The sequence below is a fragment of the Pristiophorus japonicus genome, chromosome 27 (assembly GCF_044704955.1).
Source record: "Pristiophorus japonicus isolate sPriJap1 chromosome 27, sPriJap1.hap1, whole genome shotgun sequence".
NCBI classification, from domain to species: Eukaryota; Metazoa; Chordata; class Chondrichthyes; family Pristiophoridae; genus Pristiophorus; species Pristiophorus japonicus.
The window spans coordinates 307461-376943 of NC_092003.1; positions in this window are offsets into that span (position 1 = coordinate 307461).

Consider the following 69483-nt stretch of genomic DNA (forward strand, 5'->3'; position numbering starts at 1 on the left):
GTCTCAGTGTCTCAGTGTCACAGAGTCCCAGTGTCCCAGTGTCTTTGTGTCACTGTGTCTCTGTGTCTCTGTGTCTCAGTGTCCCAGTGTCCCAGTGTCCCAGTGTCCAGTGTCTTTGTGTCTCTGTGTCTCAGTGTCCCAGTGTCTCTGTGTCTCAGTGTTTCAGTGTCCCAGTGTACCAGTGTCCCTGTGTCCCAGTGTCGCAGTGGCTTTGTGTCTCTGTGTCTCAGTGTCTCAGTGTCCCAGTGTCCCTGTGTCTCTGTGTCTCAGTGTCCCAGTGTCCCAGTGTCCTTTTGTCTCTGTGTCTCTGTGTCTCTGTGTCTCTGTGTCTCTGTGTCCCAGTGTCTCAGTGTCCCAGTGTCCCAGTGTCCAAGTGTCTTTGTGTCTCCGTGTCTCTGTGTCCCAGTGTCTCTGTGTCTCTGTGTCTCTGTGTCTCAGTGCCCCAGTATCCCAGTGTCCCAGTGTCCCAGTGTCCCAGTGTCCTTGTGTCTCTGTGTCTCCGTGTCTCAGTGTCCCAGTGTCCCAGTGTCTTTGTGTCTCTGTGTCTCTGTGTCTCAGTGTCCCAGTGTCTAAGTGTCTCACTGTTTCAGTGTCCCAGTGTCCCAGTGTCCTTGTGTCTCTGTGTCTCTGTGTCTCCGTGTCTCAGTGTCCCAGTGTTCCAGTGTCTTTGTGTCTCTGTGTCTCTGTGTCTCTGTGTCTCTGTGTCTCTGTGTCCCAGTGTCACAGTGTCACAGTGTCCCAGTGTCCCAGTGTCTCTGTGCCTCTGTGTCTCCGTATCTCAGTGTCTCAGTGTCCCAGTGTCACATTGTTTCTGTGTCTCAGTGTCTCAGTGTCCCAGTGTCCTTTTGTCTCTGTGTCTCTGTGTCTCTGTGTCCCAGTGCCTCAGTGTCCCAGTGTCCCAGTGTCCCAGTGTCTTTGTGTCTCTGTGTCTCAGTGTCCCAGTTTCTCTGTGTCTCTGTGTTTCAGTGTCCCAGTGTTCCAGTGTCCCAGTGTACCAGTGTCCCAGTGTCGCAGTGTCTCTGTGTCTCCGTATCTCAGTGTCTCAGTGTCCCAGTGTCCCAGTGTCTCTGTGTCTCCGTGTCTCAGTGTCCCAGTGTCCTTTTGTCTCTGTGTCTCTGTGTCTCTGTGTCCCAGTGTCTCAGTGTCCCAGTGTCCCAGTGTTCCAGCGTCTTTGTGTCTCTGTGTCTCTGTGTCTCAGTGTCCCAGTGTCTCTGTGTTTCTGTGTCTCTGTGTCTCAGTGTCTAAGTGTCCCAGTGTACAAGTGTCCCATTGTCTCAGTGTCCCTGTGTCTCTGTGTATCTGTGTCTCAGTGTCCTAGTGGCCCAGTGTCTCTGTGTCTCTGTGTCTCAGTGTCTCAGTGTCCCATTGTCTCAGTGTCCCAGTGTCTCAGTGTCCCAGTGTCTCTGTGTCTCTGTGTTTCAGTGTCACAGTGTCCCAGTGTCTCAGTGTCCCAGTGTCTCTGTGTCTCTGTGTTTCAGTGTCACAGTGTCCCAGTGTCCCAGTGTCCCAGTGTCCTTGTGTCTCTGTGTCTCCGTGTCTCACTGTCCCAGTGTCCCAGTGTTCCAGCGCCTTTGTGTCTCTGTGTCTCTGTGTCTCAGTGTCCCAGTGTCTCTGTGTTTCTGTGTCTCTGTGTCTCAGTGTCTCAGTGTCCCAGTGTACAAGTGTCCCAGTGTCCCAGTGGCTTTGTGTCTCTGTGTCTCAGTGTCTCAGTGTCCCAGTGTCCCTGTGTCTCTGTGTCTCTGTGTCCCAGTGTCCCAGTGTCCTTTTGTCTCTGTGTCTCTGTGCCTCTGTGTCTCTGTGTCCCAGTGTCTCAGTGTCCCAGTGTCCCAGTGTCCCAGTGTCCCAGTGTCTTTGTGTCACTGTGTCCCAGTGTCTCTGTGTCTCTGTGTCCCAGTGCCCCAGTATCCCAGTGTCCCAGTGTCCCAGTGTCCCAGTGTCCTTGTGTCTCTGTGTCTCCGTGTCTCAGTGTCCCAGTGTCCCAGTGTCTTTGTGTCTCTGTGTCTCTGTGTCTCAGTGTCCCAGTGTCTATGTGTCTCACTGTTTCAGTGTCCCAGTGTCCCAGTGTCCCACTGTCCTTGTGTCTCTGTGTCTATGTGTCCCAGTGTCACAGTGTCACAGTGTCCCAGTGTCCCAGTGTCTCTGTGTCTCTGTGTCTCCGTATCTCAGTGTCTCAGTGTCCCAGTGTCACAGTGTTTCTGTGTCTCAGTGTCTCAGTGTCCCAGTGTCCTTTTGTCTCTGTGTCTCTGTGTCTCTGTGTCCCAGCGTCTCAGTGTCCCAGTGTCCCAGTGTCCCAGTGTCTTTGTGTCACTGTGTCTCAGTGTCCCAGTTTCTCTGTGTCTCTGTGTTTCAGGGTCCCAGTGTCCCAGTGTCCTTGCGAATCTGTGTCTCCGTGTCCCAGTGTCCTTTCGTCTCTGTGTCTCTGTGTCTCTGTGTCCCAGTGTCTCAGTGTCCCAGTGTCCCAGTGTCCCAGTGTCTTTGTGTCTCTGTGTCTCAGTTTCCCAGTGTCTCTGTGTCTCTGTGTTTCCGTGTCTCCGTGTCCCAGTGTCCCAGTGTCCTTGTGACTCTGTGTCTCCGTGTCTCAGTGTCTCAGTGTCCCAGTGTCCCAGTGTCTTTGTGTCTCTGTGTCTCTGTGTCTCAGTGTACCAGTGTATATGTGTTTCTGTGTCTCAGTGTATCAGTGTCCCAGTGTCCCAGTGTCCCATTGTCTCAGTGTCCCAGTGTCCCTGTATCTCTGTGTCTCAGTGTCTCAGTGTCACAGAGTCCCAGTGTCCCAGTGTCTTTGTGTCACTGTGTCTCTGTGTCTCTGTGTCTCAGTGTCCCAGTGTCCCAGTGTCCCAGTGAACTTGTGTCTCTGTGTCTCCGTGTCTAAGTGTCTCAGTGTCCCATTGCCCCAGTGTTTTTGTGTTTCTGTGTCTCAGTGTCCCAGTGTCCCAGTGTCCCAGTGTCCCAGTGTCCTTGTGTCTCTGTGTCTCTGTGTCTCCGTTTCTCAGTGTCTCTGTGTCCCAATGTCCCAGTGTCTTTGTGTCTCTGTGTATCTGTGTATCAGTGTCCCAGTGTCTCAGTGTCCCAGTGTCTCAGTGTCCCAGTGTCCCAGTGTCTTTCTGTCTCTGTGTCTCAGTGCCCCAGTTACCCAGTGCCCCAGTGTCCCAGTGTCCCAGTGTCCTTGTGTCTCTGTGTCTCCGTGTCTCAGTGTCTCAGTGTCCCAGTGTCCCAGTGTCCCAGTGTCTTTGTGCCTCTGTGTCTCTGGGTCTCAGTGTCTCAGTGTCTCAGTGTCCCAGTGTCCCAGTGTCCCAGTGTCTTTGTGACTCTGTGTCTCTGTGTCTCAGTGTCCCAATGTCACTGTGTCTCTATCTCAGTGTTTCAGTGTCCCAGTGTCCCAGTGTCCCAGTGGCTTTGTGTCTCTGTGTCTCTGTGTCTCAATTTCTCAGTGTCCCAGTGTCTCTGTGTCTCCATGTCTCAGTGTCTCAGTATCACAGTGTCCCAGTGTCCTTGCGTCTTTGTGCCTCTGTGTCTCCGTGTCTCAGTGTCCCAGTGTCCCTGTGTCCCAGTGTCCCAGTGTCCTTGTGTCTCTGTGTCTCTGTGTCACCGTATTGCAGTGTCCCAGTATCCCAGTGTCTTTGTGTCGCTGTGTCTCTGTGTCTCAGTGTCCCAGTGTCCCAGTATCCCAGTGTCGCAGTGTCTCTGTGTCTCTGTGTCTCCGTATCTCAGTGTCTCAGTGTCCCAGTGTCTCTGTGTCTCCGTGTCTCAGTGTTCCAGTGTCTCTGTGTCTCTGTGTTTCAGTGTTTCAGTGTCCCTGTGTCCCAGTGTCCAAGTGTCCTTGCGAATCTGTGTCTCCGTGTCCCAGTGTCCTTTCGTCTCTGTGTCTCTGTGTCACTGTGTCCCAGTGTCTCAGTGTCCCAGTGTCTTTGTGTCTCTGTGTCTCAGTTTCCCAGTGTCTCTGTGTCTCTGTGTCTCAGTGTCCCCGTGTCCCAGTGTCCCAGTGTCCCAGTGTCCCAGTGTCCTTGTGCCTCTGTGTCTCCGTGTCTCAGTGTCTCAGTGTCCCAGTGTCCTAGTGTCTTTGTGTCTCTGTGTCTCTGTGTCTCAGTGTCCCAGTGTCCTAGTGTCTCTGTCTTTCTGTGTCTCTGTGTCTCTGTATCTCAGTGTGTCTCAGTGTGTCTCTGTGTCTCAGTGTCCTAGGGTCCTAGTGTCTCTGTGTCTCTGTGTCTCAGTGTGTCTCAGTGTCTCTGTGTCTCAGTGTCTCTATGTCTCTGTGTCTCTGTGTCTCAGTGTCCCAGTGTCCTAGTGTCTCTGTGTCTCTGTGTCTCTGTGTCTCTGTGTCTCAGTGTCTCAGTGTCTCAGTGTCCCAATGTCCCAGTGTCCCAGTGTCCTAGTGTCTCTGTGTTTCTGTGTCTCTGTGTCTCAGTGTCCCAGTGTCCTAGTGTCTCTGTGTCTCTGTGTCTCAGTGTCTCAGTGTCCCAGTGTCCAAGTGTCCCAGTGCCCTAGTGTCTCTGTGTCTCAGTGTCTCCTATCTCTGTGTCTCTGTGTCTCAGTGTCCCAGTGTCCTAGTGTCTCTGTGTCTCTGTGTCTCTGTGTCTCAGTGTCTCAGTGTCTCAGTGTCCCAATGTCCCAGTGTCCCAGTGTCCTAGTGTCTCTGTGTTTCTGTGTCTCTGTGTCTCAGTGTCTCAGTGTCCCAGTGTCCTAGTGTCTCTGTGTCTCTGTGTCTCAGTGTATCAGTGTCCCAGTGTCCAAGTGTCCCAGTGTCCTAGTGTCTCTGTGTTTCTGTGTCTCTGTGTCTCTGTGTCTCAGTGTCTCAGTGCCCCAGTGTCTCTCAGTGTGTCTCAGTGTCTCTGTGTCTCAGTGTCCTAGGGTCCTAGTGTCTCTGTGTCTCTGTGTCTCAGTGTGTCTCAGTGTATCTCAGTGTCTCTGTGTCTCAGTGTCCTAGGGTCCTAGTGTCTCTGTGTCTCAGTGTGTCTCAGTGTGTCTCAGTGTGTCTGTGTCTCTGTGTCCTAGGGTCCTAGTATCTCTGTGTCTCTGTGTCTCAGTGTGTCTCAGTGTCCCAGTGTCCCAGTGTCCCAGTGTCTCTGTGTTTCTGTGTCTCAGTGTCCCAATGCCCCAGTGTTCTAGTGGATCTGTGTCTCGGTGTCTCAATGTCCCAGTATCCCAGTGCCCTCGTGTCTCTGTGTCTCAGTGTCTCAGTGTCTGTGTCTCTGTGTTTCTGTGGCTCTGTGTCTCTGTGTCTCTGTGTCTCAGTGTCCCAGTGTCCTAGTGTCTCTGTGTCTCTGTGTCTCTGTGTCTCAGTGTCTCAGTGTCTCTGTGTCTCAGTGTCTCAGTGTCCCAATGTCCCAGTGTCCCAGTGTCCTAGTGTCTCTGTGTTTCTGTGTCTCTGTGTCGCTGTGTCTCTGTGTCTCAGTGTCCCAATGTCCCAGTGTCCCAGTGTCCTAGGGTCTCTGTGTTTCTGTGTCTCTGTGTCTCTGTGTCTCAGTGTCTCTGTGTCTCTGTGTCTCAGTGTCCCAGTGTCCTAGTGTCTCTGTGTTTCTGTGTCTCTGTGTCTCTGTGTGTCAGTGTCTCTGTGTCTCAGTGTCTCAGTGTCCCAATGTCCCAGTGTCCTAGTGTCTCTGTGTTTCTGTGTCTCTGTGTCCCAATGTCCCAGTGTCCCAGTGTCCTAGTGTCTCTGTGTCTCAGTGTCCCAGTGTCCTAGTGTCTCTGTGTCTCTGTGTCTCAGTGTCCCAGTGTCCTAGTGTCTCTGTGTCTCAGTGTCTCAGTGTCCCAGTGTCCAAGTATCCCAGTGTCCCAGTGTCCCAGTGTCCTAGTGTCTCTGTGTTTCTGTGTCTCAGTGTCTCAGTGTCCCAGTGTCCCAGTGTCCTAGTGTCTCTGTGTCTCTGTGTCTCAGTGTCTCAGTGTCCCAGTGTCCAAGTATCCCAGTGTCCCAGTGTCCCAGTGTCCTAGTGTCTCTGTGTTTCTGTGTCTCTGTGTCTCAGTGTCCAAGTGTCTCTGTGTCTCTGTGTCTCAGTGTGTCTCAGTGTCTCTCAGTGTCCTAGTGTCTCTGTGTCTCTGTGTCTCTGTGTCTCAGTGTCCCAATGTCCCAGTGTCCAAGTGTCTCTGTGTCTCTGTGTCTGTGTGTCTCAGTGTGTCTCAGTGTGTCTCAGTGTCTCAGTGTCTCTGTGTTTCTGTGTCTCTGAGTCTCAGTGTCTCAGTGTCCCAATGTCCCAGTGTCCCAGTGTCCTAGTGTCTCTGTGTCTCTGTGTCTCAGTGTCCAAGTGTCTCTGTGTCTCTTTGTCTCTTTGTCTCAGTGTGTCTCAGTGTGTCTCTGTGTCTCAGTGTCCTAGGGTCCTAGTGTCTCTGTGTCTCTGTGTCTCAGTGTCCAAGTGTCTCTGTGTCCCAATGTCCCAGTGTCCCAGTGTCCTAGTGTCTCTGTGTCTCAGTGTCCCAGTGTCCTAGTGTCTCTGTGTTTCTGTGTCTCTGTGTCTCTGTGTCTCAGCGTCTCTGTGTCTCTGTGTCTCTGTGTCTCAGTGTCCAAGTGTCTCTGTGTCTCAGTGTGTCTCAGTGTCTCTCAGTGTCCTAGTGTCTCTGTGTCTCAGTGTCCCAGTGTCCTAGTGTCTCTGTGTTTCTGTGTCTCAGTGTGTCTGTGTCTCAGTGTCCTAGGGTCCTAGTGTCTCTGTGTCTCAGTGTGTCTCAGTGTCTCTGTATCTCTGTGTCTCAGTGTCCAAGTGTCTCAGTGTCTCAGTGTCTCTGTGTCTCTGTGTCTCAGTGTGTCTCAGTGTGTCTCAGTGTCTCTGTGTCTCAGTGTCCTAGGGTCCTAGTGTCCTAGGGTCCTAGTGTCTCTGTGTCTCAGTGTGTCTCTGTGTCTCTGTGTCTCAGTGTCTCAGTGTCCCAATGTCCCAGTGTCCCAGTGTCCTAGTGTCTCTGTGTCTCAGTGTCCCAGTGTCCTAGTGTCTCTGTGTTTCTGTGTCTCTGTGTCTCTGTGTCTCAGCGTCTCTGTGTCTCTGTGTCTCTGTGTCTCAGTGTCCAAGTGTCTCTGTGTCTCAGTGTGTCTCAGTGTCTCTCAGTGTCCTAGTGTCTCTGTGTCTCTGTGTCTCTGTGTCTCAGTGTCCCAATGTCCCAGTGTCCAAGTGTCTCTGTGTCTCTGTGTCTCTGTGTCTCAGTGTGTCTCAGTGTGTCTCAGTGTCTCAGTGTCTCTGTGTTTCTGTGTCTCTGAGTCTCAGTGTCTCAGTGTCTCAGTGTCCCAATGTCCCAGTGTCCCAGTGTCCTAGTGTCTCAGTGTCTCTGTGTCTCTGTGTCTCTGTGTCTCAGTGTCCAAGTGTCTCTGTGTCTCTTTGTCTCTTTGTCTCAGTGTGTCTCAGTGTGTCTCTGTGTCTCAGTGTCCTAGGGTCCGAGTGTCTCTGTGTCTCTGTGTCTCAGTGTCCAAGTGTCTCTGTGTCTCTGTGTCTCAGTGTGTCTCAATGTGTCTCTGTGTCTCAGTGTCCTAGGGTCCTAGTGTCTCTGTGTCTCTGTGTCTCAGTGTGTCTGAGTGTGTCTCAGTGTCTCTGTGTCTCAGTGTACTAGGGTCCTATTGTCTCAGTGTCTCTGTGTCCCAGTGTCCCAGTGTCCTAGTGTATCTGTGTTTCTGTGTCTCAGTGTCCCAATGCCCCAGTGTTCTCGTGGATTTGTGTCTCTGTGTCTCAGTGTCCCAGTGTTCCAGTGTCCTAGTGTATCTGTGTCTCTGTGCCTCTGTGTCTCAGTGTCTCTGTGTCTCTGTGTCTCAGTGTCCAAGTGTCTCTGTGTCTCAGTGTGTCTTAGTGTGTCTTAGTGTGTCTCAGTGTCTCTGTGTCTCTGTGTCTCAGTGTGTCTGTGTCTCAGTGTCCTAGGGTCCTAGTGTCTCTGTGTCTCAGTGTGTCTCAGTGTCTCTGTGTCTCTGTGTCTCAGTGTCCAAGTGTCTCAGTGTCTCAGTGTCTCTGTGTCTCTGTGTCTCTGTGTGTCTCAGTGTGTCTCAGTGTCTCTGTGTCTCAGTGTCCTAGGGTCCTAGTGTCCTAGGGTCCTAGTGTCTCTGTGTCTCTGTGTGTCTCTGTGTCTCTGTGTCTCAGTGTCTCAGTGTCCCAATGTCCCAGTGTCCCAGTGTCCTAGTGTCTCTGTGTCTCAGTGTCCCAGTGTCCTAGTGTCTCTGTGTTTCTGTGTCTCTGTGTCTCTGTGTCTCAGCGTCTCTGTGTCTCTGTGTCTCTGTGTCTCAGTGTCCAAGTGTCTCTGTGTCTCAGTGTGTCTCAGTGTCTCTCAGTGTCCTAGTGTCTCTGTGTCTCTGTGTCTCTGTGTCTCAGTGTCCCAATGTCCCAGTGTCCAAGTGTCTCTGTGTCTCTGTGTCTCTGTGTCTCAGTGTGTCTCAGTGTGTCTCAGTGTCTCAGTGTCTCTGTGTTTCTGTGTCTCTGAGTCTCAGTGTCTCAGTGTCTCAGTGTCCCAATGTCCCAGTGTCCCACTGTCCTAGTGTCTCAGTGTCTCTGTGTCTCTGTGTCTCTGTGTCTCAGTGTCCAAGTGTCTCTGTGTCTCTTTGTCTCTTTGTCTCAGTGTCTCTCAGTGTGTCTCTGTGTCTCAGTGTCCTAGGGTCCGAGTGTCTCTGTGTCTCTGTGTCTCAGTGTCAAAGTGTCTCTGTGTCTCTGTGTCTCAGTGTGTCTCAATGTGTCTCTGTGTCTCAGTGTCCTAGGGTCCTAGTGTCTCTGTGTCTCTGTGTCTCAGTGTGTCTGAGTGTGTCTCAGTGTCTCTGTGTCTCAGTGTACTAGGGTCCTATTGTCTCAGTGTCTCTGTGTCCCAGTGTCCCAGTGTCCTAGTGTATCTGTGTTTCTGTGTCTCAGTGTCCCAATGCCCCAGTGTTCTCGTGGATCTGTGTCTCTGTGTCTCAGTGTCCCAGTGTTCCAGTGTCCTAGTGTATCTGTGTCTCTGTGTCTCTGTGTCTCAGTGTCTCTGTGTCTCAGTGTCCAAGTGTCTCTGTGTCTCAGTGTGTCTTAGTGTGTCTTAGTGTGTCTCAGTGTCTCTGTGTCTCTGTGTCTCAGTGTGTCTCAGTGTGTCTGTGTCTCAGTGTCCTAGGGTCCTAGTGTCTCTGTGTCTCAGTGTGTCTCAGTGTCTCTGTGTCTCTGTGTCTCAGTGTCCAAGTGTCTCAGTGTCTCAGTGTCTCTGTGTCTCTGTGTCTCTGTGTCTCTGTGTCTCAGTGTGTCTCAGTGTGTCTCAGTGTCTCTGTGTCTCAGTGTCCTAGGGTCCAGGTGTCCTAGGGTCCTAGTGTCTCTGTGTCTCAGTGTGTCTCTGTGTCTCTGTGTCTCAGTGTCCAAGTGTCTCTGTATCTCTGTGTCTCAGTGTGTCTCAGTGTCTCTGTGTCTCAGTGTCCTAGGGTCCTAGTGTATCTGTGTCTCAGTGTGTCTCAGTGTCTCAGTGTCTCTGTGTCTCTGTGTCTCAGTGTCCAAGTGTCTCTGTGTCTCTGTGTCTCTGTGTCTCAGTGTGTCTCAGTGTGTCTCAGTGTCTCTGTGTCTCAGTGTGTCTCAGTGTGTCTCAGTGTCTCAGTGTCTCTGTGTCTCTGTGTCTCAGTGTCCAAGTGTCTCTGTGTCTCAGTGTGTCTCAGTGTCTCAGTGTCTCTGTGTCTCTGTGTCTCAGTGTCCAAGTGTCTCAGTGTCTCTGTGTCTCAGTGTCCTAGGGTCCTAGTGTCTCTGTGTCTCAGTGTCTCAGTGTCTCTGTGTCTCAGTGTCCAAGTGTCTCTGTGTCTCAGTGTGTCTCAGTGTGTCTCAGTGTCTCTGTGTCTCAGTGTGTCTCAGTGTCTCTGTGTCTCAGTGTCCAAGTGTCTCTGTGTCTCTGTGTCTCAGTGTGTCTCAGTGTGTCTCAGTGTCTCTGTGTCTCAGTGTCCAAGTGTCTCTGTGTCTCTGCGTCTCAGTGTGTCTCAGTGTGTCTCAGTGTCTCTGTGTCTCAGTGTCCTAGGGTCCTAGTGTCTCTGTGTCTCAGTGTGTCCCAGTGTCCCAGTGTCTCTGTGTCCTAGTGTCTCTGTGTCTCAGTGTGTCCCAGTGTTCCAGTGTCCTAGTGTCTCTGTGTCTCAGTGTGTCTCAGTGTGTCCCAGTGTCTCTGTGTCCAAGTGTCTCTGTGTCTCAGTGTCCTAGTGTCTCAGTGTGTCTCAGTGTGCCTCAGTGTCTCAGTGTCCTAGTGTCTCTGTGTCCCAGTGTCCCAGTGTCTCTGTGTCCAAGTGTCTCAGTGTCTCAGTGTGTCTCAGTGTGTCTCAGTGTCTCTGTGTCTCAGTGTTCAAGTGTCCAAGTGTCTCTGTGTCTCTGTGTCTCAGTGTCCAAGTGTGTCTCAGTGTCTCTGTGTCTCAGTGTCTCTGTGTCTCAGTGTCCAAGTGTCCAAGTGTCTCTGTGTCTCTGTGTCTCAGTGTGTCTCAGTGTGTCTCAGTGTCTCTGTGTCTCTGTGTCTCAGTGTCCAAGTGTCTCTGTGTCTCTGTGTCTCAGTGTGTCTCAGTGTCTCTGTGTCTCAGTGTCCTAGGGTCCTAGTGTCTCTGTGTCTCAGTGTGTCTCAGTGTCTCAGTGTCTCTGTGTCTCAGTGTCCAAGTGTCTCTGTGTCTCTGTGTCTCAGTGTGTCTCAGTGTCTCTGTGTCTCAGTGTGTCTCAGTGTCTCAGTGTCTCTGTGTCTCTGTGTCTCAGTGTCCAAGTGTCTCTGTGTCTCTGTGTCTCAGTGTGTCTCTGTGTCTCAGTGTCCTAGGGTCCTAGTGTCTCTGTGTCTCTGTGTCCCAGTGCCCCAGTGTCCCAGTGTCCTAGTGTCTCTGTGTTTCTGTGTCTCAGTGTCTCAGTGTCCCAGTGTCTCAGTGTCCCAGTGTCCAAGTGTCCCAGTGTCCCAGTGCCTCTGTGTCCAAGTGTCTCAGTGTCCCAGTGTCCCAGTGTCTCAGTGTCCCAGTGTCCCAGTGCCTCTGTGTCCAAGTGTCTCAGTGTCCCAGTTTCCCAGTGTCCCAGTGTCTCAGTGCCCCAGTGTCTCAGTGTCCCAGTGTCCCAGTGTCCCAGTGTCCCAGTGCCTCTGTGTCCAAGTGTCTCAGTGTCCCAGTGTCTCAGTGTCCCAGTGTCCCAGTGTCTCTGTGTCCAAGTGTCTCTGTGTCTCAGTGTATTAGTGTCTCTGTGTCTCAGTGTGTCCCAGTGTCCCAGTGTCCTAGTGTCTCTGTGTCTCAGTGTGTCCCAGTGTCTCTGTGTCCTAGTGTCTCTGTGTCTCAGTGTGTCCCAGTGTCTCTGTGTCTCAGTGTGTCTCAGTGTGCCCCAGTGTCTCTGTGTCCAAGTGTCTCTGTGTCTCAGTGTCTCAGTATCTCAGTGTCCTAGTGTCTCAGTGTGTCTCTGTGTCTCAGTGTGCCTCAGTGTCTCAGTGTCCTAGTGTCTCTGTGTCTCAGTGTGTCCCAGTGTCCCAGTGTCTCTGTGTCCAAGTGTCTCTGTGTCTCAGTGTTTCAGTGTCTCAGTGTCTCAGTGTGTCCCAGTGTCCCCGTGTCCTAGTGTCTCTGTTTCTCCGTGTCTCAGTATACCAGTGTCCTAGTGGCTCAGTATCTCCATGTCCCAGTGTCCCCGTGTCCTAGTGTCTCTGTTTCTCCGTGTCTCAGTATACCAGTGTCCTAGTGGCTCAGTATCTCCATGTCCCAGTGTTTGTGTGACCTAGTGTCTCTGTGTCTCAGTGTCCCAGAGTCCCAGTGTCCTAGTGTCTCTGTGTCTCTGTGTCTCCGTGTCCCAGTGTCCCAGTGTCCTAGTGTCTCTGTATCTCTGTGTCTCAGTGTCCCAGTGTTCGAGTATCTCCTTGACTCAGCGTCTCAGTGTCCCAGTGTCGTCGTGTTTATGTGCCTCAGTATCCGTGTCCCAGTGTCCTAGTGTCTCTGTTTCGACATGTCCCAGTGTCCCAGTGCCCTAGTGCCTCTTTGCCTCAGTGTCCCAGAGTCCCAGTGCCCCAGTGTCCCAGTGTCTCAGTGTCCAGTGCCTCACTGTCCTAGTCTCGCAGTATCCCAGTGTCTCAGTGTCCCAGTGTCTCAGTGATCCAATGTCCCACTGTCTCAGTGACCAGTGTCCAGTGCCTTAGTGTGCCAGTGTCTCAGCGTACCAGTATCTTAGTGTCCCAGTGTCCCAGTATTTCAGTGCCACCGTGTCTCAGTGACCCAGTGTCCCAGTGGTTCAGTGTCCCTGTGCCTCAGTGTCCCAGTGGTTCAGTGTCCCTGTGTCTCAGTGTCTCAATATCTCAGTGTCCCAGTGCCCTAGTGTCTCATTGACCCAGTGTACCCAGTGTCCCAGTGTCTCGGTGTCCAGTATTCCAGTATCTCAGTGGCCCAGTCTCGCAGTGTCCCTGTGCCCCAGTGTCTCATTGACCCAGTGACCCAGTGTCTCAGTGTCCAGTGTCCCAGTGTCCCAGTATCGCAGTGGCCCAGTGGCTCAGTGTCCCTGTGTCCCAGTTTCTCATTGACCAAATGACCCAGTGCCCCAGTGTTTCGGTGCCCAGTGTCCAACTGTCCCAGTGTACCTGTGTCTCAGTGTCTCAGTGTTCCAGTGCCCTAGTGTCTCATTGGCCTAGTGACCCAGTGTCTCAGTGTCCAGGGTCCCAGTGTCCCAGTATCTCAGTGTCCCAGTGTCTCAGTGTACCTGTGCCCCAGTGTCTCATTGACCAAGTGACCCAATGTCCCAGTGTTTCAGTGTCCAGTGTCCAAGTGTCCCTGTGTACCTGTGCCTCAGTGTGTCAGTGTCCCAGTGTCCCAGTGTCCTAGTGTCCCAGTGTCCCAGTGCCTCAGTGTCCCAATGTCTCAGTATCTCGGTGCCCCCGTGTCTCAGTGTCTCAGTGTCCTGTGTCTCAGTGCCCCTGTGTCCTAGTGCCCCAGTGTCCCAGTGTCTCAGTGGCCCAATGTCCAAGTGCCTCGGTGTCCAGTGCCCCAGTGTTCCAGTGCCCGGTGCCTCATTGACCCAGTGAACCAGTGTCCCAGTGTCTCAGTGTCCCAATGTCCCAGTGTCTCATTTACCCAGTGAACCAGTGCCCCAGTGCCTCAGTGACTAGTGTCCCAATGTCCCAGTGTGCCTGTGCCTCAGTGTCTCAGTGTCCCAGTGTCGTAGTTTCTCAGTGTTACAGTGTCCCAGTGTCTCACTGTCTCAGTGTTTTCGTGCCTCAGTGTCCCAGTGTCCCAGTGTGCTAGTGCCTCTGTTTCCCAGTTTCTCAGTATCCTAATATATCTGTGCCTCGATGTCTCAGTGCCCCAGTCTCCCAAAGTCCCAGTGACTCAGTCTCCCAGTTTCCGAGTGTCTCAATGTCCCAGTTTCCCAGTGTCCCAGTGTCTCAGTGCCCTAGTGTCTCTGTTTCTCATTGTCCCAGTGTCCCAGTGTCTCAGTTTCCAGCTCCGGTGCTCCATTGCTCCATGTCTCCAGTTCTTTAGTTCTCCAATTCTCCGTCGCGCCAGTTAAACAGTGCTCCTGTTCTGCAGTTCTCCAGTGCTCCAGTGTGCAAGTGCGCCGGTGCTCCAGTTCTCCACTGCTCTGGTTGTGTAGTGCTGCAGTGCTGCAGTTCTCCAGTGCCTCAGTTCTCCAAAGCCCCAGTTCTCCAGTGCTCCAGTCCTCCAGTTCGCCAGTTCTCCAGTTATCTTGTTCTCCAGTTCTCCAGTTACCTAGTGCTCCAGCTCTCTGGTGCTCCAGTGCTCCAATGCTCCAGTTCCCCTGTTCTTCAGTTTTCCAGTGCTCCAGTTCTCCAGATCCCCAGTTCTCCAATACTCCAGTTCTCCTGCTTTCCAGTGCTCCTGTTTTCCAATGCACCAGCTCTCTTGTTCCACAGTTCTCGTGTTCTCCAGCCCTCCAGTGCTCCAGTGCTCAAGTGCTCCAGTGGTCCAGTTCCCCAGTGCACCAGTGCTCAAGTTTTCCAGTTCTCCCGTTCTCCAGTTCTACAGTTCTCCTGTTCTCCTGTCTCAAATTCTCCGGTGCTCCAGTTCTGCAGTGCTCCAATTCTGCGGTGCTCCAGTTCCGCAGTTCTGCAGTTCACCATTTCTACGGTTCTCCAGTGCTCCAGTGCCCAAGTTCTCCAGTTCTCCAGTGCTCCAGTGTTCCAGTTCTCTAGTGCTGCAGTTCTCCTGTTCTACAGTTCTCCTGTTCACCAGTTCTACAGTTGTCCAGTTGTTTAGTTCTCTAATTATCCAGTTTCCTGATATTCCCGTTCTCTATTGCTCCTGTTATCCTCTTCTCGAGTGCTCCAGTTCTTGAGTGCTCCAGTCCTGCAGTGCTCCAGATCTGGAGTGCTCCAGATCTGGAGTGCTCCAGTTCTGCAGTTCTGCAGTTCTCCAGTGCTCCACTTCTCCAGTTCTCCAGTGCTCCAAATCTCTTGTGCTGCAGTTCTCCTGTTCTCCAATTCTCCTGTTCTCCAGTTCTCCAGTGCTCCCGTTTTCCAGGTCCACAGTTCTCCATTGCTCCAGTTCTCCAGTGCTCCAGCGCTCCAGTTCTCCTGTTCTCCAGTTTTCCTGTTCTCCAGTATGCCAGTTCTGCAGTGCTCCTGTTCTGCAGTTCTCCATTTCTGCAGTTCTCCAGTCCGCCAGTGCTCACGTTCTCCAGTGCTCCAGTTCTCCAGTACACCGGTTGTGCAGTGCTGCAGTTCTCCAGTGCCCCAGTTCGCCAGTTCTCAAGTTCCCTACTGCTGCAGTTCTCCAGTTCTTCAGTTCTCCTTTTCTCCAGTGCTTCAGTGCTCCAGTTCTCCTGTTCTCCAGTTATCCAGCTCCCCTGTTGTCCAGTTCTCTAGTACTCCAGTGCTCCAGTTCTAATGTTCTTCTTTTCATCTGTTCTACAGTTCTCCGGTGCTCCAGTGTTCCAGTTCTCCTGTGCTCCAGTTCTCCAGTTCTCAAGTTCTCCAGTACTCCAGTTCTTCAGTTCTCTGATTCTCCAGTGCTCCAGTTCTCCAGTGCTCCAGTTCTACAGTGCTCCAGTTCTGCAGTTCTCCAGTTCTCCTGTTCTCCATTTCTCATGTTCACCAGTTCTACCGTTCTACAGTTGTCCAGTTCTCCAATTTCCCAGTTCCACTGTTGTCCAGTTCTCTAGTGCTCCAGTGCTCCAGTTCTAATGATCTTCTTTTCATCTGTTCTACAGTTCTCCATTGCTCCACTGCTCCATGTCCCCAGCTCTCCAATGCTCCAGTTCTCCTGCTTTCCAGTGCTCCAGATCCCCAGTTCTGCAGTGCTCCAGTTCTCCATTGCTCCGGTTTTCCTGTTCCCTAGTTGTTGTGTTCTCCAGTTCTCCTGTTCTCCATTTCTCCTGTTGACCATTTCTCCAGTTCACCAGTTCTCCTGTTATCCTGTTCTCAAGAGCTCCAGTTCTCCAGTGCTCCAGTTTTCTTCTCCAGTTCTTCAATTCTCCCGTTCTCCAGTGATCCTGTTCTCCTGTCCTCCATTTCTCCAGTGCTCCAGTGCTCCTGTTCACATGTTCTAATGTTCTCCTTTTCATCTGTTCTCCAGTTCCCCTGTTCTCCAATGCTCCAGTTCTCCAGTGCTCCAGATCTCCAGGTCCCCAGTTCTCCAATGCTCTAGTTCTCCGGCTTTCCAATGCTCCTCTGCTCCAGTTCTCCATTGCTTCAGTTCTCCTGTTCCCTAGTTGTCACGTTCTCCAGTACTACAGTGCTCCAGTGTTCCAGTTCTCCTGTGCTCCAGTTCTTCAGTTCTCAAGTTCTATAGTACTCCAGTTCTCCAGTTCTTCAGTTCTCCAGTTCTCCAGTGTTCCAGTTCTCCAGTGTTCCAGTTCTCCAGTGCTCCAGTTCTGCAGTGCTCCAGTTCTGCAATTCTCCAGTTCCCCTGTTCTCCATTTCTCCTGTTCTACAGTTCTACAGTTGTCCAATTCTGCAATTCTCTAGTTCTCCTGTTGTCCAGTTCTCCAGTGCTACACTTCTCCTGTTATCCTGCTTTCCAGTGCTCCAGTTCTCCTCTTCTCCATTTCTTCAGTTCTCCTATTCTCCAGTGATCCTGTTCTCCAGTGCTACAGTTCTCCTGTTATCCTGTTCTGGAGAGCTCCAGTTCTCCAGTGCTCCAGGTCTCTTCTCCATAGAAACATAGAAACATTGAAATTAGGTGCAGGAGTAAGCCATTCGGCCCTTCGAACCTGCATCACCATTCGATAGATCATGGTTGGTCATTTCCTCAGTATCCCTTTCCTGCTTTCTCTCCATACCCCTTGATCCCTTTAGCCGTAAGGGCCATATCTAACTTCCTCTTGAATATATCCAATGCACTGGCATCAACAACTCTCTGTAGCAGGGAATTCCACAGGTTAGCAACTCTCTGAGTGAAGAAGTTTCTCCTCATCTCAGTCCTAAATGGCCAACCCATTATCCTCAGAGTGTGTCCCCTGGTTCTGGACTTCCCCAACATCGGGAACAATCTGCCCGCATCTAACCTGTCCCGTCCCGTCAGTCTCTTGTATGTTTCTATGAGATCCTCTCTCATCCTTCTGAACTCCAACGTATAAAGGTCCAGTTGATCCAGTCTCTCCTCATATGTCAGTCCTGCCATCGCGGGAATCAGTCTGGTGAAATTTCACTGCACTCCCTCAATAGCAAGAACGTCCTTCTTCAGATTAGGAGACCAAAATTGAACGCAATATTCCAGGTGAAGCCTCACCCATGCCCTGTACAACTGCAGTAAGACCTCCCTGCTCCTATACTCAAATCCCCTATCTATGAGCGCAACATACCATTTGCCTTCTTTACCGCCTGCTGTACCTGTATGCCAACTTTCAATGGCTGATGAACCCTGACTCCCAGATCTCGCTGCACCTCCCCTTTTGCTAATCTGCCACCATTCAGATAATATTCTGTCTTTGCGTTTTTGACCCCAAAGTGGATAACCTCACATTTATCCACATTATACTGCATCTGCCATGCATTTGCTCACTCACCTAACCTGTTTAAGTCACCCTGCAGCCTCTTAGCATCCCCCTCACAGCTCACACCGCCACCCAGTTCCAAACTTGGAGATATTACACTCAATTCCTTCATTCAAATCATTAATGTATATTGTAAAGAGCTGGGGTCCCAGCACTGAGCCCTGCAGCACTCCACTAGTCACTGCCTGCCATTCTGAAAAGGACCCGTTTATTCCCACTCTCTGCGTCCTGTCTGCCAACCAGTTCTCTATCCATGTCAGTACATTAACCCCAATACCATGTGCTTTAATTTTGCACACCAATCTCTTGTGTGGGATCTTGTCAAAAGCCTTTTGAAAGTCCAAATACTCCACATCCACTGGTTCTCCCTTGTCCATTCTACTAGTTACATCATCAAAAAATTCCAGAAGATTTGTCAAGCATGATTTCCCCTTCATAAAGCCATGCTGACTTGGAAAGATCCTGTCACTGCTTTCCAAATGCTCTGTTATTTCATCCTTAATGATTGATTCCAATATTTTCCCCACTATTGATGTCAGACTAACCGGTCTATAATTACCTGTTTTCTCTCTCCCTCCCTTTCTTAAAAAGTGATGTTACATTAGCTACAATCTAGTCCATAGGAACTGATCCAGAGTCGATACACTGTTGGAAAATGATCACCAATGAATCCACTATTTCAAGGGCTACTTCCTTAAGTACTCTGAGATGTAGACTATCAGGCCCCAGTGATTTACCGGCCTTCAATCACATCAATTTCCCTAACACAATTTCCTGCCTAATAAGGATATTCTTCAGTTCCTCCTTCTCACTAAACCCTCGGTCCCCTCGTACTTTTGGTAGGTTATTTGTGTCTTCCTTAGTGAAGACAGAACCAAAGTATTTGTTCAATCTCCAGTTCTGCAATTCTCCCATTCTCCAGTGATCCTGCTCTCTTGATCTCCTGTTCTTCATTTCTCCAGTGCTCCAGGGCTCCAGTTCTCTTGTTCTATGGTTCTCCAGTGCCCCAGTGCTCCAGTTCGCTAGTGCTCCAGTTCTTCAGTTCTACTGTTCTCCTTTTCATCTGTTCTCCAGCTCTCCAGTTCACCAGTGCTCCGGTTCTCCAGGTCTCCAGTTCTCCAATGCTCCAGTTCTCCTGTTCTCCATTGCTCCAGTTCTCCAATGCTCCAGTTCTCCTGTTCCCCTGTTCTCCAGTGTCCCAGTGCCCCAGTGCTCCAGTGTTCCAGTTCTCCAGTTTTCTAGTTTTTCAGTGCTCTGGTTCTCCGGTGCCTCCGTGCTCCCGTTCTCCAGTGGTCCAGTGCTTAAGTTCTCTCGTGCTCCAGTTCTCCACTGCTCTGGCTGTGCAGTGCTGCAGTGCTCCAGTTCTCCACTGCTCCAGTTCTCCAGTACCCCAGTTCTCCAGTGCCCCAGTTCTCTTGTTCCCTTGTTCTCTTGTTCTCATGTTCTCCAGTGCTCCAGTGCTCCAGCTCTCGTGCTCGAATGATCCAGTTCCCCTGTTGACCAGTTCTCCAGTGCTCCAGTTCTCCAGGTCCCCAGTTCTCCAATGCTCCAGTTCTCCTGCTTTCCAGTGCTCCTGTTTGCCGGTTCTGCAATGCTCCAGTTCTCTGGTTCCCCAGTTCGCATGTTCTCCAGTCCATCAGTGCTCCAGTGCACCAGTTCTCCTGTTCTCCAGTTCTCCGGTTCTCCAGTGCACCAGTGTTCCAGTTCTCCAGTGCTCCAGTGCTCCAGTTCTACAGTTATCCAGTTCTCACCTTCTACAGTTCTCCAGTTTTCCTGTTCTCCAGTTCGCCAGTTCTGCAGTGCTCCAGTTCTGCAATTCTGCAGTTCTCCAGTGTTCCTGTGCTCAAGTTCTCCAGTGCTCCAGTGTTCCAGTTCTCTTGTTCTACAGTTCTCCAGTGCTCCAGTTCTCCAGTGCTCCAGTTCTCAAGTACTCCAGTGCTCCAATGCAACAGTTCTCCTGTTCTCCAGTTCTCTAGTGCTCCAGTTATCTAGTTCCACTGTTCTCCTTTTCATCTGTTCTCCAATTTTCCAGTTCTCCTGTTCTCCAGTCCTCCAGTTCTCCTGTTCTCCAGTGCTCCAGTTCTCCAGTGCTCTGGTTGTGCAGTGCTGCAGTTCTCCAGATCTCTAGTGCTGCAATTCTCCAGTTCTCCTCTTCTCCAGTTCGCCTGTGCTCCAGTGCCTCAGTGCTCCAGTTCTCCTGTTCTCCAGTTCGCCTGTTCTCCAGTGCCCCAGTGCTCCAGTTCTCCAGTTCTCTGGTTCTCCAGTGCTCCAGTGCTCCAGTTCACCTGTTGTCCAGTACTCTAGTGCTCCAGTTCTTCAGTTCTACTCTTCTCCTTTTCATCTGTTCTCCAGTTCTCCAGTGCTCCAGTTCTCCTGTTCCCTAGTTCTCGTGTTCTCCAGTCCTCCAGTGCTCCAGTTCTCCAGTGCTCCAGTTCTCCCGTTCTCAAGTACTCCAGTACTCCAGTTCTCCAGTTCTTCAGTTCTCCAGTTCTCCAGTGCTCCAGTTCTCCTGTTCTTCAATTCTCCTGTTCTCCAGTTCTCCTCTTCTCCAGTTATTCAGTTCTCCCGTTCTCCAGTGATCCTGTTCTCCTGATCTCCTGTTCTCCATTTCTCCAGTGATCCAGTGTTCCAGTTCTCCTATTCCCCAATTCTCCTGTGCTCCAGTTCTCCTCTTCTCCAGCTATTCAGTTCTCCCGTTCACCAGTGATCCTGTTCTCCTGATCTCCTGTTCTCCATTTCTCCAGTACTCCAGTTCTCCAGTTCTCAAGTACTCCAGTACTCCAGTTCTCTGGTTCTCCAGTTCTCCAGTTCGCCAGTGCTCCAGTTCTCCTGTTCTCCAATTCTACTGTTTTCCAGTTCTCCTCTTCTCCAGTTATTCAGTTCTCCCGTTCTCCAGTGATCCTGTTTTCCTGACCTCCTGTTCTCCGTTTCTCCAGTGCTCCAGTGTTCCAGTTCTCTTGTTCCATGGTTCTCCAGTGCTCCAGTGCTCCAGTTCTCTAGTGCTCCAGTTCGCCAATGCTCCAGTTCCCCTGTTCTCCAGTTCTCTAGTGCTCCTGTTCTCCAGTTCTACTGTTCTCCTTTTCATCTGTTCTCCATTTACCAGTGCTCTGGTTCTCCAGCTCCCCAGTTCTCCCATGCTCCAGTTCTCCTGTTCTCTGCTGCTCCAGTTCTCCAGTTCTCCAATGATCCAGTTCTAGAGTTCCCCAGTTCCCCTGTTCTCCTGGATTCCAGTGTTCCAGTGCTCCAGTTTTCCAGGTCTCCAGTGCTCCAGTTTTCCAGTTCACCAGTGCTCCTGTTCTGCAGTTCTCTAGTGCTCAAATTGTCCAGTGCTCCATGTCTCCACTGCTCTGGTTGTGCAGTGCTGCAGTGCTACAATTCTCCAGTGCCACAGTTCGCCAGTACCCCAGTTCTCCAGTGATTCAGTTCTCCAGTTATCTTGTTCTCTTGTTCGCCAGTGCTCCAGCTCTCCAGTGCTCCAATGCTCCAGTTCCCCTGTTGTCCAGTTCCATAGTGCTCCAGTTCTCCATGTCCCCAGTTCTCCAATGCCCCAGTTCCCCTGCTTTCCAGTGCTCCTGTTCTCCAGTTCTCCGATGCACCAGTTCTCTTGTTTCCCAGTTCTCATGTTCTCTAGTCCCCCAGTGCTCCAGTGTTCGAATTCTCCAGTGCTCCAGTGCTCAGGTTTTCCAGTTCTCCACTTCTCCAGTTCGACAGTGCTTCTGTTCTCCTGTCTCAAGTTCTCCAGTTCTCCAGTTCTGCAGTGCTCCGGTTCTGCAGTGCTCTAGTTCTGCAGTTCTGCAGTTCGCCATTTCTCCAGTTCTCCAGTGTTCCAGTTCTGCAGTGCTCCAGTTCTGCAATGCTCCAGTTCTGCAGTTCTGCAGTTCGCCATTTCTCCAGTTCTCCAGTGCTCCAGTTCTGCAGTTCTCCAGTGCTCCAAATCTCGAGTGCTCCAGTTCTCCAGTGCTCCAGATCTCTAGTGCTGCAGTTCTCTTGTTCTCCAGTTCTCTTGTTCTCCAGTTCTCCTTTTCACCAGTTCTACAGTTGTCCAGTTGTCCAGTTCTCCATTTCTCCAGTTTTCCAGTGCTCCCGTTCTCCAGGTCCAGTTCTCCAATGCTCCAGTTCTCCTGTTCTCCATTGCTCCAGTTCTCCAGTGCTCCAGTGCTCCAACGCTCCAGTTCTCCTGTTCCCCATTTCTCCAGTGCTCCTGTTCTTCAGTTCTCAAGTTCTGCAGTTTTCCAGTGCGCCAGTGCTCAAAGTCTCCAGTGCTCCAGTTCTCCAGTGCTCCAGATCTCTGGTGCTGCAGTTCTCTTGTTCTCCTGTTCTCCAGTTTTCCTTTTCACCAGTTCTACAGTTGTCCAGTTGTCCAGTTCTCTAATTCTCCAGTTCTCCTGATATTCCCGTTCTCCAGTGCTCCTGTTATCCTCTTCTCGAGTGCTCCAGTTCTCCAGTTCTACTGTTCTCCTTTTCATCTGTTCTCCATTTACCAGTGCTCTGGTTCTCCATTTCCCCAGTTCTCCCATGCTCCAGTTCTCCTGTTCTCTGCTGCTCCAGTTCTCCAGTTCTCCAATGATCCAGTTCTAGAGTTCCCCAGTTCCCCTGTTCTCCTGGATTCCAGTGTTCCAGTGCTCCAGTTTTCCAGGTCTCCAGCACTCCAGTTTTCCAGTTCACCAGTGCTCCTGTTCTGCAGTTCTCTAGTGCTCAAATTGTCCAGTGCTCCATGTCTCCACTGCTCTGGTTGTGCAGTGCTGCAGTGCTACAATTCTCCAGTGCCACAGTTCGCCAGTACCCCAGTTCTCCAGTGATTCAGTTCGCCAGTTATTTTGTTCTCTTGTTCGCCAGTGCTCCAGCTCTCCAGTGCTCCAATGCTCCAGTTCCCCTGTTGTCCAGTTCTCTAGTGCTCCAGTTCTCCATGTCCCCAGTTCTCCAATGCCCCAGTTCCCCTGCTTTCCAGTGCTCCTGTTCTCCAGTTCTCCGATGCACCAGTTCTCTTGTTTCCCAGTTCTCATGTTCTCTAGTCCCCCAGTGCTCCAGTGTTCGAATTCTCCAGTGCTCCAGTGCTCAGGTTTTCCAGTTCTCCACTTCTCCAGTTCGACAGTGCTTCTGTTCTCCTGTCTCAAGTTCTCCAGTTCTCCATTCTGCAGTGCTCCGGTTCTGCAGTGCTCTAGTTCTGCAGTTCTGCAGTTCGCCATTTCTCCAGTTCTCCAGTGCTCCAGTTCTGCAGTGCTCCAGTTCTGCAATGCTCCAGTTCTGCAGTTCTGCAGTTCGCCATTTCTCCAGTTCTCCAGTGCTCCAGTTCTGCAGTTCTCCAGTGCTCCAAATCTCGAGTGCTCCAGTTCTCCAGTGCTCCAGATCTCTAGTGCTGCAGTTCTCTTGTTCTCCAGTTCTCTTGTTCTCCAGTTCTCCTTTTCACCAGTTCTACAGTTGTCCAGTTGTCCAGTTCTCCATTTCTCCAGTTTTCCAGTGCTCCCGTTCTCCAGGTCCAGTTCTCCAATGCTCCAGTTCTCCTGTTCTCCATTGCTCCAGTTCTCCAGTGCTCCAGTGCTCCAACGCTCCAGTTCTCCTGTTCCCCATTTCTCCAGTGCTCCTGTTCTGCAGTTCTCAGGTTCTGCAGTTTTCCAGTGCGCCAGTGCTCAAAGTCTCCAGTGCTCCAGTTCTCCAGTGCTCCAGATCTCTAGTGCTGCAGTTCTCTTGTTCTCCTGTTCTCCAGTTTTCCTTTTCACCAGTTCTACAGTTGTCCAGTTGTCCAGTTCTCTAATTCTCCAGTTCTCCTGATATTCCCGTTCTCCAGTGCTCCTGTTATCCTCTTCTCGAGTGCTCCAGTTCTCCAGGGCTCCTGTTATCCAGTTTTTCATTGCTCCAGTTTTACAGTGTTCCAGCTCTGGAGTGCTCCAGTTCTGGAGTGCTCCAGTTCTGCAGTTCTCCAGTGCTCCAGTGCTCAAGTTCTCCAGTTCTCCCATGCTCCAAATCTCTAGTGCTGCAGTTCTCCGGTTCTCCAATTCTCCTGTTCTGCAGTTCACCAGTCAACTAGTTCTACAGTTGTCCAGTTGTCCAGTTCTCCATTTCTCCAGTTCTCCAGTTTTCCAGTGCTCCCGTTCTCCAGGTCCCCAGTTCTCCAATGCTCCAGTTCTCCATTGCTCCAATTCTCCAGTGCTCCAACGCTCCAGTTCTCCTGTTCCCCATTTCTCCAGTGCGCCAGTTCTGCAGTGCTCTTGTTCTGCAGTTCTCAAGTTCTGCAGTTTTCCAGTGCGCCAGTGCTCAAAGTCTCCAGTGTTCCAGTTCTCCAGTGCTCCGGTTGTGCAGTGCTACAGTTCTCCAGTGCCCCAGTTCGTCAGTTCTCCAGTTCTCCAATTCGGCAGTTCTCCAGTTCTCTAGTGCCGCAGTTCTCCAGTTCTTTTTTCTCCAGTTCTCCAGTGCTCCAGTTCTGCAGTGCGCCAGTGCTCCAGTGCTCCAGTTCTCCTGTTCTCCAGTGCTCCAGTGCTCCAGCTCTCTAGTGCTCCAGTGCTCTAGTTCCCCTGTTGTCCAGTTCTCTAGGGCTCCAGTTCTCCAGTTCTAATGTTCTTCTTTTCATCTGTTCTACAGTTCTCCAGTGCTCCACTGTTCCAGGTCCCCAGTTCTCCAATGCTCCAGTTCCCCTGCTTTCCAGTGCTTTCGTTCTCCAGTTCTCCATTGCTCCAGTTCTCCTATTCCCTAATTCTCCTGTTCTCCAGTCCTCCAGTGCTCCAGTGTTCCAGTTCTCCAGTGCTCCAGTTCTCCTGTTCTCCAATTCTCCTGTTCTCCAGTTCTCCAGTTCTCCAGTTCTTCAGTTCTCCCATTCGCCAGTGATCCTGTTCTCCTGATCTCCTGTTCTCCATTTCTCCAGTGCTTCAGTGTTCCAGTTCTCTTGTTCTACGGTTCGCCAGTGCTCCAGTTCTCTAGTGCTCCAGTTCTACAATGCTCCAATTCTCCTGTTCCCCAGTTCTCCTGTTCTCCAGTGCTCCAATGCTCAAGTACTCCCGTGCTCAAGTTCTCCTGGTCTCCAGTTCTCCTCTTCTCCAGTTCTCCAGTTCTGCAGTTCTCCAGTTCGCCTGTTCTCCAGTGCCTCAGTGCTCCAGTTCTCCTGTTCTCGAGTCCGCCTGTTCTTCACTGCCCCAGTGCTCCAGTTCTACAATGCTCCAATTCTCCTGTTCCCCAGTTCTCCTGTTCTCCAGTGCTCCAATGCTCAAGTACTCCCGTGCTCAAGTTCTCCTGGTCTCCAGTTCTCCTCTTCTCCAGTTCTGCAGTTCTGCAGTTCTCCAGTTCGCCTGTTCTCCAGTGCCTCAGTGCTCTAGTTCTCCTGTTTTCTAGTCCGCCTGTTCTTCACTGCCCCAGTGCTCCAGTTCTACAATGCTCCAATTCTCCTGTTCCCCAGTTCTCCTGTTCTCCAGTGCTCCAATGCTCAAGTACTCCCGTGCTCAAGTTCTCCTGGTCTCCAGTTCTCCTCTTCTCCAGTTCTGCAGTTCTCCAGTGCTCCAGTTCTCCAGTTCTCCAGATCTCTAGTGCTGCAATTCTCCAGTTCTCCTGTTCTCCAGTTCGCCTGTTCTCCAGTGCCTCAGTGCTCCAGTTCTCCTGTTCTCTTGTCCGCCTGTTCTTCACTGCCCCAGTGCTCCAGTTCTCCTGTTCTCCAGTTCTCCGGTTCTCCAGTGTCCCAGTTCTCCAGTTCTCTAGTGCTCCAGTGCGCCAATGCTCCAGTTCACCTATTGTCCAGTTCTCTAGTGCTCCAGTTCTCCAGTTCTACTATTCTCCTTTTCATCTGATCTCCAATTTTCCAGTGCTCCGGTTCTCCAGCACCTCAGTTCTCCAATGCTCCAGTTCTTCTGTTCTCTGTTGCTCCAGTTCTCCAGTTCTCCAATGACCCAGTTCTACTGTTCCCCAGTTCCCCTGTTCTCCTGTATTCATAGAAACATAGAAACATAGAAAATAGATGCAGGAGTAGGCCATTCGGCCCTTCAAGCCTGCACCGCCATTCAATGAGTTAATGGCTGAACATGCAACTTCAGTACCCCATTCCTGCCTTCTCGCCATACCTCTTGAACCCCCGAGTAGTAAGGACTACATCTAACTCCTTTTTGAATATATTTTGTGAATTGGCCTCAACAACTTTCTGTGGTAGAGAATTCCACAGGTTCACCACTCTCTGGGTGAAGAAGTTTCTCCGCATCTCGGTCCTAAATGGCTTACCCCTTATCCTTAGACTGTGACCCCTGGTTCTGGACTTCCCCAACATTGAGAACATTCTTCCCGCATCTAACCTGTTTAAACCCATCAGAATTTTAAACGTTTCTATGAGATCCCCTCTCATTCTTCTGAACTCCAGTGAATACAAGCCCAGTTGCTCCAGTCTTTCTTGATATGTCAGCCCCGCCATCCCGGGAATCAGTCTGGTGAATCTTCGCTGCACTCCCTCAATAGCAAGAATGTCCTTCCTCAAGTTAGGAGACCAAAACTGTACACAATACTCCAGGTGTGGCCTCACCAAGGCCCTGTACAACTGTAGCAACACTTCCCTGTCCCTGTACTCAAATCCCCTCGCTATGAAGGCCAACATGCCATTTGCTTTCTTAACCGCCTGCTGTACCTGCATGCCAACCTTCAATGACTGATGTACCATGACACCCAGGTCTCGTTGCACCTCCCCTTTTCCTAATCTGTCACCATTCAGATAATAGTCTGTCTCTCTGTTTTTACCACCAAAGTGGATAACCTCACATTTATCCACATTATACTTCCATCTGCCATGCATTTGCCCACTCACCTAACCTATCCAAGTCACTCTGCAGCCTCATCGCATCCTCTCGCAGCTCACACTGCCACCCAACTTAGTGTCATCCGCAAATGTGGAGATACTACATTTAATCCCCTCGTCTAAATCATTAATGTATAATGTAAACAGCTGGGGCCCCAGCACAGAACCTTGCGGTACCCCACTAGTCACTGCCTGCCATTTTGAAAAGTACCCATTTACTCCTACTCTTTGCTACCTGTCTGACAACCAGTTCTGAACCCATGTCAGCACACTACCCCCAATCCCATGTGCTTTAACTTTGCACATTAATCTCTTATGTGGGACCTTGTCGAAAGCCTTCTGAAAGTCCAAATATTCCACATCAACTGGTTCTCCCTTGTCCACTCTACTGGAAACATCCTCAAAAAATTCCAGAAGATTTGTCAAGCATGATTTCCCTTTCACAAATCCATGCTGACTTGGACCTATCATGTCACCTCTTTCCAAATGCGCTGCTATGACATCCTTAATAATTGATTCCATCATTTTACCCACTACTGATGTCAGGCTGACCGGTCTATAATTCCCTGTTTTCTCTCTCCCTCCTTTTTTAAAAAGTGGGGTTACATTGGCTACCCTCCACTCGATAGGAACTGATCCAGAGTCTATGGAATGTTGGAAAATGACTGTCAATGCATCCGCTATTTCCAAGGCCACCTCCTTAAGTACTCTGGGATGCAGTCCATCAGGCCCTGGGGATTTATCGGCCTTCAATCCCATCAATTTCCCCCAACACAATTTCCCGACTAATAAAGATTTCCCTCAGTTCCTCCTTATTACTAGACCCTCTGACCCCTTTTATATCCAGAAGGTTGTTTCTGTCCTTCTTAGTGAATACCGAACCAAAATACTTGTTCAATTAGTCTGGCATTTCTTTGATCCCCGTTATGATTTCCCCTGATTCTGACTGCAGGGGACCTACGTTTGTCTTTACTAACCCTTTTCTCTTTACATATCTATGGAAACTTTTGCAGTCCGTCTTAATGTTCCCTGCAAGCTTCCTCTCGTACTCTATTTTCCCTGCCCTAATCAAACCCTTTCTCCTCCTCTGCTGAGTTCTAAATTTCTCCCAGTCCCCAGGTTCACTGCTATTTCTGGCTAATTCATATGCCACTTCCTTGGCTTTAATACTATCCCTGATTTCTCTTGATAGCCACGGTTGAGCCACCTTCCCTTTTTTATTTTTACACCAGACAGGGATGTACAATTGTTGTAGTTCATCCATGCGGTCTCTAAATGTCTGCCATTGCCCATCCACAGTCAACCCCTTAAGTATCATTCACCAACCTATCCAAGCCAATTCATGCCTCATACCTTCAAAGTTACCCTTCTTAAATTTCTGGACCATGGTCTCTGAATTAACTGTTTCATTCTCCATCCTAATGTAGAATTCCACCATATTATGGTCACTCTTCCCCAAGGGGCCTCGCAGAACGAGATTGCTAATTAATCCTCTCTCATTACACAACACCCACTCTAACATGGCCTCCCCCCAGTTGGTTCCTCAACATATTGGTGTAGAAAACCATCCCTTATGCACTTCAGTCGACATATTAGTCTAGAAAACCATCCCTTATGCATTCCAGTGCTCCAGTGTTCCAGTTCTCCAGTGCTCCAGTGCTCCAGTTCACCAGTGCTCCAGTTCTACACTGCTCATGTTCTTCAGTTCTACAGTGCTCAAGTTCTCCACAGCTCCAGTTCTCCACTGCTCTGGTTGTGCAGTGCTGCAGTGCTGTAGTTCTCCAGTGTCACAGTTCTCCAGTGCCCCAGTTCTCCAGTGCTCCAGTTCTCTTGTTCTCCAGTGCTCCAGCTCTCCAGTGCTCCAATGCTCCAGTTCCCCTGTTGTCCAGTTTTCTAGTGCTCCAGTTCTCCATGTCCCCAGTTCTCCTGCTTTCCAGTGCTCCTGTTCTCCAGTTCTCCGGTGCACCAGTTCTCTTCTTCCCCAGTTCTCGTGTTCTCCAGTCCTCCAGTGCTCCAGTGCTCCAGTGTTCCAATTATCCAGTGCTCCAGTGCTCAAGTTTCCCAGTTCTCCACTTCTCCAGTTCTCCAGTTCGTCAGTTCTCCTGTTCTCCTGTCTCAAGTTCTCCAGTGCTCCAGTTATACAGTGCTCAAGTTCTGGAGTGTTCCAGTTCTGCAGTCATCCAGTGCTCCAGTGCTCAAATTCCCCAGTTCTCCAGTGCTCCAAATCTCTAGTGCTCCCGTTCTCCAGTGCTCCAGTGTCCAGTTCGCTAGTGCTGCAGTTCTCTTGTTCTCCAGTTCTCGTGTTCTCCAGTTCTCCTTTTCACCAGTTCTACAGTTGTCCAGTTCTCTAATTCTCCAGTTCTCCTGATATTCCCATTCTCTGGTGCTCCTGTTATCCTCTTCGCGAATGTTCCAGTTCTCCAGGGCTCCTGTTCTCCAGTTCTTCAGTGCTCCAGTTCGACAGTGCTCCAGTTCTGGAGTGCTCTAGGTCTGGAGTGCTCCAGTTCTGCAGTTCTCCAATGCTCCAGTGCTCAAGTTCTCCCGTTCTCCCGTGCTCCAAATCTCTATGCTGCAGTTCTCCTGTTCTCCAATTCTCCTGTTCCCCGGTTCCCCAGTTCACTAGTTCTACAGTTGTCCAGTTGTCCAGTTGTCCATTTCTCCAGTTCTCCAGTTTTCCAGTGCTCCCGTTCTCCAAGTCCCCAGTTCTCCAATGCTCCAGTTCTCCTGTTCTCTTGTTCTCCAGTGCTCCAATGCTCCATTTCCCCTGTTGTTCAGTTCTCTAGTTCTCCAGTTCTGCATGTCCCCAGTTCTCCAATGCTCCAGTTCTCCTGCTTTCCAGTGCTCCTGTACTCCAGTTCTCCGATGCACCGGTTCTCTTGTTCCCCAGTTCTCGTGTTCTCCAGTCCTCCAGTGCTCCAATTCTCCAGTGCCCCAGTGCTCAGGTTTCCCAGTTCTCCACTTTTCCAGTTCTCCAGTTAGACAGTTCTCCTGTTCTCCTGTCTCAAGTTCTCCAGTGCTCCAGTTCTGCAGTGCTCCAGTTCTGCAGTGCTCCAGTTCTGCAGTGCTCCAGTTCTGCAGTTCTGCGGTTCGCCATTTCTCCAGTTCTCCAGTGCTCCAGTGCTCCAGTTCTGGAATGCTCCAGTTCTGCAGTCGTCCAGTGCTCAGGTTCTCCAGTTCTCCAGTGCTCCAAATCTCTAGTGCTCCAGTTCTCCAGTGCTTCAGTTATCTAGTGCTGCAGTTCTCCTGTTCTCCAGTTCTCCTTTTCACCAGTTCTACAGTTTTCCAGTTATCCAGTTCTCTAATTCTCCAGTTCTCCTGATATTCCCATTCTCCAGTGCTCCTGTTATCCTCTTCTCGAGTGCTCCAGTTCTCCAGGGCTCCTGTTCTCCAGCTCTTCAGTGCTCCAGTTCTACAGTGCTCCAGTTCTGGAGTACTCCAGTTCTGCAGTTCTCCAGTGCTCCAGTGCTCAAGTTCTCCAGTTTTCCCGTGCTCCAAATCTCAAGTGTTGCAGTTCTCCTGTTCTCCAATTCTCCTGTTCTCTGGTTCTCCAGTTCACTAGTTCTACAGTTGTCCCGTTGTCCAGTTCTCCATTTCTGAAGTTCTCCAGTTATCCAGTGCTCCCGTTCTCCAGGTCTCCAGTTCTCCAATGCTCCAGTTCTCCTGTTCTCCATTGCTCCCGTTCTCCAGGTCTCCAGTTCTCCAATGATCCAGTTCTCCTGTTCTCCATTGCTCCAGTTCTCCAGTGCTCCAGTGCTCCAGCCCTCCAGTTCTCCCGTTCTCTAGTTCTTTAGTGTGCCAGTTCTGCAGTGCTCCAGTTCTGCAGATCTCCAGTTCTGCAGTTCTCCTGTTCTTCATTTCTCCTATTCTCCAGTGCTCCTGTTCTCCAGTTCTCCTGTTCTCCAGTTCTCCTTTTCACCAGTTCTACAGTTGTCCAGTTCTCTAATTCTCCAGTTCTCCTGATATTCCTATTCTCTGGTGCTCCTGTTATCCTCTTTGCGAATGCTCCAGTTCTCCAGGGCTCCTGTTCTCCAGTTCTTCAGTGCTCCAGTTCGACAGTGCTCCAGTTCTGGAGTGCTCTAGTTCTGGAGTGCTCCAGTTCTGCAGTTCTCCAGTGCTCCAGTGCTCAAGTTCTCCCGTTCTCCCGTGCTCCAAATCTCTAGTACTGCAGTTCTCCTGTTCTCCAATTCTCCTGTTCCCCGGTTCCCCAGTTCACTAGTTCTACAGTTGTCCAGTTGTCCAGTTCTCCATTTCTCCAGTTCTCCAGTTTTCCAGTGCTCCCGTTCTCCAAGTCCCCAGTTCTCCAATGCTCCAGTTCTCCTGTTCTCTTGTTCTCTTGTTCTCCAGTGCTCCAATGCTCCATTTCCCCTGTTGTTCAGTTCTCTAGTTCTCCAGTTCTGCATGTCCCCAGTTCTCCAATGCTCCAGTTCTCCTGCTTTCCAGTGCTCCTGTACTCCAGTTCTCTGATGCACCGGTTCTCTTGTTCCCCAGTTCTCGTGTTCTCCAGTCCTCCAGTGCTCCAATTCTCCAGTGCCCCAGTGCTCAGGTTTCCCAGTTCTCCACTTCTCCAGTTCTCCAGTTAGACAGTTCTCCTGTTCTCCTGTCTCAAGTTCTCCAGTGCTCCAGTTCTGCAGTGCTCCAGTTCTGCAGTTCTGCGGTTCGCCATTTCTCCAGTTCTCCAGTGCTCCAGTGCTCCAGTTCTGGAATGCTCCAGTTCTGCAGTCGTCCAGTGCTCAGGTTCTCCAGTTCTCCAGTGCTCCAAATCTCTAGTGCTCCAGTTCTCCAGTGCTTCAGTTATCTAGTGCTGCAGTTCTCCTGTTCTCCAGTTCTCCTTTTCACCAGTTCTACAGTTTTCCAGTTATCCAGTTCTCTAATTCTCCAGTTCTCCTGATATTCCCATTCTCCAGTGCTCCTGTTATCCTCTTCTCGAGTGCTCCAGTTCTCCAGGGCTCCTGTTCTCCAGCTCTTCAGTGCTCCAGTTCTACAGTGCTCCAGTTCTGGAGTACTCCAGTTCTGCAGTTCTCCAGTGCTCCAGTGCTCAAGTTCTCCAGTTTTCCCGTGCTCCAAATCTCAAGTGTTGCAGTTCTCCTGTTCTCCAATTCTCCTGTTCTCTGGTTCTCCACTTCACTAGTTCTACAGTTGTCCTGTTGTCCAGTTCTCCATTTCTGAAGTTCTCCAGTTATCCAGTGCTCCCGTTCTCCAGGTCTCCAGTTCTCCAATGCTCCAGTTCTCCTGTTCTGCATTGCTCCCGTTCTCCAGGTCTCCAGTTCTCCAATGCTCCAGTTCTCCTGTGCTCCATTGCTCCAGTTCTCCAGTGCTCCAGCCCTCCAGTTCTCCCGTTCTCTAGTTCTTTAGTGTGCCAGTTCTGCAGTGCTCCAGTTCTGCAGATCTCCAGTTCTGCAGTTCTCCTGTTCTCCATTTCTCCTATTCTCCAGTGCTCCTGTTCTCCATTTCTCCTGTTCTGCATTTCTCCAGTTCTCCAGTGCTACAGTTCTCTAGTGCTACAGTTCTCCTCTTCTCCAGTTCTCCAGTGCGCCAGTTCTGCAGTGCTCCAGTTCTCCAGTGCTCCAGTTCTCCTGTTCTCCAGTGCTCCAGCTCTCTAGTGCTCCAGTGCTCCAATGCCCCAGTTCCCCTGTTGCCCAGTTCTCTAGTGCTCCAGATATCCAGTCTAATGTTCTTCTTTTCATCTGTTCTACAGTTCTCCAGTGCTCCACTTCTCCAGCTCCCCAGTTCTCCAATGCTTAGGTTCTCCTGCTTTCCAGTGCTTTCGTTCTCCAGGTCCCCAGTTCTCCAATGCTCCAGTTCTCCTGCTTTCCAGTGCTCCAGTTCTCCATTGCTCTAGTTCTCCTGAGGTGAATGTTCAGCCATGACCTTATTGAATGGTGGTGCAGGCTCGAAGGGCCGAATCGCCTATGAAGGGTTAATAGCGTTAGTGCGAAATTGCTGTGCTTTAGAAAATGTACTATATGACAGAATGAGATAAGCAATTGCGAAAAGGTCACAAGATGCTGAGCAAGAAAGAAACCATTCACACCATACGCTGGCTGAAGATAAGGAAATAAGCCGGCCAAAGACGAAAAAAACTCATTGTGTAGTCACTTTTTGCAATGCCAAATGTAAAAGCACTGACATGTGACCGTTGTGGTTTACGAGTTGTTGCCTGGTTGAGGGACCTACATACAATTCCCCTGGTACTTTGTATTAATAAACTGTGTGTGTTTTCAACTCTCTAACGTAGTCTCGGAGTAGATTTATTTATAACTTGGGGTCTTCCCCTAACAGTTTTGGCGCTGCGAGCAGGGTGTACCAGTAAGCCCTCCTGACCGAGACTCAAACGTACAGGGACAGAAATTGGAATGTCGAACCGGCAGGGGTGAGGCTGCCGGACACCCAACGAACAAGTGAGACTCGGAGAGGTTTGATAACAGACACAGTGAATAGAAATTAAGATAAAGTAGAATATAACTAAGATAAGTGGTGTGAGAGAAACGAATGTCCCCGTCACTTCAATTGTCACAAACTATCTCAATCACCTAACTTGAGCCGGAATTAAGAGGGCCAATGCCCCACGTGATGACCAAGGATTAAGGTCGAAGGGAACACCAGGAGGACAAAGTGACGGTGGAAACCTGTGAGTGACTGTGTGATACGCATGAACTGGTGTGAGAGTTGAGGGATAATCCCATCGCAATAAATAAGTGACGGAGTCGAAGTAGGCCTGCGTGAAGAGACTCATTCGCAGAGGAAGCGAGGGAAGGTCAGATCACATGATGGTGTCGGGGGAAGACCTTGAATGGGGGCCGGGAGGGTCTCTTAGTAGGTTCTATGCAGATGACCAGAAGGGCTTAATAGATAAAATGATTAAAGACGGACAGGATCCCTCGGCTGTCCCCAAGGAGCAAAAGAATTGATGGGAGAAACAGAAACAGAAAAAGGCAAAGAAAGCCGGAGTACTTTTAGTAAATTAGTTATGTGTGTTACAAAGTAAAACCAAACAATTAGTGGAGAAAAGTAAGGAGACAGAAGCCAAGAATAAGAAATGGAGAAAGCGGTATGAACAAACCAGCAAGTGGGGGGGGAATCAGATTATGACCTCCCTCCGACTTATGTTGCCACAGTAGCGGCCTCGGCTCCTCCCTTTGATGAGGAGACTGAGATGGAAGGGTCAAATTCAGTAAATACAGAAAGGGCAGCCCCTCTTAAGGTAACCCAGGGCGTATAGGGAGGGAACCCCCGATATCAATACTACACTTTCACCCCCACAGAAAAACAAATGATGAATCAGGATTTGGAGAGCCTATGACCACAGAAGAGAAATGTAGAATTTTGGCAAAACTGAGAAGAATTGTATGAGACCCACGATATACATGAGCGAGATGTCCACCAAATAGTTCGGGCTAAGTGTCCAAAGGACCGGTGGACAGGGCTCCCCTCATAGTGACGGCACATGGATACCTGCTGTGGGTGCCACAAGGGCACTACGGGACGTTGCCAGAACGGGGTTCGTCCAGGCTGTACAGGCCATAATGGGAGCATCCACTCCAAATTGGGGATTGATAATGCAGACCCACCAGAAAAGGAGAAAACGCCAATGACTACGGAGAGAGGTTATGGTTCCAATACCAAGAATCCTTGGGGCAGGCGGCCCCAAACAGAGATGACCCAGTCTTTGTGAAAATGTTTAAGGTCGGCCTTTAAAAATTGGGCTGGTAGTCACGGACACCTATGGCCCCAAAAGACCAACCGTCCAATGTGACAATTGCGGGAAAAAGGGACATGCCACTGATAAATGTTGGGCACCCAAGGAGAAAAGAAATAGTCAGTCAGGCCTTACAGTAGAGGAGATGAACTGACAGCAGCTAATCACAGCGCTGAGGGACTTAGGAAGAGACTGAAGGCCAGCGGCCCCCATGGGGCAGGGAGAGGATCCGCGTATTCACATAACAGCGCTGTTAGGGGGCCGGCAGTGTGATATGTTAGTGGATACCGGAGCACCGGTATCTATGACAGATATTCCCTTACCCACCACTAAACATGTGGTCCATATAACTGGTGTGGGAGGATCTGCCACCAAAGCCCACCAGAGTGAAGTAATTCAATTGGAGATAGCCGTTATTCTGATCCCGGCACAATTTTATGTATGCCCAAATGCAGAAGGGACCATATTGGGGATCGACCTCCTGGAACAGTTCGGGGCAATAATAAACCCCAGAATAAAAGAATAGTTTGGAGAAATAAGGGAGGACGCAAAATCTCAACGTACGGGGAACAGACTAATTTGCACAATCACACAAAGGTTGGAAGTGTGCAACTTCTCACCCGAGATTACAGCAGGAGACTACGGCCCATTAGGCGAACAAATGAGGGAAGTGTGTACTCAATCAAAACAGGATTGTGGGCTGGTAAAGACCAAGCCAGTGGTCATTCCTGGGCCCAAACACCCTCCTCATAAGCAAGACCCCATTAAACCTGAAGCTCGAGAGGCCGTAAAACAAATAGTGCAGGACCTCTTGTGGAGCGGTGTCCTTCGGGAAGCCGAAAGCACTATGAACTCGCCAACCTGGCCCATAAAGAAACCAGATGGGTCATACCGATTGACCATAGACTATACGGCGTTAAATAAAGTAACTCTCCGCCAGCACCCCATCGTAGCAAGCCCAGCGACCATATTTAATGGACCGAAACCAGAACATAAAATATTCACAGTCTGAGATATAGCTAATGGATTTTGGTCCATACCATTAGCCCAGGAGTCCCAAGATAAATTTGCATTCACGGTCGGGGATAGGTAGTACACTTGGACACGAGTGCCCCAGGGTTTTCACAACAGTCCTGCCATATTTCACTGAACTATGAGTCGAGCTTTGGAGACTGTAGATTTAGCCCCCAACCGAAGTACCATCCTTCAATATGTGGATTATCTGTTGATTGCCTCAGAGGACGAGAGAGGACAAATGGGAGCTCTAATAGAAACCCTAGAAGCCTTAATGAAAGCGGGATTTAAGGTAAACCCCAAGAAAGCTCAGATCGGATTGAAGGAGGTACAGTACTTGGGACACCAACTGTCGCAGGGGACAAAAACAATGCCCCACGACAGAAAGGAAGCAATTCGCATTATGCCCCGACCGAAAATGGTCCAAGGAGTGCGTAAAGTATTGGGACTCTTGAACTACTGTAGGAACTTTATAGCCAACTTCGCGGCAATCACGGAACCCATACAGAGACTAGTTAAGGGAGGAAAACCAGCTCTAGAAAGTGTGGAGTGGGGCCCAGAACAAGAAACAGCATACAGCCAGATAAAGGAAGCCCTGATGTCGGCACCAGGCCTAGGACTGCCAAATATGAATGCACCGTTTCACATTCATTGTGAAAACGAGGGCGATTTTTATGGAGCAGTAGTTACTCAAATGGAGACCGAGCCTGCCCAGTAGTTTACTATTCCAACCAACAGTCGCCCATGACAGGAGGTCTGTCAAGATGTGTAGCAGCCTTGGACTGTGCAACGTAGGCGGTGAAAATTAGTGGGCCAGTAATAATGACAGGGTAGGTTATACTACATACCAAACATACCTTGGTGGAAATGCTCAACACCAGGAAATTGAGCTCCATGTCCAACGTCCGCCAGGCCAAATGGGAAGCAGTATTACTTCCCTTAGATGGGTCAGTAAAAATTGTACGAGACCCGGGGAGAACCCGGCAAAGGGCCTCTTATCCATGGGTGAGCCTCATGAGTGCCAGGCACAGGAATGGGAGGACTCACCGAGACACATAAGTGAGATTCCCCTTGAAAACCCCGAGCTGATCCTGTATGTGGATGGCTCCCGGAAATATATTCAGGGGACCCCGCATACAGGATGGGCGGTGATACACGAAGTGCTAAACACTCTCCGAAAGGGAAGGTTAGACGGAGGACTGTCGGTCCAAGTAGCTGAACTCATTCCCCTAACTGAAGCCCTCCAACTGGCCGAAGGTGGGCGAGCAAATATATATATATGGATAGCCGCTATGCCTTTGGAGTAGTCCATGACTACATGACTGCCTGGGCAAGGAGAGGGTTCGTCACTTCGGGCGGGGAGGCTATCAAACATGAGGGCCGAATCAGACTACTATTAGATGCTGCCAGTAAACCCGCAGAGGCAGCGGTGATCAAGGTTAAGGCTCACCAGAAAGTAGTAAACAATGTCCGATGGGGCAACGAAGCAGTGAATAAAGCGGCACAGGAAGCAAGTATATCCTTAGAAGTGCAGGAAGAAGTTGTATGTATATCATTACCAGGGAAGATATAGACATTGTGAGATTACATGCCGATGTAAGTGATGAAGAAAAGAAAGATTGGGGCACAAAAGGAGGGAGCCAGGGTGACTACTTCGTATGGAGAAAAGATGGGAAGGTGATAGCCCCGGCTTGTATTAGACAAATGCTCATGGAACTACACCACGGCATCAGTCATGTCGGATGGAACGTCATGATAACAAACATAACTGGGGATTGGTGGTGGCCAGGAATGTGACGGGACTTAGCTAAGTACTGCCAGCACAACCCAGGAAAGGCCGTTAAGGTTAGACTGGCTCACCAATCACAACCAAGGGGGCCGTGGGAGTGTATACAGATATACTTCATGGGACCTTTACCATCCTCAAGGAGCAAGAAAAACTATCTAGTAATAATAGATCAGTTTACGCGGTGGGTAGAAGCGTTCGCCACGTGAAACTGCACTGCAATCACGGTGGCCCGAATATTGGCAGAGGTTGTAATCCCACGTTGGGGCGTCCCTATCCAAATCGATTCCAACCACGGAACCCATTTTACCGGGCAAATAATGAAGGAGGTGTGTGCTATGTTGGGTATTAGACAGAAGTTTCATATCTCCTACCAGCCGCCAAGCTCTGGGATGGTAGAACGTATGAACAGGACACTTAAAACAGCCCTAGCAAAGGCCATCCAAGAGACGGGACAAGCTTGGGCGGATTTACTACCCACAATCTTGGTGAGACAAAGGGCAACTCCTAACTGAGTGACGGGATTAACTCCATGAGTTGATGACAGGCAGGGCGATGCACCTGCCGGAAGGAATCATAACCGGGGGATCCGATGTAGGACCCCTGAGGGATCGGATTAGAAAGTATGTCTTGGAACTGAGTAAGCAACTTAAGGAATTGAGGAAGGAAGTGAGGGAACGGCAAGCAGGCTGGGACAACAGAAGGAATTGGAGGACCAGGGGGAGGTCCCACAGGTAGGCGCGAAGGTAATGGTAAAATGTCTGCCAGGTCGAACAGGGTTTGCTCCCCGTTGGTCTGGCCCATTTGAAGTCCTAATTAGCAGAGATTCGTGCGCCTGCATAGATATGGGTGGGATTGGTCTCAGCTCAAATAATATAAATCCAACGACCCCAGCACAAGCGAACAAAACAAATAACCCTGCCTTCATACACATTCTAGGAAATTGAAGGCGGACGCATCAGCAGAAAACGCCAGAAGAAATAAAGACGATCCAAGAGGAATGTGTGACGCGATATTATGTGCAGTTTGCTTTTTTGTGTAATTGTAATATGTAGCCTAGGGAGGGTTGCCTGTGAACACTTTTTTGTACATGTCATACACCTATGCCACGAAAGCCAATGTTGCCTGCTGTTGGGTCTGTGCCTATGTCCCCACACACTCGGAGGAAGGAATCCCCCTACAATCAATCCCATTTAGTGATAATAAGACGGCCAGCTGGATGTTTGGAGTTAGAACAGGATCCACATGCATTGGCTCTTATGCCATAGAGGCAGATGGCAGCACCATAATAAAACTTAAAAGTCATGGGTATAATCCAGAACAGTGTAGTGGGTGGAGACGATCAACCTATAACGATTCCTATCTACCACCGTTCCTGAGAACAAGGTGTACGAAGGGACAGGGAGGGGGGCTATGTCTCACAAGGCAGGGACGACCAGAAGATCCTATTGTGGGGTACAGTAACTGCACAGATAGCCTTACCTTACCTGCTGAAGGGGGTAGGGTGACACTCCCGTCATTAAACGGAAATGGTGACTTTTCGGTCCAATGGGACCCCCCAGTGATAAATAAGTATATGTCCTACAACGGGACTCATTTTGTGTGCGGTCACAGGACCTACTCCTGGTTGCCCCAGGAATAGACAGGTTCTTGTTATCTGGCTTATATCGTACCCTACATGTATCACCTGGGTTCTCTGAAGGACCTCCACCGGAGAGCCAGGCGAGCCATCACGGAGACTGAAAGATTGTGGGCCATTGCGTTTCCCTGCTATGGAGCGGGTAAATTGGCAAGGGAATCCATTATCATGCCTTCTGTCCTGGAACAGGTGGCCAACAATACTGGCTGAAGCCCTAGTTAAGGTTAATGCAGTGATGGTAGCCCTCCGCACAGTAGTTCTGTAAAATCGGATGGCCCTTGACTATGTGTTGGCAGAAAAAGGGGGAACATGTGCCCTCATCGGGGCCGAATGTTGTACATACATCCCGGATAGCTCGGGAGAAATTACTGATCTGGCAGGGCATATCCAAGAAGAGGTTAAAAAGCTTAAGCAACCACCAGCCTCCACGTTGTGGGACTGGTTCTCAGAGTGGTTAGGATCTATGGGAACGTCAGTAATCCAAAGTCTGGTTACCTTTGTGGTGGTGGAAATAATGCTGTATTGTCTATGTATGTTACTTAAATGTTGTATAAGCAAAGCACTGTTATCTTTATTATCGAGCAGACTAATAACCCAACCGCCCTCAAACTACGAGAACCTAGCAGTGTCTCAGAAGGTGGCGTACACATGCCCAAAACATCTATATGATGAGGTTTTAAAAGTAGCAGAATGAGGTGCGACAGGAGATGGGAACCTGGACCCCGGAGTGGAGACCCCGGGGCTCAGGAATCGGCACATCACATCACCAATTTCTGCATGAAGACCGGGTATACGTTGGCCTAGAATTATGTATATGGAAAATTTTGGCCAAATGAGGGATTGAAGGGTTAATAGCATTAGTGCGAAATTGCTGTGCTTTAGAAAATGTACTATATGACAGAATGAGATAAGCAATTGCGAAAAGATCACAAGACGCTGAGCAAGAAAGAAACCAATCACACCAGACGCTGGCCGAAGATAAAGAAGTAAGCCGGCCAAAGATGGAAAAACTCATTGTGTAGACACTTTCTGCAATGCCAGATGTACAAGCAGTGACATGTGACTTTTGCGGTTTACGACTTTAAATACTCATTTTTTGTAAACCCAAATTGAGTTGTTGCCTGGTTGAGGGACCTACATACAACTCTCCTGGTACCTTGTATTAAAAAACTGTGTGTGTTTTCAACTCTCTAACGTTGTCTCGGAGTAGATTTATTTCTACCTCGGGATCTTCCCCTAACAGCCTACTCCTGCACCTATTTTCTATGTTTCTCAGTGTCCCAGTGTCCCAGTGTCCAATGCCTCAGTGTCCCTGTGTCCCGATGTCCCCGTGTCCCACTGTCGGAGAGGAAAAAGACTGGGAGAGCTATAGTGGAAGGGGATTCTATTGTAAGGAGAATAGATGGACGTTTCTGCGGCCGCAATTGAGACTCCAGGATGGTATGTTGCCTCCCTAGTGCAAGGGTCAAGGATGTATCGGAGCGGGTGCAGGACATTTTAAAAATTAGAGGGTGAACAGCCAGTTGTCGTGGTGCATATAGGTACCAATGATATAGTTAAAAAAAACGGAATGAGGTCCTACAAGCTGAATTTAGGGAGCTAGGAGTTAAATTAAAAAGTAGGACCTCAAAGGTAGTAATCTCATGATTGCCACCAGTGCCACGTGCTAGTCAGAGTAGGAATCGCAGGATAGCTCAGATGAATACATAGCTTGAGGGGTGGTGCAGAAGGGAGGGATTCAAATTCGTGGGACATTGGAACCGGTTCTGGGGGAGGTGGGACCAGAACAAACCGGACGGTCTGCATCTGGGCAGGACCGGAACCAATGTCCTAGGAGGAGTGTTTGCTATTGCTGTTGGGGAGGGATTAAACTAATATGGCAGGGGGATGGGAACCTATGCAGGGAGACAGAGGGCAGTAAAATAGGGGCAGAAGCAAAAGATAGAAAGAAGAAAAGTAAAAGTGGAGGGCAGAGAAACCCAAGGCAAAAAACAAAAAGGGCCACATTACAGCCAAATTCTAAAGGAACAAAGTGTGTTAAAAAGACAAGTCTGAAGGCTCTGTGCCTCAACGCGAGGAGTATTCTTAATAAGGTGGACGAATTAACTGCACAGGCAGCAATTAATGAATATGAAATAATTGGGATTATGGAGACATGGCTCCAGGGTGACCAAGGCTGGGAACTCAACATCCAGGGGTATTCAACATTCAGGAAGGATAGACAGAAAGGAAAAGGAGGTGGGGTAGCATTGCTGGTTAAAGAGGAAATTAACGCAATAGTAAGGAAGGACATTAGCTTGGATGATGTGGAATCTGTATGGGTGGAGCTGCGGAACACCAAAGTGCAGAAAACGCTAGTGGGAGTTGTGTACAGACCACCAAACAGTAGTTGTGAGGTTGGGGACAGCATCAAACACGAAATTAGGGATGCGTGCATTAAAGGTATAGCAGTTATCATGGGCGACTTTAATCTACATATTGATTGGGCTAACCAAACTAGTAGCAATACGATGGAGGAGGATTTCCTGGAGTGTATTAGGGATGGTTTTCTGGACCAATATGTCGAGGAACCAACTAGAGGGCTGGCCATCCTAGACTGGGTGATGTGTAATGAGAAAGGATTAATTAGCAATCTTGTTGTGCGAGGCCCCTTGGGGAAGAGTGACCATAATATGGTGAATTCTTTATTAAGATGGAGAGTGACAGTGTTAATTCAGAGACTAGGGTCCTGAACTTAAGGAAAGATAACTTCAATGGTATGAGACGTGAATTGGCTAGAATAGACCGGCAAATGATCCGTAAAGTGGATAGGCAATGGCAGACATTTATAGATTACATGGATGAACTTCGTCAATTGTACATCCTTTACGCTCCAGTGCTCCAGTGCTCCGGTTCTCTAGTGCTGCAGTTTTCCTGTTCTCCAGTTCTCCTGTTCACCAGTTCTGCAGTTGTCCAGTTGTCCAGTTCTCTAATTCTCCAGTTCTCCTGATATTCCCGTTCTCCAGTGCTCCTGTTATCCTGTTCTCGAGTGCTCCAGTTCTCTAGGGCGACTGTTCTCTAGTGCTCCAGTTCTCCAGTGCTCCAGTTCTGTAGTGCTCCAGTTCTGCAGTTCTCCAGTGCTCCAGTGCTCAACTTCTCCAGTTCTCCAGTGCTCCAAATCTCTAGTGTTGCAGTTCTCCTGTTCTCCAGTTCACTAGTTCTACAGTTGTCCAGTTCTCCAATTCTCCAGTTCTCCAGGTTTCCAGTGCTCCCGTTCTCCAGATCCCCAGTTCTCCAATGCTCCAGTTCTCCTTTTCTCCATTGCTCCAGTGCTGCAGTTCTCTAGTGCCCCAGTTCGCCAGTTCTCCAGTCCTGCAGTTCTCCAGTTCATTTTTCTCCAGTTCTCCAGTGCTCCAGTTCCCCAGTGCTCCAGTTCTCCTGTTCTCCAGTTCTCCAATGCTCCACTGCTCCAGCTCTCTAGTGCTCCAGTGCTCCAGTTCCCCTGTTGTCCAGTTCTCTAGTGCTCCAGTTCTCCAATTCTAATGTTCTTATTTTCATCTGTTCTACAGCTCTCCAGTGCTCCACTGCTCCAGGTGCCAGTTCACCAATGCTCCAGTTCTCCAGTACTCCAGGTCCCCAGTTCCCCAATGCTCCAGTTCTCTTGCTTTCCAGTGGTCCTCTTCTCCAGTTCTCCCGTTCCCTAGTTCTCGTGTTCTGCAGTCCTCCAGTGCTCCCGTGTTCCAGTGCTCCAGTGTTCCAGTTCTCCAGTTCTCAAGTTCTGCAGTACTCCAGTTCTCCAGTTATCCAGTGCTCCAGTGCTCCAGTGCTCCACTGCTCCACTGCTCCAGCTCTCTAGTGCTCCAGTGCTCCAGTTCCCTCGTTGTCCAGTTCCAGTTTCCTAGTGCTCCAGTTCTCCAATTCTAATGTTCTTCTTTTCATCTGTTCTACAGCTCTTCACTGCTCCACTGCTCCAGGTCCCCAGTTCTCCAATGCTCCAGTTCTCCACTGCTCCAGGTCTCCAGTTCTCCAATGCTCCAGTTGTCCTGCTTTCCAGTGGCCCTCTTCTCCAGTTCTCCATTGCTGCAGTTCTCCTGTTCCCTAGTTCTTTTGTTCTCCAGTACTCCCGTGTTTCAGTGCTCCAGTGTTCCAGTTCTAATGCTCCAGTTCTCCAGTTCTCCAGTGCTCCAGTTCTGCAGTGCTCCAGTTCTGCAATTCTCCAGTTCTCCTCTTCTCCATTTCCTCTGTTCACCAATTCTACAGTTCTACATTTGTCCAGTTCTTAAATTCTCCAGTTCTCCTGTTCACCAGTGCTACAGTTCTCCTGTTATCCTGTTCTCGAGTGCTCCAGTTCTCCAGGGTTCCTGTTCTACAGAGCTCCAGTGCTCCAGTGCTCCAGTTCTACAGTGCTCCAGTTCTGAAGTGCCCCAGTGCTCAAGTTCTCCAGTTCTCCAGTGCTCCAAATCTCTAGTGCTGCAGTTCTCCTATTCTTCAATTCTCCTGTTCTCCAGTTCGCCAGTTCACTAGTTCTACAGTTGTCCAGTTCTCCAATTCTCCAGTGCTCCCGTTCTCCAGGTCCCCAGGTCTCCAATGTTCTCCTGTTCTCCATTGCTTCAGTGCTCCAGCACTCCAGTTCTCCAGCGCTCCAGTTCTCTTGTTCTCCAGTGCTCCAGCTCTCCAGTGCACCTGTTCTGCAGTTCTCCACTTCTGCAGTTCTCCAGTGCTCCAGTGCTCCAGTTCTCCAGTGCTCCAATTGTGCAGTGCTGCAGTTCGCCAGTTCTCCAGTTCTCTAGTCCTGCAGTTCTCCAGTTCTTTTTTCCTCCAGTTCTCCAGTTCTCCTGTTCTCCAGTGCTCCACTGCTCCAATGCTCCAGTTCTTCTGTTGTCCAGTTCTCTAGTGCTCCAGTTCTCCCGTTCTAATGTTCTTCTTTTCATCTGTTCTACAGTTCTACAGTGCTCCACTACTCCAGGTCCCCAGTTCTCCAATGCTCCAGTTCTCCTACTTTCCAGTGCTCCAGTTCTCCAGGTCCCCAGTTCTCCATTGCTCCAGTTCTCCTGTTTCCAAGTTCTCATGTTCTCCAATCCTCCAGTGTTCCGGTGTTCCAGTTCTCAAGTACTCCAGTTCACTAGTTCTTCAGTTCACCAGTGCTCCAGTTCTCCAGTGCTTCAGTTCTGCAGTGCTCCAGTTCTACAGTGCTCCAGTTCTGCAGTTCTCCAGTTCTCCTGTTCTCCATTTCTCCTGTTCTCCATTTCTCCTGTTCTCCATTTCTCCTGTTCTCCAGTGCTACAGTTCTCTAGTGCTACAGTTCTCCTCTTCTCCAGTTCTTCAGTTCTCCCGTTCTCCAGTGATTGTGTTCACCTGATCTCCTGTTCTCCATTTCTCCAGTGCTCCAGTTCTCTTGTTCTACAGTTCTCCAGTGCGCTAGTGCTCCAGTGCTCCAATGCAACAGTTCTCCTGTTCTCCAGTTCTCTAGTGCTCCAGTTATCCAGTTCCACAGTTCTCCTTTTCATCTCTTCTCCAGTTCTTCATTTCTCCCATTCTCCGGTGATCCTGTTCTCCTGATCGCCTGTTCTCCATTTCTCCAGTGCTCCAGTTCTCTTGTTCTCTGGTTCTCCAGTGCCCCAGTGCTCCAGTTCGCTAGTGCTCCAGTTCTCCAGTTCTACTGTTCTCCTTTTCATCTGTTCTCCAGTTCTCCAGTGCTCCGTTTCTCAAGGTCCCCAGTTCTCCCATGCTCCAGTTCTCTTGTTCTCCATTGCTCCAGTTCTCCACTCCTCCAATGTTCCAGTTCTCCTGGTCCCCCGTTCCCCTGTTCTCCAGTGTTCCAGTGCTACAGTGTTCCAGTTCTCCAGTTCGCCAGCTCTACAGTGCTCCTATTCTTCAGCTCTCTAGTGCTCCAGTTTTCCACTGCACTTGTTGTGCAGTGCTGCAGTGCTGCTGTTCTCCAATGCTCCAGTTCCCCTGTTGTCCAGTTCTCTAGTGCTCCAGTTTTCCAGTGCTCCACTGCTCCAGGTCCCCATTCTCCAAAGCTCCAGTTCTCCTGTTTTTCTGTGCTTCTGTTCGCCAGTTGTGCAATGCTCCAGTTCTCTTGTTCCCCAGTTCTCATGTTCTCTAGTGTGCCAGTGCTCCAGTTCTCCAGTTAGCCAGTTCTGCAATGCTCCAGTTCTGCATTGTTCCAGTTCTGCAGTGGTCCAGTTCTGCAGTGCTCCAGCTCTGCAGTTCTCCAGTGCTGCAGTGCTCAAGTTCTCCAGTGCCCTAGTTCTCCAGTGCCCCAGTGCACCAGTTTTCTAATGCTGCAGTTCTCGAGTGCTCCAGTTCTGCAGTGCTCCAGTTCTGCAGTTCTTCAGTGCTCCAGTTCTTCAGTGCTCCAGTTCTCCAGTGCTCCAGTTCTGCAGTGCTCCAGTTCTGCAGTGCTCCACTTCTCCAATTCTCTTGTTCATCTGTTCTACAGTTGTACAGTTGTCCAGTTCTCTAATTCTCCAGTTCTCTTCTTCTCCAGTTCTTCAGTGCTCCAGCTCTCTAGTGCCCCAATGCTCCAGTTCCCCTGTTGTCCAGTTCTCTAGTGCTCCAGTTCTCCAGTGCTCCACTGCTCCGGGTCCCCAGTTCTCCAAAGGTCCAGTTCTCCTGTCTTCCTGTGCTCCTGTTCACCAGTTGTGCAATGCTCCAGTTCTCTTGTTCCCCGGTTCTCATGTTCTCCAGTGCTCCAGCGCGCCAGTTCTCCAGACCTGCATTGTTCCAGTTCTGCAGTGGTCCAGTTCTGCAATGCTGAAGCTCTGCAGTTCTGCAGTTCTCCAGTTCTGCAGTGCTCAAGTTCTCCAGTGCCCCAGTGCACAAGTTCTCTAATGCTACAGTTCTCCAGTGCTCCAGTGCTCCAGTTCTGCAGTGCTCCAGTTCTGCAGTTCTCTACTTCTCCAATTCTCCTGTTCGCCTGTTCTATAGTTGTCCAGTTCTCTAATTTTCCAGTTCTCCTCTTCTCCAGTTCTCCAACTCTCTAGTGCTCCAATGCTCCAGTTCCCCTGTTGTCCAGTTCTCCAGTGCGCCAGCTCTGCAGTGCTCCTATTCTGCAGTTCTCCAGTGCTCCAGTTCTCCACTGCTCTTGTTGTGCAGTGCTGCAGTGCTGCTGTTCTCCAATGCTCCAGTTCCTCTGTTGTCCAGTTCTCTAGTGCTCCAGTTCTCCAGTGCTCCACTGCTCCAGGTCCCCAGTTCTCCAAAGCTCCAGTTCTCCTGTTTTCCTGTGCATCTGTTTGCCAGTTGTGCAATGCTCCAGTTCTCTTGTTCCCCGGTTCTCACGTTCTCCAGTGCGCCAATGCGCCAGTTCTCCAGTGCTCCAGTTCTCCTGTTCGCCAGTTCGCCTGTTCTCCTGTTAGCCAGTTCTCCAATGCTCCAGTTCTGCATTGTTCCAGTTCTGCAGTGCTCCAGCTCTGCAGTTCTGCAGTTCTCCAGTGCTGTAGTGCTCAAGTTCTTCAGTGCTCCAGTGCGCCAGTTCTCCAGTGCTCCAGTTCTGCATTGTTCCAGTTCTGCAGTGCTCCAGTTCTGCAGTGCTCCAGTTCTGCAGTTCTCCACTTCTCCAATTCTCCTGTTCATCTGTTCTACAGTTGTACAGTTGTCCAGTTCTCTAATTCTCCAGTTCTCTTCTTCTCCAGTTCTTCAGTGCTCCAGCTCTCTAGTGCTCCAATGCTCCAGTTCCCCTGTTGTCTAGTTCTCTAGTGCTCTACTTCAGCAGGAGATCGAGAGCCAGCGGCAGTTGGTGAGAGGTGGGAGCAGTGTCGGAGCGGCCTATAAAAGGCATACAGCGGGAGAGAAAGCAAAACAGAAGTAGAAAGGAATCAAAAGGTGACGTCACAGCCAATGGGGTAAGTGATTGGCTGGTGATTGGTGAGTAGCTTTGCTTTTTATTTTTTATATCAGTAAGTGAACTGTAACATTGTTATTACCAATTTAAGGGTATCTAAGGGTTAAGGCATGGCAGGAGAGCTCGGTCATGTGATATGCTCCTCCTGTACCATGTGGGAACTCAGGGACACTTCCGGTGTCCCTGAGGACTACGTGTGTGAGAAGTGTATCCGCCTCGAGCTCCTGACGGTCCGCGTTGCGGAATTGGAGCTGAGGGTGGATTCAATCTGGAGCATCCACGATGCTGAGAATGACGTGAGTATCACGTGCAGTGAGTTGGTCTTACCGCAGGAGAAGGGTCCACAGCCAGATAGGGAATGGAAGACCAGCAGGAAAAGTAGTGCAAGGAAGGTAGTGCAGGGGTCCCCTGTGGTCATCCCCCTGCAAAACAGATACACCGCTTTGAGTACTGTTGGGGGGGATGACTCATCAGGGGAGGGCAGCAGCAGCCAAGTTCATGGCACCGTGGCTGGCTCTGCTGCATAGGAGAGCAGGAAAAAGAGTGGGAGCGCAACAGTGATAGGGGATTCAATGGTGAGGGGAATAGATAGGCATTTCTGCGGCCGCAACCGAGACTCCAGGATGGTATGTTGCCTCCCTGGTGCAAGGGTCAAGGATGTCTCGGAGCGGGTGCAGGACATTCTGAAATGGGAGGGAGAACAGCCAGTTGTCGTGGTGCACATTGGTACCAACGACATAGGTAAAAAAAGGGATGAGGTCCTACGAAACGAATTTAAGGAGCTAGGAGCTAAATTAAAAAGTAGGACCTCAAAAGTAGTAATCTCGGGATTGCTACCAGTGCCACGTGCTAGTCAGAGTAGGAATCGCAGGATAGCACAGATGAATACGTGGCTTGAGCAGTGGTGCAGCAGGGAGGGATTCAAATTCCTGGGGCATTGGAACCGGTTCTGGGGGAGGTGGGACCAGTACAAACCGGACGGTCTGCACCTGGGCAGGACCGGAACCAATGTCCTAGGGGAAGTGTTTGCTAGTGCTGTTGGGGAGGAGTTAAACTAATATGGCAGGGGGATGGGAACCAATGCAGGGAGACAGAGGGAGACAAAAAGGAGGCAAAAGCAAAAGACAGAAAGGAGATGAGGAAAAGTGGAGGGCAGAGAAACCCAAGGCAAAGAACAAAAAGGGCCACTGTACAGCAAAATTCTAAAAGGACAAAGGGTGTTAAAAAAACAAGCCTGAAGGCTTTGTGTCTTAATGCAAGGAGTATCCACAATAAGGTGGATGAATTAACTGTGCAAATAGATGTTAACAAATATGATGTGATTGGGATTACGGAGATGTGGCTCCAGGATGATCAGGGCTGGGAACTCAACATCCAGGGGTATTCAACATTCAGGAAGGATAGAATAAAAGGAAAAGGAGGTGGGGTAGCATTGCTGGTTAAGGAGGAGATTAATGCAATAGTTAGGAAAGACATTAGCTTGGATGATGTGGAATCTATATGGGTAGAGCTGCAGAACACCAAAGGGCAAAAAACGTTAGTGGGAGTTGTGCACAGACCTCCAAACAGTAGTAGTGATGTTGGGGAGGGCATCAAACAGGAAATTAGGGGTGCATGCAATAAAGGTGCAGCAGTTATAATGGGTGACTTTAATATGCACATAGATTGGGCTAGCCAAACTGGAAGCAATACGGTGGAGGAGGATTTCCTGGAGTGCATAAGGGATGGTTTTCGAGACCAATATGTCGAGGAACCAACTAGGCCATCTTAGACTGGGTGTTGTGTAATGAGAGAGGATTAATTAGCAATCTCGTTCTGCGAGGCCCCTTGGGGAAGAGTGACCATAATATAGTGGAATTCTGCATTAGGATGGAGAATGAAACAGTTAATTCAGAGACCATGGTCCAGAACTTAAAGAAGGGTAACTTTGAAGGTATGAGGCGTGAATTGGCTAGGATAGATTGGCGAATGATACTTAAGGGGTTGACTGTGGATGGGCAATGGCAGACATTTAGAGACCGCATGGATGAATTACAACAATTGTACATTTCTGTCTGGCGTAAAAATAAAAAAGGGAATGTGGCTCAACCGTGGCTATCTAGGGAAATCAGGGATAGTATTAAAGCCAAGGAAGTGGAATACAAATTGGCCAGAAATAGCAGCGAACCTGGGGACTGGGAGAAATTTAGAATTCAGCAGAGGAGGACAAAGGGTTTGATTAGGGCAGGGAAAATGGAGTACGAGAAGAAGCTTGCAGGGAACATTAAGGCGGATTGCAAAAGTTTCTATAGGTCTGTAAAGAGAAAAAGGTTAGTAAAGACAAACGTAGGTCCCCTGCAGTCAGAATCAGGGGAAGTCATAATGGGGAACAAAGAAATGGCAGACCAATTGAACAAGTACTTTGGTTCAGTATTCACTAAGGAGGATACAAACAACCTTCCGGATATAAAAGGGGTCAGAGGGTCTAGTAAGGAGGAGGAACTGAGGGAAATCTTTATTAGTCGGGAAATTGTGTTGGGGAAATTGATGGGATTGAAGGCCGATAAATCCCCAGGGCCTGATGGACTGCATCCCAGAGTACTTAAGGAGGTGGCCTTGGAAATAGCGGATGCATTGACAGTCATTTTCCAACATTCCATAGACTCTGGATCAGTTCCTATGGAGTGGAGGGTAGCCAATGTAACCCCACTTTTTAAAAAAGGAGAGAGAAAACAGGGAATTATAGACCGGTCAGCCTGACATCGGTAGTGGGTAAAATGATGCAATCAATTATTAAGGATGTCACAGCAGCGCATTTGGAAAATGGTGACATGATAGGTCCAAGTCAGCATGGATTTGTGAAAGGGAAATCATGATTGACAAATCTTCTGGAATTTTTTGAGGATGTTTCCAGTAAAGTGGACAAAGGAGAACCAGTTGATGTGGTATATTTGGACTTTCAGAAGGCTTTCGACAAGGTCCCACACAAGAGATTAATGTGCAAAGTTAAAGCACATGGGATTGGAGGTAGTGTGCTGATGTGGATTGAGAACTGGTTGTCAGACAGGAAGCAAAGAGTAGGAGTAAATGGGTACTTTGCAGAATGGCAGGCAGTGACTAGTGGGGTACCGCAAGGTTCTGTGCTGGGGCCCCAGCTGTTTACATTGTACATTAATGATTTAGATGAGGGGATTAAATGTAGTATCTCCAAATTTGCAGATGACACTAAGTTGGGTGGCAGTGTGAGCTGCGAGGAGGATGCTATGAGGCTGCAGAGTGACTTGGATAGGTTAGGTGAGTGGGCAAATGCATGGCAGATGAAGTATAATGTGGATAAATGTGAGGTTATCCACTTTGGTGGTAAAAACAGAGAGACAGACTATTATCTGAATGGTGACAGATTAGGAAAAGGGAAGGTGCAACGAGACCTGGGTGTCATGGTACATCAGTCATTGAAGGTTGGCATGCAAGTACAGCAGGCGGTTAAGAAAGCAAATGGCATGTTGGCCTTCATAGCGAGGGGATTTGAGTACAGGGGCAGAGAGGTGTTGCTACAGTTGTACAGGGCCTTGGTGAGGCCACACCTGGAGTATTGTGTACAGTTTTGGTCTCCTAACTTGAGGAAGGACATTCTTGCTATTGAGGGAGTGCAGCGAAGATTCACCAGACTGATTCCCGGGATGGTGGGACTGACCTATCAAGAAAGACTGGATCAACTGGGCTTGTATTCATTGGAGTTCTGATGAATGAGAGGGGACCTCATAGAAACGTTTAAAATTCTGATGGGTTTAGACAGGTTAGATGCAGGAAGAATGTTCCCAATGTTGGGGAAGTCCAGAACCAGGGGTCACAGTCTAAGGATAAGGGGTAAGCCATTTAGGACCGAGATGAGGAGAAACTTCTTCACCCAGAGAGTGGTGAACCTGTGGAATTCTCTACCACAGAAAGTAGTTGAGGCCAATTCACTAAATATATTCAAAAGGGAGTTAGATGAAGTCCTTACTACTCGGGGGATCAAGGGGTATGGCGAGAAAGCAGGAAGGGGGTACTGAAGTTTCATGTTCAGCCATGAACTCATTGAATGGCGGTGCAGGCTAGAAGGGCTGAATGGCCTGCTCCTGCACCTATTTTCTATGTTTCTATGTTTCTATGTTTCCAGTGCTCCACTGCTCCATGTCCCCAGTTCTCCAAAGCTCTAGTTCTCCTGTTTTCCTGTGCTCCTGTTCACCAGTTGTGCAATGGTCCAGTTCTCTTGTTCCCCGGTTCTCATGTTCTCCAGTTCTCCAGTGCGCCAGTTCTCCAGTGCTCCAGTTCTGCAGTGCTCCAGTTCTGCAGTGCTCCAGTTCTGCAGTGCTCCAGTTCTGCAGTTCTCCACTTCTCCAATTCTCCTGTTCATCTGTTCCACAGTTGTACAGTTGTCCAGTTCTCTAATTATCCAGTTCTCTTCTTCTCCAGTTCTTCAGTGCTCCAGCTCTCTCGTGCTCCAATGCTCCACCAGTTCCCCTGTTGTCCAGTTCTCTAGTGCTCCAGTTCTCCAGTGCTCCACTGCTCCAGGTCCCCAGTTCTCCAAAGGTCCAGTTCTCCTGTTTTCCTGTGCTCATGTTCACCAGTTGTGCAATGCTCCAGTTCTCTTGTTCCCCGGTTCTCATGTTCTCCAATGCTCCAGTGCGCCAGTTCTCCAGTTCTGCATTGTTCCAGTTCTGCAGTGGTCCAGTTCTGCAGTGCTCCAGCTCTGCTGTTCTCCAGTGCTGCAGTGCTCAAGTTCTCCAGTGCCCCAGTGCACCAGTTCTCTAATGCTGCAGTTCTCCAGTGCTCCAGTTCTGCAGTGTGCCAGTTTTGCAGTTCTTCAGTGCTCCAGTTCTCCAGTTCTCCAATTCTCCAATTCTCCTGTTCACCTGTTCTACAGTTGTCCAGTTCTCTAATTCTCCAGTTCTCCTCTTCTCCAGTTCTCCAGTGCTCCAGCTCTCTCGTGCTCCAATGCTCCAGTTCCCCTGTTATCCAGTTCTCTAGTGCTCCAGTTCTCCAGTGCTCCACTGCTCCATGTCCCCAGTTCTCCAAAGCTCCAGTTCACCTGTTTTCCTGTGCTCCCGTTCGCCAGTTGTGCAATGCTCCAGTTCTCTTGTTCCCCGGTTCACGTGGTCTCCAGTGTTCCAGTGCACCAGTTCTCCAGTGCTCCAGTTCTCCTGTTAGCCAGTTCACCACTGCTCCAGTTCTGCATTGTTCCAGTTCTGCTGTGCTCCAGTTCTGCAGTGCTCCAGCTCTGCAGTTCTGCAGTTCTCCAGTGCTGTAGTGCGCAAGTTCTCCAGTGCCCCAGTGCACCAGTTCTCTAATGCTGCAGTTCTCTTGTTCCCCGGTTCTCGTGGTCTCCAGTGCTCCAGTGCACCAGTTCTCCAGTGCTCCAGTTCTCCTGTTAGCCAGTTCTTCAGTGCTCCAGTTCTGCATTGTTCCAGTTCTGCTGTGCTCCAGTTCTGCAGTGCTCCAGCTCTGCAGTTCTGCAGTTCTCCAGTGCTGTAGTGCGCAAGTTCTCCAGTGCCCCAGTGCACCAATTCTCTAATTCTGCAGTTCTCCAATGCTCCAGTTCTGCAGTGCTCCAGTTCTGCAATTCTTCAGAGCTCCAGTTCGCCAGTGCTCCAGTTCTGCACTTCACCAATTTTCCTGTTCATCTGTTCTACAGTTATACAGTTGTCCAGTTCTCTAATTCTCCAGTTTTTCAGTGCTCCAGCTCTCTAGTGCTCCAATGCTCCAGTTCCCCTGTTGTCTAGCTCTCTAGTGCTCCAGTTCTCCAGTGCTCCACTGCTCCATGTCCCCAGTTCTCCAAAGCTCCAGTTCTCCTGTTTTCCTGTGCTCCTGTTCACCAGTTGTGCAATGCTCCAGTTCTCTTGTTCCCCTGTTCACATGTTCTCCAGTGCTCCAGTGTGCCAGTTCTCCAGTTCTGCATTGTTCCAGTTCTGCAGTGGTCCAGTTCTGCAGTGCTCCAGCTCTGTAGTTCTGCAGTTCTCCAGTGCTGCAGTGCTCAAGTTCTCCAGTGCCCCAGTTCTCCAGTGCCCCAGTGCACCAGTTCTCTAATGCTGCAGTTCTCCAGTGCTCCAGTTCTGCAGTTCTTCAGTGCTCTAGTTCTCCAGTGCTCCAGTTCTGCAGTTCTTCAGTGCTCCAGTTCTCCAGTGCTCCAGTTCTGCAGTTCTTCAGTGCTCCAGTTCTTCAGTGCTCCAGTTCTTCAGTGCTCCAGTTCTGCAGTTCTCCACTTCTCCAATTCTCCTGTTCATCTGTTCTACAATTGTACATTTGTCCAGTTCTCTAATTCTCCAGTTCTCTTCATCTCCAGTTCTTCAGTGCTCCAGCTCTCTAGTGCTACAATGCTCCAGTTCCCCTGTTGCCTAGTTCTCTAGTGCTCCAGTTCTCCAGTGCTCCACTGCTCCACTGCTCCAGGTCCCCAGTTCCCCAAAGCTCCAGTTCTTCTGTTTTCCTGTGCATCTGTTCACCAGTTGTGCAATGCTCCAGTTCTCTTATTCCCCGGTTCTCATGTTCTCCAGTGCGCCAGTGCGCCAGTTCTCCAGTGCTCCAGTTCTCCAGTTCTCCAGTTCGCCAGTTCTCCTGTTCGCCAGTTCTCCAATGCTCCAGTTCTGCATTGTTCCAGTTCTGCAGTGCTCCAGTTCTGCAGTGCTCCAGTGCTCAAGTTCTCCAGTGCCCAAGTGCACCAGTTCTCTAATGCTGCAGTTGTCCAGTCCTTCAGTTCTGCAGTGTTCCAGTTCTGCAGTTCTTCAGTGCTCCAGTTCTGCAGTGCTCCAGTTCTGCAGTTCTCCACTTCTCCAATTCTCCTGTTCACCTGTTCTACAGTTGTCCAGTTCTCTAGTGCTCCAGTTCTCCAGTACTCCACTGCTCCAGGTCCCCAGTTCTCCAAAGCTCCAGTTCTCCTGTTTTCCTGTGCTTCTGTTCGCCAGTTGTGCAATGCTCCAGTTCTCTTGTTCCCCTGTTCTCATGTTCTCCAGTGCTCCAGTTCTCCTGTTCGCCAGTTCTCCTGTTAGCCAGTTCTCCAATGCTCCAGTTCTGCATTGTTCCAGCTCTGCGGTGCTCCAGTTCTGCAGTGCTCCAGCTCTGCAGTACTGCAGTTCTCCAGTGCTGCAGTGCTCAAGTTCTCTAGTGCCCTAGTGCACCAGTTCTCTAATGCTGCAGTTCCTCAGTGCTCCAGTTCTGCAGTGCTCCAGTTCTCCATACTCCAGTACTCCACTGCTCCAGGTCCCCAGTTCTCCAAAGCTCCAGTTCTCCTGTTTTCCTGTGCTTCTGTTCGCCAGTTGTGCAATGCTCCAGTTCTCTTGTTCCCCGGTTCTCCAGTGCTCCAGTGCGCCAGTTCTCCAGTGCTCCAGTTCCGCATTGTTCCAGTTCTGCAGTGCTCCAGTTCTGCAGTGCTCCACTTCTCCAATTCTCCTGTTCATCTGTTCTACAGTTGTACAGTTGTCCAGTTCTCTAATTCTCCAGTTCTCTTCTTCTCCAGTTCTTCAGTGCTCCAGCTCTCTAGTGCTCCAATGATCCAGTTCCCCTGTTGTCCAGTTCTCTAGTGCTCCACTGCTCCAGGTCCCCAGTTCTCCAAAGCTCTAGTTCTCCTGTTTTCCTGTGCTCCTGTTCACCTGTGCTCCTGTTCACCAGTTGTGCAATGCTCCAGTTTTCTTGTACCCCAGTTCTCATGTTCTCCAGTGCTCAGTGCGCCAGTTCTCCAGTGCTCCAGTTCTCCAGTGCCCCAGTGCACCAGTTCTCTAATGCTGCAGTTCTCCAGTGCTCCAGTTCTGCAGTGCTCCAGTTATGCAGTTCTTCAGTGCTCCAGTTCTGCAGTGCTCCAGTTCTGCAGTTCTCCACTTCTCCAATTCTCCTGTTCACCTGTTCTACAGTTGTCCAGTTCTCTAATTCTCCAGTTCCCCTGTTGTCCAGTTCTCTAGTGCTCCAGTTCTCCAGTGCTCCACTGCTCCAGGTCCCCAGTTCTCCAAAGCTCCAGTTCTCCTGTTTTCCTGTGCTCCCGTTCGCCAGTTGTGCAATGCTCAAGTTCTCTAGTTCCCCGGTTCTCGTGGTCTCCAGTGCTCCAGTGCACCAGTTCTCCAGTGTTCCAGTTCTTCAGTTCTCCTGTTCGCCAGTTCTCCTGTTAGCCAGTTCTCCAGTGCTGCATTGTTCCAGTTCTGCAGTGCTCCAGTTCTGCAGTGCTCCAGCTCTACAGTTCTCCAGTGCTGCAGTGCTCAAGTTCTCCAGTGCCCCAGTGCACCAGTTCTCTAATGCTGCAGTTCTCCAGTGCTCCAGTTCTGCAGTGCTCCAGTTCTGTAATTCTTCAGTGCTCCAGTGCTCCAGTTCTGCAGTGCTCCAGTTCTGCAGTTCTCCAGTTCTGCAGTTCTCCAGTTCTGCAGTTCTCCAGTTCTGCAGTGCTCCAGTTCTGCTGTGCTCCAGTTCTCCAATTCTCCTGTTCACCTGTTCTACAGTTGTCCAGTTGTCCAGTTCTCTAATTCTCCAGTTCTCCTCTTCTCCAGTTCTCCTGTTATCCTGTTCTTGAGTGCTCCAGTTTTCCAGTTCTGCAGTTCTCCATTTCTCCTATCTGACACAAAGATTAGTGGGAAAGCGGGTTGTGTAGAGGACACAGAGAGACTGCAAAGAGATTTAGATAGGTTAAGCGAATGGGCTAAGGTTTGGCAGATGGAATACAATGTCGGAAAATGTGAGGTCATCCACCTTGGGAAAAAAAACAGTAAAAAGGAATATTATTTGACTGGGGAGAAATTACAACATGCTGCAGTGCAGAGGGACCTGGGAGTCCTTGTGCATGAATTCCAAAAAGTTAGTTTGCAGGTGCAGCAGGTAATCAGGAAGGTGAATGGAATGTTGGCCTTCATTGCGAGAGGGATGGAGTACAAAAGCAGGGAGGTCTTGCTGCAACTGTACAGGGTATTGGTGAGGCTGCACCTGGAGTACTGCGTGCAGTTTTGGTCACCTTACTTAAGTAAGGATTTACTAGCTTTGGAGGGGGTACAGAGACGATTCACTAGGCTGATTCCGGAGATGAGAGGGTTACCTTAGGATGATAGATTGAGTAGACTGGGTCTTTACTCGTTGGAGTTCAGAAGGATGAGGGGTGATCTTATAGAAACATTTAAAATAATGAAAGGGATAGACAAGATAGAGGCAGAGAGGTTGTTTCTACTGGTCGGGGAGACTAGAACTAGGGGGCACAGCCTCAAAATATGGGGGAGCCAATTTAAAACTGAGTTGAGAAGGAATTTCTTCTCCAAGAGGGTTGTGAATCTGTGGAATTCTCTGCCCAAGGAAGCAGTTGAGGCTAGCTCATTGAATGTATTCAAATCACAGATAGATAGATTTTTAACCAATAAGGGAATTAAGGGTTACGGGGAGCGGGCAGGTAAATGGAGCTGAGTCCACGGCCAGATCAGCCATGATCTTGTTGAATGGCGGAGCAGGCTTGAGGGGCTAGATGGCCTATTCCTGTTCTTATGTTCTTATGTTCTTATGTTCTTGTGTTCCTGTTCTCCAATGCTACAGTTCTCCTGTTCTCCTGTGCTCCAGTTCTCCTGTGCTCCAGTTCTCCTGTGCTCCAGTTCTCCTGTGCTCCAGCTCTCCTGTGCTCCAGTTCTCCAGTTCTCCTGTGCTCCAGCTCTCCTGTGCTCCAGTTCTCCAGCTCTCCAATGCTACAGTTCTCCAATGCTACAGTTCTCCAATGCTACAGTTCTCCAGTTCTCCAGGTCCCCAGTTCTCCTGTTCTCCTGTTCTCCAGTCTCCAGTCTCCAATGTTCTAGTGCTCCAGTTCTCCTGTTCTCCAGGTCCCCAGTTCTCCTATTCTCCTGTTCTCCAGTCTCCAGTGTTCTAGTGCTCCAGTGCTCCAGTTCTCCAGATCCCCTGTTCTCCAATGCTCCAGTTCTCCTGTTCTCCAGTGCTCCAGTTCTCCAGGTCCCCAGTTCTCCTGTTTCCAGTGCCAAAGTGTTCTAGTTCTCCAGTGTTCCAGTTCTCCAGTGCTGCAGTTGTCCTGTTCTCCAGTTCGACAGATGTCCTGTTGTCCAGTTCTTCCGTGCTACCATTCTCCTGTTATCCTGTTCTCCAGTGCTGCAGTTCTCCAGTTCTCCTGTTCCACTCTTCTCCAGCCCTTCAGTTCTCCCATCTTCAGTGATCCTGTTCTCCTGATCTCCTGTTCTCCATTTCCCAATGCTCCAGTGTTCAAGTTCTCTTGTTCTACGGTTGTGCAGTTCTCCAGTGATCAAGTTCTCCAATGTTGCAGTGCTCCGGTTGTGCAGTGTTGCTGTTATCCAGTGCCCCTGTTCTCCATTCTCTGGTGCTGCAGTTCTCCAGTTCTTTTTTCTCCAGGTCTCCTGTCCTCCAGTTCATCAGTGCTCCAGTGCTCCAGTTCTCTAGTACACCAGTGCTCACATTCTCCAGTTCGCCAGTGCTGCAGTTCTCCAGTTCTCTATTGCTCCAGTTCTCCAAAGCTCCAGTGTTCTAGTTCTCTATTTCTCCTGTTATACAGGTTTACTTTTCTCCAATCCTAGAGTACTCCCGTTTTCCCGTTCTCCAGTGCTCCAATGCTCCAGTTCCCCTGTTCTCCAGTTCTCCAGTTCTCCAGTTCTACTGTTCTCCTTTTCATCTGTCCTCTAGTTCTCCAGTGCACCAGTGCTCCAGTTCTCCTATTCTCTAGTTCTCCTGTTTTCCAGTGCTCCCGTTCTCCAGTGTTCCAGTGCTCTAGTTCCCCTGTTATCCAGATCTCTAGTGCTCCAGTTCTCCAGTTCTCCTTTTCATCTGTTCTCCAGTTCTCCAGTGCTCCAGTTCTCCTGTTCTCCAATTCTCCTGTTCTCTAGTGCTCCCGTTCTCCCGTGCTCCTGATCTTCAGTGCTCCAGTGCTCCTGTTCTCCAGTGCTCCAGTGCTCCTGTTCTCCAGTCATCTAGTGCTCCAGTGCTCCAGTTCTGCAGTGTTCCAGTTCTGCAGTTCTCCTTGGAAACCTATGCAGGGAGACAGAAGGAAATAAAATGGGGGCAAAAGCAAAAGATAGAAAGGAGAATAGTAAAAGTGGAGGGCAGAGAAACCCAAGGATAAAATCAAAAAGGGCCACATTAAAGCAAACATCTAAAGGGAAGGTTGTGTTAAAAAGAGAAGCCTGAAGGCTCTGTGCCTCAATGTGAGGAGTATTTGTAATAAGGTGGATGAATTAACTGCAAAGGCAGCTATTAATGATTATGATATAATTGGGATTATGGAGACATGGCTCCAGGGTGACCAAGGCTGGTAACTCAAAATCCAGGGGTATTCAACATTCAGGAAGGATAGACAGAAAGGAAAAGGAGGTGGGGTAGCGTTGCTGGTTAAAGAGGAAATTAACGCAATAGTAAGGAAGCACATTAGCTTGGATGATGTGTAATCGGTATGGGTAGAGCTGCGGAATACCAAAGGGCAGAAAACGCTAGTGGGAGTTGTGTACAGACCACCAAACAGTAGTAGTGAAGTTGGGAATGGCATCAAACAAATTAGGGATGTGTGCAATAAAGGTACAGCAGTTATCATGGGCGACTTTAATCTACGTATAAATTGGGCTAACCAAACTGGTAGCAATGCAGTGGAGGAGGATTTCCTGGAGTGTATTAAGAATGGCTTTCTAGACCAATATGTCGAGGAACCAACTAGAGAACTGGCCATCCTAGACTGGGTGATGTGTAATGAGAGAGGACTAATTAGCAATCTTGTTTTGCGAGGCCCCCTGGGGAAGAGTGACCATAATATGGTAGAATTCTTTATTAAGATGGAGAGTGACACAGTTAATTCAGAGACTAGTGTCCTGTACAGCAGGCGGTGAAATAGGCAAATGGTATGTTGTCCTTCCGAGCTTGGGGTTTTGAGTATAGGAACAGGGAGGTCTTACTGGAGTTGTACTTGGTGAGGCCTCACCTGGAATATTGTTTTCAGTTTTGGTCTCCTAATCTGAGGAAGGATGTTCTTGCTATTGAGGGAGTGCAGCGAAGGTTCACCGGACTGATTCCCGGGATGGCTCAACTGACATATGAGGAGAGATTGGATCGACTGTGCCTTTATTCACTGGAGTTTAGAAGGATGAGAGGGGATCTTATAGAAACATATAAAATTCTGACGGGACTGGACAGGTTAGATGTTGGGGAAGTCCAGAACCAGAGGACACAGTCTAAGGATAGGGGGAAGCCATTTAGGACTGAGATGAGGAGAAACTTCTTCACTCAGAGAGTTGTTAACCTGTGCAATTCCCTACCGCAGAGAGTTGTTGATGCCAGCTTGTTGGATATATTCAAGAGGGAGTTAGATTCGGCCCTTATGGCTAAAGGGATCAAGGGGTATGGAGAGAAAGCAGGAAAGGGGTACTGAGATGAGTGATCAGCCATGATCTTACTGAATGGTGGTGCAGGCTCGAAGGGCTGAATCGCCTACTCCTCCACCTATTTTCTATGTTTCTATGTTTCTCAGTGTCCCCGTGTCCCTATGTCCCCATGTCACACTGTCGGAGAGGTGGAGCAGGAGTTTGTGAGGCCTATAAAGGCCCAGCGGGAGTCTGGGGATTGTCGACAGCGTTGGAAAGGCTGAGCGGGAGTTCATGAGGCCTATAAAAGGCCCAGCGGGAGTCCGGGGAGCAGCGTCAAGGAGGCGGGAGTTCGAGGAGCAGTGCGTCGGGAGGCTAGCTGGTGCAGGTGCAGGGGCAGAAGGTAAACAAAGAAGTAGAAAGAAATCGAAAGGTGAAGGCACAGCAAGGGGGTAAGTGATTGGCTGGTGATTGGTGAGTAGTTTTTCTTTTTCTTTTTCTTATCGGTAGGTAACCTTTAGCATTGTTGTTGCCAAATTAAGTTAAACTAGGGGTTAAGTCATGGCAGGAGAGCTCGGACATGTGTTATGCTCCTCCTGTGCGATGTGGGAACTCAGGGACGCTAACGACTACATGTGCGGGAAGTGTATCCTGCTGCAGCACCTGACAGACCGCATTGCAGCACTGGAGCTGCAGGTGGATTTACTCTGGAGCATCCGCGATGCTGAGGATGTTGTGAATAACATATTTAGTGAGCTGGCCACATCGCAGGTAAAGGGTACACAGCCAGAGAGGGGATTGGTGACCAACAGGAAGAGCAGTGGAAGGAAGGTAGTGCAGGGGTCCCCTGCGGTCATCCTCCTGCAAAACAGATGCACCGTTTTGGGTACTGTTGAGGGGGATGACTCATCAGGGGAGAGCAGCAGCAGCCAAGTTCATGGCACCGTGGGTGGCTCTGCTGCACAGGAGGGGAGGAAAAAGACTGGGAGAGCCATAGTGGAAGGGGATTCTATTGTAAGGAGAATAGATAGGCGTTTCTGCGGCCGCAATTGAGACTCCAGGATGGTATGTTGCCTCCCTGGTGCATGGATCAAGGATGTCTCGGAGCGGGTGCAGGACATTTTAAAAATTAGAAGGTGAACAGCCAGTTGTCGTGGTGCATATAGGTACCAAGGATATAGGTAAAAAAAAAACGGGATGAGGTCCTACAAGCTGAATTTAAGAAGTTAGGAGTTAAATTAAAAAGTAGGACCTGAAAGGTAGTAATCTCATGATTGCCACCTGTGCCATGTGCTCGTCAGAATAGGAATCGCAGGATAGCTCAGATGAATACGTGGCTTGAGCATTGGTGCAGAAGAGAGGGATTCAAATTCCTGGGACATTGGAACCGGTTCTGGGGGAGGTGGGACCAATACAAACCGGACGGCCTGCACCTGGGCAGGACCTGAATCAATGTCCTAGGGGGAGTGTTTGCTAGTGCTGTTGGGGAGGGGTTAAACTAATATGGCAGGGGGATGGGAACCTATGCAGGGAGACAGAGGGAAGTAGAATGGGGGCAGAAGCAAAAAATAGAAAGAAGAAAAGTAAAAGTGGAGGGCAGAGAAACCCAAGGCAAAAACCAAAAAGGGCCACATTACAGCCAAATTCTAAAGGGACAAAGTGTGTTAAAAAGACAAGTCTGAAGGCTCTGTGCCTCAATGTGAGGAGTATTCTTAGTAAGGTGGATGAATTAACTGCACAGGCAGCAATTAAAGAATATGATATAATTGGGATTACAGGACATGGCTTTAGGGTGACCAAGGCTGGGAACTCAACATCCGGGGGTATTCAACATTCAGGAAGGATAGACAGAAAGGAAAAGGAGGTGGGGTAGCGTTGCTGGTTAAAGAGGAAATTAACGCAATAGTAAAAAAGGACATTAGCTTGGATGATGTGGAATCTGTATGGGTGGAGTTGCGGAATACCAAAGTGCAGAAAACGCTAGTGGGAGTTGTGTACAGACCACCAAACAGTAGTAGTGAGGTTGGGGACAACATCAAACATGAAATTAGGGATGTGTGCAATAAAGGTACAGCAGTTATCATGGGCGACTTTAATCTACATATAGATTGGGCTAACTAAACTGGTAGCAATAGATGGAGGAGGATTTCCTGGAGTGTATTTGGGATGGTTTTCTGGACCAATATGTCGAGGAACCAACTAAAGGTCTGGCCATCCTAGACTGGGTGATGTGTAATGAGAAAGGACTAATTATCAATCTTGTTGTGCGAGGCCCCTTGGGGAAGAGTGACCATAATATGGTAAAATTCTTTATTAAGATGGAGAGTGACAGTGTTAATTCGGAGACTAAGATCCTGAACTTAAAGAAAGGTAACTTCGATGGTATGAGACGTGAATTGGCTAGAATAGACTGGCAAATGATACTTAAAGGGTTGACAGTGGATAGGCAATGGCAGACATTTATAGATTACATGGATGAACTTCAACAATTGTACATCCCTGTCTCGAATAAAAATCAAACGGGGAAGGTAGCTCAACCGTGGCTAACAAGGGAAATTAAGGATAATGTTAAATCCAAGGAAGAGGCATATAAATTGGCCAGAAAAAGCAGCAAACCTGAGGACTGGGAGAAATTTAGAATTCAGCAAAGGAGGACAAAGGGTCTAATTAGGAGGGGTAAAATAGAGTACGAGAGGAAGCTTGCAAGGAACATAAAAACTGACTGCGAAAGCTTCTATAGATATGTGACGAGAAAAAGATTAGTGAAGACCAACGTAGGTCCCTTGCAGTCAGAATCAGGTGAATTTATAATGGGGAACAAAGAAATGGCAGACCAATTGAACAAATACTTTGGTTCTGTCTTCACTAAGGAAGACACAAATAACGTTCCGGAAATATTAGGGGACCGAGGGTCTAGTAATAAGGAGGAACTGAAGGAAATATTTATTAGTCAGGAAATTGTGTTAGGGAAATTGATGGTATTGAAGGCTGATAAATCCCCAGGGCCTGATAAGTACTCTGGGATGCAGCCTAAGGAAATGGTCCTAGAAATAGTGGATGCATTGGTGATCATTTTCCAACATTCTATTGACTCTGGATCAGTTCCTATGGACTGGATGGTAGCTAATGTAACACCACTTTTTTAAAAAGGAGGGAGAGAGAAAACAGGGAATTATAGACCGGTTAGCCTGACATCGGTGGTGTGGAAAATGTTGGAATTAATTATTAAAGATGAAATAGCAGCGCATTTGGAAAGCAGTGACAAAATCGAACCAAGTCAGCATGGATTTATGAAAGGGAAATCATGCTTGACAAATCTTCTGGAATTTTTTGAGAACGTAACTAGTAGAGTGGACAAGGGAGAACTAAATTAAAGCACATGGTATTGGGGGTAATGTACTGACGTGGATAGAGAACTGGTTGGCAGACAGGAAGCAGAGAGTCAGAATAGATGGGTCCTTTTCAGAATGGCAGGCAGTGACCAGTGGGATGCCGCAGGGTTCAGTGCTGGGACCCCAGCTATTTACAATATACATCAATGATTTAGATGAAGGAATTGAATGTAATATCTCCAAGTTTGCAGATGACACTAAGCTGGGTGGTGGTGTGAGCTGTGAGGAGGATGCTAAGAGGCTACAGGGTGACTTGGACAGGTTAGGTGAGTGGGCAAATGCAAGATGCAGTATAATGTGGATAAATGTGAGGTTATCCACTTCGGTGGCAAAAATAGGAAGACAGAATATTGTCTGAATGGTGACAGATTGGGAAAAGGGGAGGTGCATCGGGACCTGGGTGTCATGGTACATCAGTCACTGAAAGTTGGCATGCAGGTACAGCAGGCGGTGAAGAAGGCAAATGGCATGTTAGCCTTCATAGCTAAGGGATTTGAGTATAGGAGCAGTGATAGAGAATTCAAACATGCTCATTTAGATAGGCTTTGAAAATTCACAGACCCCCAAGTCAAAGCTACTACATGCCATTTGGCATGTTGCATTAAGTCATCAATCAACTTGACATTTTAGGACCTTGGGTGGCGAGCCAATTAAAAGGTTAAAAGACTATTAATTGAGCTAATAATATAGGTCAAAGAAGGCGAGTTCTTTTCTGTAAATTGAACCCGGTATAAATACAGCCATTTTGACCATGTGATCTCAGTAAGACAAAGGAGCTGGCAATCAGCCAGCAACTTGTATCCGTTGACAAAAATAAAGAAGTTAAAACTACAATCGGAGTTCATATTTCATTGGAAATTAAGAGATCTAACAATTTTGGCGTCACGAACATGATCGCTGAGGAAAGAAACTGAATTTTGGACATCGGACCTACATACTGAGGTAAGGACACCTCTTTTTAAAAAGTCTTCGGTCAAAAGTCTAAATTCGCCTCTCCTTCTATGCGATTCCGAAAGCCTCCGGTTTGCGAACCCTCCGGTTGGTAGTCGGCTCGAGGTCCCATAGACGTCTAAACTTCGGCGGTGTGTTACTTAATTAATCACCGACCTATTGATCGGCTAGAAAGCTTACGACTCGAGACCCCAGTAAAGAAATTATGGCAGCAGGAGATACGAGCAAAGAATTGCCTACAACTGTTAAAGGTGGGCAGGCATCACCTGAAGTTTCGCTAGATTTAATTCTCGAACAGTTGAAAGAATACATAGAGCCACAATTCAACTTATCTAAAACCTGCATTAAGATCGAACAAAAGTACGGAACCTCCAAAGGACAATGGTCCTTGGACGAGATTAAAAGGGTCTGGGGAAAAACGACCCGTATGAAGAATAAAGAGCGAACTAGATGGTCCCTAGCGGTTATGGGCCAGATTCGAAAGCAGAATGAAATTATAATGCGTTCCCAACATGATCGAGAACTGACCAGTACAAAGGATCAATTGCAAGCAGTTTGTGCGCAGCTGCGACAGAAAAAGCTTGAACTTGAAAAGCTGGAAGCGGAAGTTAAAGATTTTAAAGGTGAAATTAAAGAATGGAAAAAATCATTAGGTCAAGAGACAGTAATAGGAAAAGGAAAATGTATTGATCAATTCCCAGGGTACCCATGTTTGGATAAATTAAAGGCGCAAACCCGAAGACATGACCGAGGAATAGATACGGATTCTGAATCCCCAGACGATACAGGAATCCTCAGAGGATGAAGAATTAGGGGTGCGCTTTGCCCCGTTAAAAAAAGACGAGTTGTAGTCAAATCAGAAGAGACTGCGGATGAGGGCGGAACCAAAAAAACAAAGAGAAGGGTGTACGAAGAATACTTAGTTCATTATCCGGCAGACCCAGAGAAAATTGATAAATGGTCCAAGGAATTGCCCAATCCAAAGAAAGGGGGAGTAAAAACGTGGGACCAATTGGACCGCTTAAGAAATATATATCAACTTCATCCCTGGGACGGAGTCCAAATTTTGACCAGAATGGTGCCAAAAACACAGGGAAGAAAATTGCACGACAAGGTAGATGAAGGTTTGGGGCAGAATGAGCAAGAATTCGACGCAGGATGGGAGGCGATTAAACACTGGCTGCAAGCCTTCAGTCCAGCTAAGACAGACTGGGGAAAAATTGCAGCCTGCTAACAGAAAGGAACAGAGGAGGTCCTGGATTATGACGAGCGGTTTAGATGCACGTGGCTAGAACATTCGGGTATGAATAATACAGATGAGGAAATGGATGAACAAGTGTTTGGACCCCTGAAAGCAGCTTTCGTAGCAGGTCTAAAGCCAGAACTGTCCAAAATGCTTAAGGTAGTGTTACCGGACTGGGAAGGTAGAGGAACTACCTTTGCAGCATTGGTGGATCGATGTAACCAATTAGATCGGGATATGGGAGCTAAAGTCCAAGCTGTGCAGGCTATGGGATGGAAATCCCAGGATTCCGATAAACAGTTATTCGGAAAATTACCCGGAAAATGTCATTATTGTGGGAAAGAAGGTCACTGGGCCAAGACGTGCAGGGCAAAACAGAAAGGTCGTGGCTGGGGAAGAGGACGCAGCCAGGGATATAATTCAGCCAACAAACCAGGCTTGTCACAAGATAGCGACCTCATAGAAGCATTTAAGCGACTGACAATACAACAACAGAAGGAGTTACTTGGGATAGCAAAAAACGGTTAGAGCCCACCCTGGACCCCCTCCTCGCACTAATACAACAAAGGGGAGATGGGCTATATATAACTGTGAGGGTGGGCAATAAGGATGTGGACTGTCTTTTAGACACAGGGGCAGAATTAACATGCTTACCCCTACAATATGGAGACTTTTTGCCGTTGGATGGTAGGGCACGTACAGCCTATGGAGTTGGGGGCCATAAAATGGAAATTAAAAGGTCAACACCGGTACTTATAGGGCTGGGTCCACATGAACTAACCACGCCGGTCTGGATAGGCCCAATAGATCAACCCCTTTTGGGAATGGACGTTCCAATCCAAGTAGATTCATCGTTGCATTTCGAGGATGGTCGGGTGACATGGTCAATTGGAACTTTGAAGAAAGAAGAATTGAAGGAACACCCGATATGGGCTAAAGATAAGAACGATTGTGGCCTACTCCAGATGGAGCCTGCGTCATTTACCGGGACCAAGCCTCCATGCACTAAACAGTATCCCATCAGTCCAACTGCCATCGCGGGAATCTTACCGGTTATTCAGCAATTGGAGAAACAAGGGGTGCTTATTAAAACGCATAGCTCCTCCAATAGCCCCGAGTGGCCGGTACAGAAATCTAATGAGACTTGGCGTTTGACTGTCGATTATAGGAAAGCTAACCAGTGTATTGATCAAAAAGCTCCTTTGATCGCAGATCCCTCCACCATTTTTAATGCCCTCAAACCGGAACATAAATATTTCTCGGTTATAGATATGGCCAACGGATTTTGGTCGGTGCCTCTGGCACCGGAGGTTCGACAGTGGTTTGCTTTCACGGTCCAAGGACAACAGTATACTTGGACCCGGTTACCGCAGGGTTTCCACAACAGCCCTACGGTATTCCACATGGCTTTACAAAGCCATTTGCGAGAATTACCTCCCCTGTCATCCACAGTCATCCAATATGTAGACGATATCCTGCTAGCTTCAAACACGGAAGAACAGCATGAACAAGATTTACGAGCTTTGCTGGATCACCTTCGGCTGAAAGGACATAAAGCCAGCATCGACAAAGCACAAATATCCCAAGAAGAGGTTGTATACCTGGGACAAAAGATTTCACAAGGAAAGAGAGAATTTACCCAGGATAGAACTGCAGCCATTCAGGCTGCTAAAAACCCACCACTATTCAGGAACTAAGGTCTTTTTTGGGATTGTGTAACTTTAACAGAAATTGGATTGACTCCTTCACACAGCTTGCTCAGCCAGTGAATGATATTTTAAAGGGGAAACGTGCCTCTAAAGAAGCCATCACCCTCACTAAGGGACAGCAAGAGGCCTTCCTGAGTTTGAAAAAGGCTTTGTGTTCGGCACCGGCTCTGGGAATCCCCGACAGTGGTAAGCCATTTACCCTGTTTGTTCATGAGAAAGAAAGATATATGACAGCTATACTGACACAAGAACATGGGGATCGGCAAAGACCTATTGGCTATTATTCGGCAAAACTGGATGCGGTAGCCCTCGGATGGGGAAGTTGCCTAAGGGCCATGGAAGCTACATGTCGAGCGGTAATGATCACTGCGGGTCTAGTCCTCGACCAAAATCTGATTGTCAAGTGTCCCCACACCATACACGCTTTGCTGTCTATGAATAGAATGTCTCAGGTGACAGCAGCAAGATGGACCCGCTGGACAGCAGTTTTGGAAGCTCCTAATCTCCATATCGTCCGGGCCAGCCCGGTTAATCCCGCAACTATGCTCCCGATGTCAGAATCGAGGGAGCAAGAGGGGGGAGAATGTGAAGAGCATGACTGCGTGGAGATTTTAAAAGAAACAGAAGAAGCAGCCTTAGCAGCAGAGGAGCCTCTGCACAATCCAGACCTCATCCTGTTTACAGATGGTTCCTCCTTTGTTGACAATGGTACCAGAAAAGCAGGATGGGCAGTTACAACCTTATATGAGGTAGTGGCAAAAGGATGTTTACCCTCAGGAACGTCAGCACAACAGGCCGAGTTACGGGCCCTGTCAGAAGCATGTCGAATAGCAGAAGGACAGACAGCTAATGTCTACACAGATTCGCGTTATGCTTTTGGAGTCGCTCACAACTTTGGTATGTTATGGCGGAAAAGAGGATTCCTCACTGCTGGTGGTACACCTATCCGAAATGGAAAAGAAGTCCGAGACTTACTGGAGGCCATACAATTACCTCAGGAAGTGTCCATCCTGAAGTGTAAGGCCCATACCAAGGAAAATACCACAGAAGCACAGGGAAATGCCCCTGCAGACCAGGCAGCTAAAGATGCCGCCTCACAGGGCGTTCCTCCAGAAGAACCAACACAGATATGCAGATTGAAAGCACTCAGGACTCTGACACGAGACCTTCAAACAATGCAAGGCGAGTGCTCCCGAGAGGAAAAATGGACATGGATTGAGGCAGGAATTAAGCTATGCGAAGATGGTGTCTGGAGACAAAGAGTTACCGACAAGCCAGTCGCGCCACAAGCGCTTATGCCTTTTTTAGCCCAACAGATCCACTCGTGGGGACACTTGGCCTCACAACAGATGACAGCACGGTTCCAGAAAAGCTGGTGGGTTCGGGGATTTAAAAAACATGCCCAGCTGGTAACAGACCGCTGTGTGGTCTGCCAGAAAAATAATTCTGGACCCATCACGGTAATGCCCCAACTGAGGCCCCCTGCCCCTGTCGGACCATTCCAGCATCTGCAGGTTGATTATATATCTCTCCCTCCATGCCAAGGATACACTAACATTCTTGTCATGGTCGTCAGATTCTCTAGATGGGTAGAAGCTGTCCCAACTAAAAGAGCCACAGCCAATCACACTGCAAAGGTTTTGTGTAAGGAGTACATTCCCCGATGGGGAGTACCGAGTAGCATTGACTCAGATCAGGGAACACACTTCACAGATGCTGTTTGCCAAGAAGTCTGTAGGTTACTGAACATTACATGGGATTTACACTGTCCTTATCATCCACAATCATCAGGACAAGTAGAGCGAATGAATCGAACTCTGAAACAACAGCTTGCCAAATATCACCAAGAAGGAACACCATGGCCCCAGGCACTACCAATAGTGCTATGTAGCATTAGGGCAACCCCGAACAGAACTACAGGTCTAAGCCCATTTGAAATTATAACAGGAAGACCCATGTCGCTGCCAGGAACTATTGATTTACGGAAAGCTGATGTTCACTTAATGAGTGACACTTTGTTATCATACTGTCAGAACTTAACCAATGCTATTAGTTCTGTTTCCCGACAGGTATCAGCAGCTTGGGGTAATCCACCCGAAGGAGGACACAACATCATCGCGGGAGTCTGGGTCTATGTGAAAAAGTTGCATAAAGAACCTTTGGGTGCCAAGTGGGAAGGACCTTATCAAGTGTTATTGACCACCCAGGCAGCTGTTAAAGTCCAAGAAAAGAAAGCCTGGATCCACGTTGCACACGTTAAACGAGCACCCGTAACTGAAGCTGAAATCTAATAAGGACAATTACTTTTTGCGAAAATGTATAAATTTACTGTATTATTGATTGTAGGTATTCTATGCATTTGCCTACTTCTTACTAGCCGACCCTCTGCACCAAAGGGAAATAGTAGAGTACCAAGGGAATTGCATGTAAATACCTTTTTATATATGTCATACATTTATGCCAAACAAGGTAACATTTCTAGTTGTTGGGTGTGTGCGCATATTCCTATTCACTCAAAGGGAGGGATTCCCTTGAGGCCAGTTCCCTCAAATATCTCGGAAATGGCTGCGTTTCAGGATACGGAAAACTGGACACGTAAATGGAAGTCAGCAGGTTACAATCTGACTACCTTTGAAGGGGGATACCAACCGTGCTACAATAATTCCAACGGCCCCCATTTTTTGTTATCACGAATACAACGGGAATAGGAAGACCGGGGGAATCGGTCTGTCTGATTAGAAACATCAAAGGAGGCCAAAGTATGGGGTATAGTAACTGCTCCCGGAATTATAATATAATCAAGCCACGGAACCGTCCAAACTGGGCCGATGTGGGAATTTTTAACGTAACGGGGATTCTGAATAAAACAGATGGAAAAGCCTGGACGGGCCCCGGAGTGTTGCTGACAAAGAAACAGCTAACATTCATTGCCTATAATGGCACCTATTGGGTGTGTGGCCACAAGGTCTACCCTTGGCTGCCCCAGAATTATAGAATCATAGAAGTTTACAGCACAGAAGGAGGCCATTCTGGCCCATCATGTCTGTGCCGGCCAACAAGAGGCTATCCAGCCTAATCCCACTTTTCAGCTCTCAGTCCGTAGCCCTGTAGGTCACAGCACTTCAGGTGCACATCCAAATACTTTTTAAATGCGGTGAGGGTTTCTGCCTCTACCACCTTTTCAGGCAGTGAGTTCCAGACCCCTGCCACCTTCTGGGTGAAGAAAGTTCTCCTCAAATCTCCTCTAAACCTACCAATTACTTTAAATTTATGCCCCCTGGTTGTTGACCCCTCTGCTAAGGGAAATAGGCCCTTTCTATCCACTCTATCCTGCCCTCATAATTTTATACACCTCAATGAGGTCTCCCCTCAGACTCTTCTGTTCCAATGAAAACAAATTCAGCCTATCTAATCTGTCCTCATAGCCTAGATTCTCCACTCCTGGCAACATCCTCGTAAATCTTCTCTAGTGCTATTATGTCCTTCCTGTATTGTGGTGACCAGAACTGCACACAGTACTCCAGCTGTGGCCTAACCAGTGTTTTATACAGTTCAAGCATAACCATCCTGCTCTTGTAATGCCTTTGGTTAACAAAAATCTATCAATCTCACATTTAAAATTAACAAATGATACAGCATCAATTGCCGTTTGCGGAAGAGAGTTCCAAACCTCTACCACCCGTTGTATGTAGGAGTGTTGGATGGAGTATAAATTGGATGGGATCCTGCTATTTAGCCTACATTGTGCCTTATATGTATCATATAAAGTCACTGTCGGAACATTTACACCGTCCTAAGAGAGCTATCACAGAAACAGAGAGGTTCTTTGCCATTCTGATCCCTGGGTATGGGACCGCCAAACTGGCAAGGGAATCCATTAACATGGCATCTGTTGTGGAACGGGTAGCCAATGATACATCAGAGGCCCTAGTTAAAATCAATGCAGAAATGGTAGCAATCCGCACACTAGCCCTACAAAATAGACTGGCCCTTGATTACATCCTGGCTGAAAAGGGAGGTACTTGCACCCTACTCGGAACTGAGTGTTGCACATATATCCCAGATAGCTCCGAAGAAATTACCCACTTAGCGGAGCATATCCAAAAGGAGGTAGAAAAACTTAAGCAACCCCCATCATTCACTTTGTGGAGTGGAGCCACTGGATGGCTAGGTTCAATAGGAACTTCATTGGTGGAAGGTTTAATTCTATTTGTTGTAATTGTTTTACTTTTATATTGTTTGTTTATGTTGATTAAATGTTGTTGCGACCAGGCAGCTGTCGCTGCTGTCCCGCAGGTGAGACACCTTGCAGGTCCCAGCATACCATCTGTACATAGCACAGGGGTATGTTATGCTTAAGGGAAGGTTGTTTACTGGTTGA